This window comes from Netta rufina (genome assembly GCF_964035555.1).
Source record: "Netta rufina genome assembly, chromosome: 2".
Lineage (NCBI taxonomy): Eukaryota > Metazoa > Chordata > Aves > Anseriformes > Anatidae > Netta > Netta rufina.
The window spans coordinates 15,546,334-15,607,219 of NC_140124.1; the positions used below are offsets into that span (position 1 = coordinate 15,546,334).

The 60,886-nt window shown below is 40.1% G+C and overlaps 1 protein-coding gene across 2 annotated transcripts; it reads left to right on the forward strand.

Moving 5' to 3' along the window:
* The first annotated feature begins 10,265 nt into the window (after nt 1-10,265).
* KIF5B (kinesin family member 5B) lies at nt 10,266-45,131 on the forward strand. Of its 2 annotated transcripts, none has more exons than XM_084282523.1 (26): nt 10,266-10,635; nt 18,687-18,774; nt 19,967-20,040; nt 20,626-20,730; nt 21,090-21,138; nt 21,443-21,498; nt 21,608-21,695; nt 23,022-23,146; nt 24,505-24,609; nt 25,035-25,180; nt 27,127-27,275; nt 28,306-28,499; nt 29,289-29,357; nt 30,437-30,643; nt 31,774-31,917; nt 32,738-32,923; nt 33,700-33,817; nt 34,154-34,215; nt 34,304-34,413; nt 34,785-34,886; nt 36,744-36,804; nt 36,895-36,966; nt 37,132-37,236; nt 37,774-37,990; nt 39,795-39,927; nt 42,352-45,131. In XM_084282523.1, the coding sequence occupies exons 1-26, from the start codon at nt 10,510-10,512 to the stop codon at nt 42,356-42,358; spliced, it is 2,898 nt and encodes a 965-aa protein (XP_084138649.1). In that variant the 5' UTR covers nt 10,266-10,509; the 3' UTR covers nt 42,359-45,131. The 2 variants fall into 2 exon arrangements, with proteins under 2 accessions (XP_084138649.1, XP_084138648.1); XM_084282522.1 differs by having other exon boundaries at nt 32,735-32,923; nt 42,352-45,113.
* Nucleotides 45,132-60,886: the final 15,755 nt, after the last annotated feature.

Here is a 60,886-nt window from a genome sequence, read left to right on the forward strand (position 1 = left end):
AAACTGTCCCCAAAGTATATGAAATATGTGCAGAACATATGAAATTTATCATGTAATTTAAAAGCATGTTCTGAGACTGATGCATTGTTACTATAGGCATATTTTAATTTTTATTTCCATTTTTTATGGAAATCTCATTAAGGTGGATTCTAATTTGCAATTAAGAGCTCCATGAGTAAATTCAAGCATCTGACTAAAACTCCTGCTGCTTAAGGAGGATGTAATTCAGCATTCATCCCAGATAAGCTTTAGGCATCCAGAATGTGGCTGTCCAAAGCTAAGGCAGTTCACTTTGGCTCTTGAGTCTACATGGCCTCTTTTATTGTTTATTTTTATTTTGCCTTAAATTTAATGTTGAACCTTGAGGAGACATCAAAGCCACAAACACAGGTAACCTCACAGGAAGCCTCCCTGAAGCAAAAAGAACCTTGTCTCCCATTTATTTCTCTTTATTAAGTTATATAAATATACCTGTTAGCACCACAGTAAATTCTGTTGACCATGTATATAAATAGGTATAAAATTCAACTTATTACCATGTAATTACCATGTCTAGCAGGAATAAAAGCAAAGCAATATTACTTTTGTCACTTGTGTGTACAGATAAAAACAGAAGAAATGGATTTGCAAAGTAAAAATCTGCCATGTTCATGTAATTTATTTTCTCAGAGCAGAAATGTTATTTAGATTTAAAACAAAACAAAACAAAACACTTTTATATACTGGAACACACTGGTGTTAGCACTCTGATATATTTAATGCAAATTACTTTTTCTGAGGGTTTCCTGTAAAATCTTCTATATCTTATCAGGCGTCCAGTGATCTTAATCTGGTCTTAAGATTTATACCTCACTGGAATTTTTAGTTAATTCTAAAGCAATGTAGCCAGCATGCTAGTACTTGTTTTTTTTTTTGAAGACCAAGTCATGCTATTGAGCTGCGAGGTACAGAAAGAAGGGGAATGCTTGTCTCCCAGAGAGAGAGCTCTGCCACTTTCCCGGTCTACATGCAAATAAGAGAAAACAAAAATATTCTTCATACTCAGAGCAGAAAAGTTCTTGGTACACTCCCAACAGCCACAAAATCCTCAGTTGGGATTTCTCAGGAAATCTTTTATTTGGCCAAGCGAGATGAGCTCTAAGCCATTCAGAGTTTAAAAAAGAGTCTTCCAAGCTTACAAGCTCTGCTTCTCGTTCTCTGGGTTCACATTTTAGCACTGTCTAGAACATAGCAACAAAGGACTGAGAAAGACTTCTTGGGTCACTGAATGATGTCCCAGGCAGTCCAAGAATCACTGCAATGGATGCTTAGTCTTAGGAGAGCCACACGACTGCTCCATGACCAATCCCACACCTCAGAGTGCACACTGCTCCTGATTGCCTCTACAGGCTTAAGACATGAAGAAATAAGACACAAAGACACAAAGGACAAGAGCTGTACCTCTGATGGACCATAAGAAGAAAGCATGAGTGATCATTTCCCAACATCCTTACGATAGTAAGAATTAGAAGCAAACTGTCCAAAAGCTCCTTCAATATTCCTAGATATCCCAGAAGCAGCAGCAGTGCATCTTGCCAAGCCCCAAGCCCACCACTCTCACCTGACTCCCAGAGCTAAGCAACAGAAGTCCTGTAAGGTGAGGCTAAAACACGAGCACGGAAATCTCCTCTGCTGCAGGTAGTTAGGTGTTAGCCCTACTAATAAATTGGACACAAAAGAACAATTATCTTGGGTTTTAATTCCAACTTCAGGGTACTTCTTATCTTGTTTTGTGATCCCCGTCCATAAACTTATCAACCTCCATCTTAAAACACTTAGTTTTTTATAACAATTACCATTGTTGTCTGTCTTTTCCCAGGGAAATCTAGCCGTGGGGAATACAACAGGAGTGTAATTCCTTTTAAAAAAATATTAAGACAACATGAAGTTGAATGTTAACCCTTATGTTATTCCGTCAAGTACTACATATGTCTAAAATAATAACATCCAGTGCTATTTCTTGTAGACCTTCCAGCAATGGAAGTAGGACCGGTGCACTTGTAATCAGCACACATCCTGACTCAGAAAGGACAGGTGCTCCAGGTAGTCAACTCACATGTAAAAGATTGATACAGTTAACCTTGCAAATCATAAGTTAAAAGCAAAATACATATATGCATAAATTTTTCAAAGCTTAGTAGGTCTGGTACTAACCTACGCCACTGTGAACCATGAAACACTGATAAGTAGCAATGGTTAGAGAGGGAAAATTTCCAGAAATTGGGAAAGGATTAATATATTCTTTCTTCTCTCATGCTTAAATTAACTTGGGGAATTATATCTGCGCTAGGTACTTGAACATCTGGACTTTTATTAACAGTGAAAAATATACGTGGTTTGGTTATCACATAAAATACTGGTAATAAGTTTACAAATAAATACATATGAATTATTTACTTTTGAGTAATGACAAATGCGCATAATAATAGAAGTGGAAATTTTCCATGCTAAAATTACTTCAGCTTGTTGTTCGTGTTGTTGATGATATCTCTGAAAACAGGAGGAGTAAAACTGATGAAAATGAAAAGCATCGATGTTATTGACTTGGAAGCAAAAAGGAAGATTACGTTGGTGAGACTCAGAATGAATGGGTACACAAAGATGAATTTGGTAACAATGGAGGAAGGGCCTGTTCCAGAGAAAACACTTCAAAAGGGACCCTGATACCCTCACAGAAACTTATGATGCTGCTAACTCTGAACAGCATTAAGAAAAATGTAAACTTGGCCTGAAGCACACAAGAACTGTTGATGTCTCACACTAGAAGTCTGATGTTAACTCAATTAATTTCAAATACTTCTTCACTTTGGAAAATCTTCTGAAGAACTTTGAAGTGCATCTGTAAAAACATTTTACATGTTATTCTACAATCATTTTACTGATTAGTATGAGTGAAAATATTTTTCATCAAGAATTAATTTCAATTTTTTTCCAGAATTTCCAATTTGCCTTCATCCCCTTTGGAGTTTGTATCTATACAAGATATCAGCACTGGAAGGAAAAAAAACCATGATACTCCTTATGCAAATTAAATTCTCACTGTAAGAATTTCAGTTCTGAACAGGCTGCAGAATCAGTGCTCATCACTGCGCACTTCGAGCATATGTATGTATATATACACAGATACCTACCTCAAGTATGTGAAAAGCAGCTAACCTGAACAGCTCAACATGATGGCGTAAGGTCTGTGCAGACCTGCTGAGCTCTCTCCTTGATAGAGACAAGACTTCCTATCTGCAGTGGCTTTAATAAATAACCTTCTACAGGCCGATCTGCCAATCTGCAGTGGCCAATGAACCATGTGCTTCAGCTTCCTCCCTCTCAACTCCTTCTTCTTATCCCAACCATCACATACTCTTCAAGGTAAACCCTTAAATCCACATCACTAAATGCTCTTTGGAGGAATGAAGAGATCTATTACCTTGTGTGCTGCTTGTTAAATTCACAGCCAGCACAAAGGAGATATAGAATATTCTGATTTTACTCATGGTAAGCAATGCTCTTAGTTATGCTCTTATCATGCTCTCAGCTACCTGCAAGGGACTTTATTTCCCATTTTAAAAGACATAAATGCTACTGAAATCTCTGGTTGTTTCCTTCTCTTGTAGTTGGCAGCAAGTCCAATGCTTTTGAGGGATTCCAGAAATGGAGATTTTATCAACTGAGGATATAATTTCCTTATTTTTCCATGCAAGTACAAACCCTGTCTTCACAGCTGTAACCAAGGAAGGAAGCATTCTTTGGCAGGCGTGAAGAAACTATTGTTTCTGAAAGACATTCATATGGACAAATCAGAAAACAACAGTTTAAGAGGCATGGGAATCACAAAGGCAATTTCAGTTCCACTAGTCCACTTTTTCTTTTACTTTCTGGCAATGTTTTGTAACATTCTCCAAACAATTATGAAAACAAAAAGGCCGTTGATGTCCGCTGAAGAACTTAGAAGTACCATGGTCTGCTTTGAGGATGAATCTACGTCTTCATATCACAAATAAAAGGATTTTCATAAATTGTTCTCACTGTTCCTTTGCCTTCATGCATGTTATTCACCATTCTTGGTAGGTGTCATGATAGGAGTCATCATGAAGAGGAAGAGCAAATTACGGAAGAGAAAATTAAATGTGATTAGAGCAAGGGGTGAGAAAGATTAAACAAAGAGCCATACTTCTTTTGAACTGCCTGTGATGCCTGCTAGATATTGATGAAGCAAGAAATATATCAAGGAAAAGGCTGGGTAGGCAGGGTATGGCTATAACAAAGCTGAAACTGACTGCCTACATGAATGAAATACGGATGTGATGGGAGTTTATTCAGGATGACAAAAGCTCTTCAGAAGTTGCCAGAAAGTGATTAGTACCTGCCTCATTCCTTCCTTGCCTTCTTTTTTTTAAAAACTCAGCCACTCCTTAGTGTGCTAAGTCAGCACCTTGGCACCAAAGCTTCTGAATACCAAGAACCACTGCTTTTCCACATAGTATCTCCATGCTGTAACATCTGGCAAGCATCCAGATTATAAAAGAAGACTTTTGCTAAAAACTTGAAAAGCTGATGAGACCTCTCTACCATATCCTGTGGACGGCACGATAAAAGAGCTTGGTGAAGAAATGACTTGGAGGAAATGGAGAAGACTGTATGAGTTACACTATGACAACTACAAGTGCATGCATGCACACACACACACCCCATTCCCTCTGCTTAGGGCAGCTCTCCAGCTAACGAAGACTCACTTTTCTGCATGCAAGGCACGCATCCATTTATGGGAAGACGAGAAGTTGGGAAGGTGAGTCTGCCTGAGGTCAGCAGGAAATTAAGATAATACAACAGGTTTATTTGGATGCACAGCTCTCCCATCCTCTCATCCCCCACGAATGGTTTGTTTACCATCACCAGAGAAATTTGTTCTGCATACAACTTCAAGAAGTGCTCCCAGCCTAGCAATTTCCAACTGAAAGTCAGTTCTGGTCTGTATATCTCATGTGCTGTCACCAACAATAAACGTCAGAACTGAGATAATTCTGTTGATAAAAGACCCAGAAAAAGCTTTGGATTCCTCTCCTCCAGCATTACTTCTGCAAAGCTTACGAAGTAGAGTAATAAAATACATTTTTTGCCAATAGATTTGAGACATGATTTTAAATATAACCATGCTTCTTATTTGCTAAGTAAAAAGCTGTGTGCAGTCAGCTTTTTAAAGGAACATGTGAAAAGATGTTTTTTGAAAAGCTACATCAGTAGTCTGCTTACTCCTTTGGTATCTGTAAATCCAAATTCAGTAAAACACACGAATGCAGACTTTTTCTGCAAGTGCCTGATGAACCACACTTAATCCCAGTGGAGGCAAAGTGTCAGAGAAGATTTCATAAGACCATCAGAAGTTTTTTTTTTTTAAATCAGTGAACATAAAATCTTGCTGAATGCCCTGTACAAAATGAGACTGAAGTGCTCTCTCTCTTTCTCAAAATGATGGGGCACTGCACACGATTTTTGACACCCTCATAGCTAGCTATATGAAACCACTGCTGACACTGCTTTGAAGCACACGATATATACTTTGAAATACACAATATATAATACCAATGTATTTTGATAGAAAATAACATCATATAAATGTATGATGATAATACATAGCCTGGCATTTCCTTGTCATTCAATCTACTTTCCATTCTCTACTTTCTCTGAGTCTGGGGTCAGAAATAAGACAAATTAGTTATGACCTAACTGGGATTATATTGGAGTGATGCTTTTTGGCACATAAAAGCACTTAGAATATTAAAGCAAGCTGATCTATACGTTATATCAATGGGGAGCTGTGACTAAAACTTTAAAGGATGCATGATCTTTGGATCTATTATTGATTGTAAAGTTCACCGTGTAACTTGTGTCCCTTAATTTTAATTTTTATTTTTTGCCATTTAAAAGTAAACAAATCTTGAGTGGTTTTAGATAATCAAAAGCAGAGCCCTGACGTAGATTTCCCTAACAAGATTTGATCCTTAGATTCTCAGCTATATCTGCTATAACTCCCATGTGAAATAATTTTCAGAGCGTTTTTTTTTTTTTTTTTTTTTTTTTTTTAGCTAACAATGCACATCTAATCTCACTCTTTGAAACAGCTAAGCCTTTTTGCCATGACTATAAAAAAAAGTGGTTCAGGCAGGAATAAGCAAGCTAAAATACAATCCAGTGGTGATTAGTAAGGATTATAAACAATGGAAAGCAACTGAGAATAGGGATTTACAATGGGATGTTTCAGACAACACATGCCAAACATTTTTAATGGTTAAAATATAAACACAGTCCAAAAGTAGGTTCCTTCTTCAAGGAAAATTCAGAGTTGATGCTTTAGGTAGTCAGGTTACAAAACATTTGTGTTAATTTGCACAAAGAAGGTGAAATATCTAAAATCCAACATTATTCCTAGAGCTTCCTTTTGCTTCTAATTAGTCTAACATTGTTAGAAATAACCAAATACGATCTTGATGATTAGGAATAAGATAGAGTTGTTGTTTTTTGTTGTTGTTGTTGTTTTTCTGAGTTTTATGCATTTCCAGTAAAAATAAATAAATAAATAAATAAATAAAACAAAACTGCTTTGTAGAACTACTCGTATTTAGGACAAGATGTTGTTCACATATCATCAGATGTTTGTTTCATCCTTCTAGTTCACAAGAAAGTCTAAACTTGTCTGGGACAGGAGATGTGTTCCACATCATACTGTTTACTGGAAATTAAAAAAAGCTTTATAATTTCATAACTGAATGAAAGCTTCAGATAATCTAGTTTGACTTCAGTGCTGTCTTAGGACACTAAACTTCTACTGCCAATTTTCTGCTGGTCTCAGTAATGTATTTAGTTATTGAGTTCCTGAAGTTGAATTGACCAATCACGGTCTATTGGTAAAGAGACTTTAAAATGCATTTGAATAAGCTGCCTGAGCCATATTTTTCTGTTACTTTTAATTATGCTTTCCCAGTGTCAGACAATGTCTCTAGAGTACATAAATCATCTTAATAGCCTTTATTTAGATAGAGTGTTACAGGCAACAAAATTTTTTGTCCAAGGTACAGCATATCCTGCAGGCATATTAATGCCTCTTTTGTTGTACAAATTGATTTGCAAATTCAGAATAAATTTGACCTGGAACACAGCTTAAATTCTCAAAAGCCACGTGCTGTATTTTTCCAGCACACTGCAAATTAAAATGAGAAGAGCACTTGAGGAACACTGAATGTCAACAAGTACTGTCAACTGATGAATTTCGGAATTTAATTCTTTAAAAAGGCAGGAGGAAGCAGCTTTAATTTGCTTCTCCACAAACACCTGGTTTAAAGATTTATTCAAATAGGTATTTTTTTTCTTTTCTTTTTTTTTTTTTTTAGGATCAAATCAAATCATTTTACTCTACTGAAACAATTTTGTTGGTTAATTACATCATTATCCAGATACAGTTTCACAGGAAGGCTCAGGTTTGCCAATTCTCTTTGTTTAACATGCTTTTATTGCTAGCAAAGACCAGAGATCTAAAGGAATGCAAATCATTAAAGAATCCAGAGGTTTATTGCCCAGGTCATGAATGAGAAGAAACATACATCGCTCTTTACTGAGAAACTTTACTGAAATTACTTGTCAGATAAAATGTTTCTTTTGAAAACGTATTTGATCTATAAGGTCACACCAGGTTTAAATACCAAACAGAAAGATTCAGTTTTGTGACAATCGATGCATATTTTTCTCTTACTATGATACATTACTTTTAAATAGTCTCTTAGTGTAAATTACCAAAAATGTATGCTACAGACAAAGCATTACGTAGCAATATGGAAGATAGTAAGTATATTTCCAATAGAAAAAGAGGAGCTTTTTGTAACTGTGACAAAATGAGAAGGATATTTACCAGGATATTTGGTCTTTGCTCTGTTTTCAAGAAAATGACACCACATCTGTAGACAAAAGTCACATGTTACAGCCAACAGAGGTAACATCCTGCCCTATTTGTGCACGCTGCATCGTGTCAGACTTAAAGTAGGTCTGGTAAGAGGATGAATGCTGAATATTTTGAACAGCTGATCACTGAAGAGAAACTTCAAAACAGAATACCAGAAATGGATATGAGAACGTGCTTGTTTAGTTCAGCAGAGCTCATGCAAGAAGCCAGTATAAGAAAAACCATCAGTCAGTTCTCCAATGAGCTTCCCTAGAACCAACAGCCTAGAAGTGGGCAGTTTCTTCTCCATAGTTGACACTTCCTGGTATTTTTTATTTCCATCATAATTAAAATGAATAATCACCTATTCACGAGTTTCTATTCTTTGTGAAGTTTGCTGTTTAAACATTTAAAAGGCAAGTGAGCCCAAACATCTATTTTCTTGCAAATCAAGTTACTATGAGGTTTTTTCCTTACTGAGATGTTCATACATTGGGTATTACAGGTCAGCAAAGGTAGCTAACGATACACCCTCTTTGGTTATGGATAATGAGAACTTTAAGTTTCTTAAATAGTCTCGTTAAAGGATGTCTCAGCAGCTGAAAAACTTCTTGGACTAGTAGCCATAAAACTGTTGATTTTGCAGCCAGCACATATTTATTTCTCATGAATGAAAGCAACTGAATTGGAAAAGTAAGAAGTATGTTACGTGCCCTTCATCAAAATAATGCCCTCCTATCATAGGAAATCTGTGAGAACCCAAACCCAGCAGCTGTATAAGAACAACCCTCGCCATAAGCCTGTGAATAATCCCAGAAATAACTGCATTAGACACATTAATATGTCTTACTGACTGATATAAATTCATAATTTCTAAAACAGCAATCAACAGAAGTAAGCTTTATGACATCTTAGGGCTAACAACGATTATGTTTAAAACATTTTATTGAAAACACAGATAAACAGAACGGTAGGCAGATGTCCATATATGACAAGCAAGGTGTTGTGAAGCAGCAGTGCACCTTCTAAAGACCTGGTAAACACCCTGGCCTTACCAGACAACTATTTCCACATGTACTGATAGGCTGGGAGGTGTAATTATTGCTGCCTTGAATAAGACTGCACAGTCCTGCAGAACTAACTACGGCAGAAAAATAAACTTGTTACAACATGAACTCAATCTGGAAGACTTTGCTTACCTCATAACAAATTAGACACAAAAATATTCTTTGTATTAGAGTGTAAAAAAATGCAGATGAAACTAGATTAATAGGTATTTTTTTTTGTCCTGTGGAGTAGTTTGGAAGCAATGTTCACCCTGCGTACCTAACCTACGTGTAAATATACCCTTCAAATCCTCCATCTGCAAAGGGCCTTGAAAATGGAGCCTGATTTCAGACGGTCCCTGTAAAATTTGAAGTCTTTTACTGTTATTAAAGGGTTGGTACTCTAGGTCATTCTGGACATTGACTAATTTAAGAAAAAAGCTCCCTTTCTTGTTAACTTCTAGACTATATGAGAAGTTTTCATTATACCTCGTGATTTCTGTAAGGAAGCAGCCTGAGCTGAGCTGCGAGCTCGTACTTTGCCCATTTGAACGTTCATACTATTCCGGGATGTAGGAGGTATGGTGGCAAACCTGTGAAAAACTGATCTGAAAGATCTCTGATCTTAGTGGTTTGGCTGGACAACATTTTAGCCTACAATCCGTAAGTTTCTGTCAACTAGAATTAGAGCTGTGATCAGTACTGAGCAAAACTTGGAATAAACCAACCAACCGAAACAAAATACTGTTGTTTTTGTTTGTTTGTTTGTTTTTTAAATTGGGCTGAAAAGGTGTTTCTACAGCCTTATTTTCCCAAAGTCAGACACAGCACATCCTGCGCCTGGTTCCACTGAAGGGTTTCTTGGTTTAGTGTTATAACCACCAAAGGGCGGTTATAACACTAAATACAGGCGTGGATCCACGGAATGTGGATGTAGGTTTCAACATCCTGAAGCCTTCACCTGGGAGACCTTGGTGAAAGTCTCCCTTACCAAACCCAATTCCCCCAAAAATGAGGGCAGGGGACCACCCTCACAACCCACCCCCCAGCTCCTGAGGGAGCCCCGCCCCTCACCGAGCCAACCCCCTCACCGCAGCCCCGCCCCTCCCTCACAGCACCCTCTGCGCATGCGCCTTAGCCCTCCCGCCTCACCCCGAGCCCGCCCCAAGGCGGGGCGGAGGGGCGGGGCTCTGCGGAGGGTGACGTCACCCCCTGCTCGGCCCGGGGAGGGGGCGGGGCCGGGCCTGGCCGGCAGCGGGCGCCGCCATGGCTGCCATATTGGGGCGGGAGTGAGAGCGGGAGGCGGCGGCCGGCCGGGGCCCTTCCCTGCTCCCCGTTCCCCTCAGCCCGGGCGGACTCGGGTCTCCCGGCGGCGGAGCTGTAACGAGAGACCCCGCCCGGAGCCGGACGGGCGGCGGTGAAAGGAGGAAGGGGGGGGTCAGGGGGGACAAGAGGGGAGCGGAGCTGAGCTGAGCGCCCCGCGGGCGGCGGCGCCCTAAGATGGCGGACCCGGCGGAGTGTAACATCAAAGTGATGTGCCGCTTCAGGCCCCTCAACGAGTCCGAGGTGACCCGCGGCGACAAGTACATCGCCAAGTTCCAGGGCGACGACACCGTCGTCATCGCGGTGAGGGGCGGCACGGGCCGGGGGGGGAGGGGGTTGGGGTGGGCACGGAGGGGTTCGTGAGGTGGCTGAGGGGGGCGGCGGGCAGGGGGGGCTCCCTGAGGCGCCCTGAGGCACCCTGAGGCGCTGTTGGAGCCGTCGGGGCGAGGAGACGCGGAACAAGGCGGGCTGCGGCTCGTCGGGGCTCCTCGGCTGTAAACCAGCCATCGGCCGATAACTTTCTGTTGTTTTTTTTTTTTTTTTTTTTTTTCCTTTCTTTTTTCTTTTCTTCAAGCCAGAATAAACTGAGACCATTTGGCTTATTACGCGCCTATAAATGCGTTTTAATTAAGCCGCCTTGTGAAGTCCGAGGCCTGTTATAAAACAATCAGAATCTTGCAGGGGAGAAGATAATCCCCTCCTTTTTGTGCAGCGTGTCACATTCAGCTGCAGAGGGGAGCTGGAATTTAAAATACGGGGGTTCGTGGCTCGGGTTGGTTGGTGTTGTGCAAGCACTTTATTCACAGTATTTATTTTTGCAAACTTGTAACTTGTGTTTTCATATAAGTACTTTTTTCTCTAGACACGTTGCTGGCTTTGCATTGGTGAAAGTAACTTGGAGATTTCAGTTACAATCAGGCTTCAATTTAGTCTGTGGTGTACTGTTTCTTGAGGCTACCAACAATAGCTTCCTCTTTCACCATACCTGAAGTCGAAGCAAGGCAATTTAGCAATGTGCCCATTTTTAGTATCAATCACTTAATATTAGTCTGTTAAAGTTCAACCACATTTGTCTATAAAATATGGAATTCAATGAGTCTGGAGCTACAAGAAGGGCAGGAAGCTCATGAAATGAGGTAATTTGAGACTTACTTCAGTTGGCAAGTCAGTGTGTTGGAGTATATCTCTTATTTAAGTTGTACAGGTAAACTCCTAAGAGTAAGGAACCAAACCTGGAAAATTTAATTAGAATAAGTGATCTCACTTCAATCATTGAGGATCCATTCATTATGGCAGTGTATGTTCTGCTTAAAATCCAAGATTAGTTTTAGAAACGTTGATGTGTTCTGACTTTTTTTAAAAACAATTTTTCCATATCTTCTTAAAGTAGCTCATGGTCTAGAGAGACCAAAAAAAAGCGTTCATTGTTTGTATGCTCTCTAAATACACTTTAAAAAATATCTGAAATGTAAACTAGGCTGAGATAGCACTAAATCTGTGTAGAGAACAGTCTGATGGTACGCTCCAGAGGGATCATGTGGGGCTCTCTGCTGGGACTTGGCAGGGAATTAATATTTAGAGTTACAATTTCCCTTTGGTGTTTTCTGCATTGGTTAAAACTAAAAAAACCCTTCAGTGGTCCCAGATGTAGGACTTGCTGTGTCTGACTTTAGAAATATAACCACCTAAAATTAGTAGATTGGATAGCAGTGACAGTATTTGAATTTTGTTTCACAAAATCTTACTATAGGGTTGATGTTTTCTGGGTTTTGACTTTTTATAATAGTGGATGTAGGACAAGATTGACACTCTCAAAGTTGGAGCTAGATTATCGAAAACTGTTCAGGCGATTACTTTAACCTATGGACTTTTTTTTCTTTTTTTTAAAGAAGCTGACAGATCTTGCAAAGTCTTGGACCTTCCAACCTAATGATGTAGTCAACCACCTCTCCTGTGTGTTGTGGGATTGCCAAAGAGAGGATGGTAACAGAAACAGGTCTTCACATGAAACAGTTTCTAAAAACATTCCTCCACAGGCTGAATGTTTGGTTGCCATCAGCTGATTGATTTCCGTATTTATTCATGCAAGTGATTTTGGCTGCCTGTTGAACAGCAGCTGAGCCACTTTTACAGCTGCTTTCCTTAGCTGCCTCGAACTGAGCAGCCCGAAGGACTTTCACCTTTCAAATCCATGCTGAACCAGTGAGGGCTTCTTTAATAATATTCAGGAGTTGCCTGGAATGGCAGATCGGAGGTGAAAGCTAGGAGGCAGTGGAAGCAGAGCGTGTAGCAGACTGCGGATTTGACTCCTCTGTGGAAGAGGGTGGGGAGGCAGATCAGTGACTATGGCCAAACCCTTTTCCTCCTCCCTTCTTGACTCCCCTGTCATCTCTGAGCTATCTGTCCTCCCTTCCCCCTTCTTTCCCTAGCTCCTGTGTAATTACAGCATGGTTGTCTTTCTGGACAAGTGAGTTGTTTTCATTTGTGTTAGATAAAATGCTTGTTTTAATTGTAGCTAGTGCATAGCAGCAATTTGAGGGGACATGTGGTGTCCGTCTGTTCTGAAGAGTAGACTTTGGAACAAAGTGCTGTCCTTCCACGGGTTCTCTTTTTTTTTTTTTTTTTAAGCTAGTAAAGAGCTTTTACATTATTAATTTAAAGGATTTTTTTCTATTTTAATACATGACAAAGTGTTTTTAAATGGTTCTTTCCCTTAAGTAATTAAAAGGCTTCTGTTAAAATGGACAAAGGGGTGGCTTGTTATGAGTATATGATGTTTATGTTAAACGTGATAAATCTACCTTTATGCTGCAGTTGATAGGAACTTGCTCATGAGTTTCAGGCTTTTGAATAAGATGGAACAAAGAGGAACAGCAAAGCTATAATAGGTGTGATTGTCCTTCGTTTTCTTCAAATGTAAAACTACTTGAGACTGGATAACTTTGTAGTTCTGCATAGCGTATCTGCACCTTTTTAAAAAACATTTCTATACCCAGTCTTGCTTATCTCACAAGTGTCCAAAAGATAAATCACTGAATGCAGTCATACTTGGTCTTTTTCGGACTGACACCTGAACTGAAAACACTACTATCAAATGGCTGAAGTGGTGAGGTGTTATGGACAGTCGCACAAATAGGCGGTATCCCTTTGTCCTCCAGATGTTTCAAGGCATGATTATAGTATATTAATTATTTTATGGCTTTTAAAAAAAAAAAAATCTGCCTGCCTGTATTTTCATATTTGTATAGAGTCCTGTTTCCTAGGTTTAAGCTGTAACCACTGTGAAGAATTTGAGACATTTAGCTTTCTCTTTTGTTGCCTTTTTAACTAATATTGGATCGTAAATGAGAGCAAAGCTAGGTTTAAGTTGCATTAGAATCAGATTAATGAAGATCACTTGTTATTACTGGAGCTTTTGGCACAAGATTATTCAAAAGGAAAATGTAATTCATGTGTGTTGCTGCAGGAAAGGCTGTGCTGGACCATGTAAATGTAAGAAGCAAAGTATGTTCTTGAAAACTTTTCTGTTATTTTACTAGTTTGAATAAAAGCACACACTTGACTGGAAACACAAAATAATTAGTGCTTGCAGTACAACTTAAAACATAAATCAAAAATAATCTTTAGCTGAAACAATGGTGTTATTTCACTGTTGTTTTTTAGTACTTTTATGAAGTGGTGGATAATGGAGACATTTTTCAGAGGATACTGGTGTGACAACTTAACAGAAAGCAAATACTCTCACAGTGATATTTAAAGGATGATGCTCAGTGGCTGCTGTACCACTTTCTTAAAACACCTTGCTTGTCTCATGTTTATTTTTTGTTCTGAAATTCAGTGACTGTTTTTATGCTAGCAGCATTGACTTCTCTTTAGAAGAAACATTATGCTAAAGCAAAGCTTTGCTCGAACTCTTGTTCCAAAACTTCTGTTTTTATGCTGGAAATAGTTTCCAGTCACTTTTTTTTTGGTGATTAAAATCTTGTGTTTTAGTCCTTCTTCAGTCCTTCTTCTGCTGCAAAAATTAACTGTGTTCATGTTGATGCTTGAAATGCAGTATTTGCACAGAAATAAGAAAAATGGGGCAGAAAGAGCTGAGATTGGCTAACTGCTCTGTATTTCACTAACTGCTCCGTATCAGCCACAGTTTCCTAAGCGTAGAGCTAGGACAAGAAGAAAGCACTGGTAGGTGTGTTTGAGCAGTAATACCTTAGCTTAGCGCTGGGAAGAACTGAGTCAGGTATTTGACATCATACTTTCCAGAGATCATGGGGTGTGAGGCTTTTCTTTTCACGTATTTTGTGCTCGTGGGAAGAACATTAAAGTTGCAAAACGTAAAGGAGGGAGGTAGGCCCGTTACTTCTTGCTTCAGCCTCCCTCCGAGGCAAAGTTAGGGCAGGTGTGATGGCGTTTCAGTGGTCTGTTATAGCAAGAGGAGGTTAACAGCTGGTCTTTAACTGCAAAACTCTCTGCTTGAATGTAAACCCTGTGTTCAGGTCAGCTACTGCTTCAGTCATGTAGGCAGATGTTCTTTCTGAGTGCTTGCAAAGTTTTTGCTGTGGGACAACATCCTTTAGTACAAAGAGCTATGAGAGCTGGCTGATAGCAGAACAAACGCCAGGCAAGGAGTGAATGTAAGTATCAAATCCCCTCTCTGGAGAGAGGAAGTGGGAGGCTCTGCTTGGTTGCTTGATGCATTGTGTCACTTATAGGGCATGTGTTTAATTTTTTTTGTAGGTTTTAGTAGGATTGCTGAAAATTTTGGAGTATGTCAAGCAGTGTCATATCCCATTAATGCCAATACATTGCTATCACCACTGTGGATGTCTTGTGGTAATGCTGCATGGGCCTCTTGTATTTTCATTACCTTCATGTTATCCAACTGTTTACTTCTTGGGGAAGAAAAGGCATCTGATGCAGAAAAAAATATCTGACACTTTAATCTGTCTTGATTAATCCCTTAAAGGTAATGACCAGGCTTTCTAGGGCAGGGTAATCTGTGTGATACTATTCCTGCTTTGTTTACAACAGAAAGTAGACTGTAGGAGCAGTGATAAAACATGGTATGCAGGTGTCATTGATGTGAAACCACTAGGTGGGAATAACTTGTATTCTTAAATGTAATTATCCAGGAACCTGCTTGGTTAAACCTACTTGGTGAGGTATTGATTCCCTAATGATGGAGGAGGGACGTGCCTCTGATGTGGGCTTGTCACAGGTGTGATAAAGAGATGTACTGCAGGCTGGGAGGGGAGGAAAGGATGTAACTGGGGTTTTGAATGCTTTGAAGTTGTATTTGAGCTTCGTCTAGAAAAGTGCAATGCTGAGGGCACATAAACAAATACACCATGCACCACCCGCAAGGGATGGGGTCTGAACAGGGCTGTTTTTGAGAATTCTTTGGGTTGTAATTAATTTTTGTAGTTGGTAGCAGTTGTTGAGGGAGATTGATCTCTTTCATTTATACAGGGAAAGCTGTGAGGCACATGACAGATTCCAATTAAAGGCATTATTGCCTGCGTGAAGTCCTTGCAGCTTGGCTTTCTCATCATACTAATCTATGGCATTCATCATGTGCACTACTCTTTATATTAACACTTTCTAAATGAAAAGAGACACTAATTATGAGATACTCTCAAGTTACCTTTCAGATGCCTTCATAAGAGAACAGAGCCAAATTAGAGTAACTAGTCTCGAAGTATTCTGTGCGTGTGGATTGGTCTTGAGTTACTAAACGCGATTTTCCTTTTATACAGATGAAAAAGAAGAGTGTAAATCATTCAACCTTTGCTTGCCAGAAGAGTGTGTGTGTGTTGGGGAGGACCTTGCCTCTGAACAGCATTTAAAACCTAGAGAAGGAAAGCTTTTCAGAACCAGTAGGCTGCAGGATAGTTGCAGACCAGCTCAGGTCTTTTGTACAGTAGATTATAAACAAGGCATCTTCCTGTACTAGAAAGTGGGCTGGTTTCATTCATTTAATTATTTTTAGCTGGATTTCTTTGAAGGGAATAAAAAACTGCTGTTTAGCATTAGATACATTCTGTAGTAATATAGAAATATGAAATGTGTGTACATTCAAATATAGTATGGAAAATAATGCTTGCATTTCAATGGACTTCTCTGTTCTCATAGTTGTCATGCTCTGTTGGGGACAGCAAAGATAAGTTGTGTTGGGATCTGTGAGCAGGTAGTGTTGTTAATAGTAACTGCATAAACTGTCCAAAGATCCTGTCCATGAACTTTCCTGTATTCTTCTAAAATATTTGAAAATTTTAGGAAGATGCAACTTAATTGGAGTTATTGCTCCTGAAAATAGTTAGATAATAGTTTGGAGAATTTAACAATTTAAGCTAATAAAATTTAACGTTGCATGGATTATTTGCAGTGATCATAGAATCACAGGGTGGTTTGGGTTGGGAGGGACCTCTACGGATCTTCTAGTCCAGGCTCTCTGCTGTGGGCAGGGACATCTTTCACTGGACCAGGCTGCCCAAAGCTAAATCCAGCCTGCCCGAATATCGCCAGGAATGGGGAATCCATGCTTTCTCTGGGCAACCTGTGCCAGTGCCTCACCACCCTCACTGTGGAAAAATTGATTTCTTTTATCCAATCTAAATCTACTCGCTTTCAATTTAAAAACTTGTCACTCCACATGCTGGTAAAGTCACTCCCCATCTTTCTGATGAACTCCCTTCATCTATTCAAAGTCATAAGGTCTCTCTGGAGTCTTCTCTTCTCCAGGCCAAACAGCCCCAGCTCCCTCAGCCTGTCTGCACAGGAGAGGTGCTCCAGCCCCATGATCATCCTCGTGGCCTTCTCTGGACTCATACAAACACACAGATGATCTTGAGCGTGAAACAAATCTGCCTAAAGTTTTGCCATGTGGGTAACTTGCAGTGTTACTTGCAGCCAAGTTGAAGGCTTTTTGAAATAATAGCTGCTCGTGAGAGAGAAAATGTAAGACTAGTGTTATCTTTTCCACAGTGACTTAACCTTTTTATATAACGTGTTCTCAGCCTTAATTTTCTTACCTGAGGGTTACTTGGACTTGGTTGTTTGTCTTCTGGTGTATATAGTGGCATCTATTCTACCTCTAGAACATAAGAATTGGAGGTGCCTTTAAAGCTAAAATGAGTAATTGGGAAGGCTTGTGATTTCCCCTCTGTGAAAGAAATGTTCTGGCAGACTTTAGCACCTTAGGGATAGTTCTTGCCTACTGAGTCTTGTGGTTTCTTAAGCATATGTACACAGTGAACTCTGTAATTATTTTATTTTTTCCAAGAGAGAGCTCATCTATCTGAATTTGAGCCTTCTAAGCGGATGGATATGCGTTGGATCTAACGAGCTTTGTTTGGTGTTCTGCTAGATGTTATTAAAAGGCAAATGGAAGGTCAGGCTGGGGAATGTGGTGGGTGGGCGAAAGATGGAAATTAGACTTGTTTCACTGCCAGGGAGGCAGTTCCAGAGTATCCATGGGGGAGGGAGGGACAGGATGCTGACGAATTAAATTTAGGCAAAATGGAGCACTTAACAGTTGCAGTGAGCTGAGCAGCAGGAACTGATTTAGAACCTGTGTAAACCTTGGCTGTCTGCAAAGATGCTAAATCAAGGTCCAAAAATGCTATGAAAACTTCAGCTTAAGATGAGCATAATAATTCATATCCTAATGGTCTGTCAGCTGGTTATAACTGTTATAAAAATCCAGCATTCCTTTCAGAAAGCTGTGTCAGAGCTTCCTCTTCTGGGGTCTTCCGAAACGAGCCTTCTGTGAAAGGTTCCCTTCTCCCAAAGTGGCCTTTTCCTTCTGTTTATGGAGCCTTATTTTAGGGTTATCGTGTATGGAGAAATAGTTCTTGTGCTGACTGTAGGTGATCTCAGCTTTTCTTTTGGTTTGAGGTTTTGAACGAATATTATGAACACAGCTATTCTGTGTGATGTGGTGTAAGTTGCTCTTAGTAATTTGGGTTTACCAGAGTAAACACACTACCAGAGGAGTGGAAGAGAATAAAGAAGACAATAAAGGGTTCTCAGATGTACAGACTAGGCATTGGTTTACATTGTAAATCAAGTAAGTTGAGGTGATGTGGTAGAATAGTTTTGGAGAACTATTTAGGTTGCACTTTGAAAGCAAATATATTTAATTCAAGGCCTTATTTGTAGGCAAGCTTGTGAAGAGTTAGGCAACACAACTATATACATAAGCCGATTTCCTCACTACAGCCTTGAAGCGCTTAAAATAAAACGTAAGGTTGGACTGAGACTGAATAGGCTACTTCTAAACTATATGAACAAACACCTTTCAGTTGTACTTACAGGATTTTTTATAAGTAATTCTTCTGTGTCTCTTTCTACAGTCCAAGCCATATATATTTGACCGTGTATTCCAGTCAAACACATCCCAGGAACAAGTATACAATGATTGTGCTAAAAAGATTGTCAAAGGTAAGGTGGAACAAGCTATGTCATATTTGTGTGGATTTTGAAGTTGAAAACTAATACTTCTGTTGCTTCCCTTTATCTTTGCAGTATTTAATAAGAGCCAACATTGTTCATAGCAGTATAAAATCGCTCTGTAGTTGAGCTGATATGTCAGTACAAAAAAATGCTGTTTCAGCTGTTTGCCATGTTTGATAATATTTACCTGTCATTATATTTTTAAAAATCTCTGTAGAAGATTGCTTAAAACAATTAGTATGAAATTAATAAAAGACCACTTTTGTTTGAAAACAACTTGCGAGTAGTTTGCTTATTTATTGGTATCAGAAAACATCCTACAATTGTTTTAGTTTGGAGGAATGTAAGATGAAATGAAACTTGAGAAACCATATGTAGACTATTGAACTTTTCTTAGCTTTTTAACTTAATACACAGTTTAAAGGAGGCTTTTGATGTGATTCTTTTTCAAACTCGTATTAATCAGAAAAGTGAATTGCTGTAAAAAAAAAAAAAATCCATGCTCCTGCGAGCATTTAACTCTTCAGTGAGTTAAATAGTAATCAGGATTATATCAGAAGTTTGTTCCTTAAAAAAATGGAGTTAACTAAGAATCGTACCCAGCCCCTTTGCTCCCCTTCCCCCATCTAAAAATCTAATCTTTGTTTCTCTTTGTTTGCTTGTTGGATGTGATTCCACAGTAACTCACCTTTAAATAAACAAACAAAACTACCTTACCCCTCAATTTAAAACTTGGTGTTGGTTCATTCATGATTTAAAATACAAACCTATGGCTGAAGGGTAAGGTACTTGAAACTTAGGGCATAGCCTATTGCCTTAACGATCAGACACTTAAACTTTACTGTGAAGGTGGCAAATACCGTAATGTTCTCATGTATGATTTCTTCCTCTGAATTGTCAAAGGCAATCTGTTCAACCTAGCAGTTGGATTGATTTCCTTTTTGTTCCTGACTCCGAAGTCTTGATTTTTCTGGCTGAAGGAATCTAATAGAGTAAACTTCTAAAATAGAGTCAGTGGTAGCTTATTACATTTAAAGGGGTAGGGAGGAACATCATTCCCAAACGTGGAATGATTTAACTTGATAAATGTGTTAGAAACTGTCTTCTTGTGTTTCTATTTCATTTGACTTTCCTTCTTCTAAAGGAAATTAACCCTAATGAGAATACTCTTTCCTTCTAGATGTACTTGAGGGGTACAATGGTACAATATTTGCTTACGGGCAAACATCATCTGGAAAGACACACACAATGGAAGTAAGAAATCTTGAAATAATTTTATCTTAATATCACTGTCATCTATTTTCATCACAGTAGTCTTATTTTCCTAGACAGGTGTCAGCTTGTTCTTGTAGAATCAGAATGGTTTGGGTTGGAAGGGACCTTTTAAAGACCATCTAGTTCCAGCTTCCCCTGCCACAGGCATGGAAATCTTCCAGTAGATCAGGTTGCTCGAAGCCCTGTCCAACCTAACCTTGAATGCTTCCAGAGTTGGGGCATCCAGATCTTTCATTTCAATTTTCTTTTCCATTGCAACATTTGGATACCCAAGATGTTTTTGAGGACTGAGAATGGCAATTACTGAATTTATTTAGCCCTCAGTAGCTGGCTTTAGAAACACAAGAATATCATTCATGGTAGATTTCTCACTTCTAGCTGTTTGGAAGCTCCTGGCAAAAGCTGGGCCTAAATGGGCAGTCAGACATTTCCTCTACAGATAACCTAAGTACACTGTACCTGCCAGCATTTTAAAATTAGCTTGTCTGACTTTTTGTTTCTCCTTCAAGTACTTGGTGCTGTTGTATTAAGTATGAATGTTTTGTTGTTTCTCTTTCTAATAAGGGGAAGCTTCACGACCCGGATGGAATGGGAATTATTCCAAGAATAGTGCAAGACATTTTTAATTATATTTACTCTATGGATGAAAATCTTGAATTTCATATTAAGGTAAACTTTTCTTTAGTGTTAATTATTTAATCTATGTTATAACTACAAGTAGTCTGTGGTTAAATTGATGTTCTTTATCTGTTTCAAATGCCTGTAGCTTGGAAAATCTAAATGTTATTTCAGAAGTAAATGGCACTTAACAAATTAAGTTAACATTTCAATCTCGTTTCCATTAAACAGTGATGGTGGTTATATTGATAACCAATGGAAGTGCTGATAGTGCTTGAAGCTTTAGATAAAAATGTTTTCTTCCTAAAGGTGTATTTTAGTTCATAATAATCATACTGGATCTTTGTGGTTGAAAAGCTAAGCATTTTTGTTTTCTTACGCTGTATCTGTATTTCCCTTCGCACTTCTAGGTGTCATATTTTGAAATATACTTGGATAAAATAAGGGACCTTTTGGATGGTAAGCCTTTTATTATTGAACATAGCAAGTAAATCTGTCTGGAGAGAAATGTGAAGAAAAAAAGTTGTAGTGTGATACTAAGATAAATATGCAGTGTGCTAATAGTAGTCCATATGTTACAGGTACATCAAAATAAGAAAGCGTGCAGCTAATCCATATGACGCAACTAAAGCTGCAGTAGTGGTTGTTTAATGTATGTTTGGTTTTGAAAAGTGTTGCTGAAAAATAACATCTGTGACTTGTATGTGTAATAAATGTCCAAAAATATCATAGATGCCTTAGCTTTAGAACTTTTCTCTTCCAGTTTCAAAGACCAATCTTTCTGTTCATGAAGACAAAAATAGAGTTCCCTATGTAAAGGTTAGTGTTGGTCTGATACCATTTTGGTCTCCTACTCTTCTAGTGTACACTTCTTACTTCTGGCTTGTTGGTATTTTACCTTTTGTTTTGCTCTTTTTTTTTTTTAAAGGGTTGCACAGAGCGTTTTGTATGTAGTCCAGAAGAAGTTATGGATACTATAGATGAAGGAAAGTCGAATCGACATGTAGCAGTTACAAGTAAGTGTTATCCTTATCTCCTTTAGTGCTTTATTGGTTACCTTCTGGTATATCTTAAAAAGTGGGGAAGACTAAAATGGTGAACTAAATTGTGGTGTTTTAAAGGTCTAATGCAAGCAGTTTCAGCATCTTTTTAAGAAACAAGTCTTTCAATTTGTTTCTTGTTAGATGTTATGACTTAAGCTTGGATTGGAAAGGATCAGTGAAGAGCTCTGAATCATTAGAGGGGAAAACAAGTTTAGTCCTGTGTTAGGAATAGTGCAGGATACCAGCTTGTGAAGTTCCAATTAACCTATGCATCTACAAGTAAGGCACAGTGGCTCAACTACAGTTTGTCAATTTTGTTGCAACTTCTTAGAAGAGCTGATCAGAATATATATTCAGACATGCTGCAGATTTAAGCAGCATCCCATTGTCCCAAGCATTTTGGCCTGAGGCACACAGCTGAGTTGCAAGGAGTCATGTCATGGGTCTCCGAACTCTGTAAGATCCAGGATTACAAAATGACGGAGGTTTGTCAGTTATTTTTCCCATTTATTTAGGAGAAGAAAGAACATGCAGTTACAAAAAAAAATTAAAATATATCCCATGTCTTTGATTAAGAATTGGGAATTGGGAAAAGTCTGATAATGCAAAAATTCTCTTTATTGTTCGTAGGTGTTCAGCTTCTGAAATGGAGACTAGGCAAAATAACAGAAACAGCACAAATTTGTGAAGAAAGGTGTTCTTTCATGTTCAGCTGCTTCTGTGGTATCAGTTAGCTGGTCCTTTTAAGCCTATGAAGGGTTTATGGTTAAAAGGAAGAAGTAGACAGACATTATCATTTAGATTGCAGTCAGCTTAGATTATGTTAACGATTTAAAGTAATTCAGGTTGAATACGAGTTTTTACCCTGCACGCCTCACAGTAGAGGGGGGCAGTAAGTATTTAAACCAGAAGGAGATGTGAGAGAGTTCGGCCGTCTAGTTCAAATTTTCATGAAACTATTAAATGCAATATACTGCGAACAAAGTGCTGTGGTATCATAGTGAATGTGTGCCTTCTGCTCTAATACATTAGATTAAGTGTGACATCCATAGTTGACAGGCTCGCCAACCTTATCAGCACGTTTGTGGTATTAATAGAAGCCCAAGGGAGACTGGATCTTTGTTACTCTGTTAGGTGGTACCACTGGTTGCTGCCTCTAGCTTTACTGTCAGGGAGAATACTGCGTTCAGTTTCATTTGCTTTAAATTTCTTGCTTCACTGTTGGGAAGATACTATTTAGTCAAGTTAGAGTGGTTATACAAGTATTTTTGACAGTTTATATGTTTCTTTTTATTATAGATATGAATGAACACAGCTCTCGAAGTCATAGTATTTTTCTCATTAATGTAAAACAAGAGAATACTCAAACAGAACAGAAGCTAAGTGGAAAGCTTTATCTTGTGGATTTGGCAGGTAGTGAAAAGGTAACGTTACATTCCTTTTCCATTCTTTAAAGAATGATCTACTTCTCACAATTGAACACTTTCCAGTAATACTGATTGTTCAGTTGTCATCTGTGAATTGTTTTTTTTAACTTTGATCTTGAAATGTGGTCCTAGTCTTTACTGGCTTTTAAATACTACCTCTAAGCATATTTGCATTTCTGGAGTGAGGGCTTGTAAATATGGCACAGGGTGGGGAAGTAGGCTAGAGTTCAGTCTCAGTGTCTGAGAGCAAGAAAAACTGTATAGGTGTGTTGGCTAGACAGGTACTGGAGTCAAAAGGGTATTTATGGATATAGGATATCTAAATTTTCTTTTGTAGTGGTACCAAGTTCCTTATTTTGAAGTTCTGATGAACATTACAACGACAGCTTGCTTTCCTGTGTTAGTTTAAAGAAGGGAAGGAAACATCATCTACCATGTTGCTTATTCTATATTACTGTTACACTTCTTACTGTAATTTACCTTTTTAAGACCTAAATTTTTGATGTTACTCCTTCTTTCCTTCTGGGATTATTCTTATTTGTCTCCAGTCTGTCCTGCTTAGTGTTGCCTTTGACATTGTTCTATAACATTGTCATCTCTGATCTTTTGTTTAATTCTGAATGTTTCTTCATGGTCATCTCTTTTAGTTTTTGTCTTTTTTTTTTTTTTTTAATAAGAATGAAACTGGAAGTACTAAAGTGAAAACAGACTTTAAAGGATCAGGCTGCAGATCTCCATTCTCTGTAGCCTTGTTCCTTTCAATGTATATAACAAACTTTTGTTTAGCAATTCTGCAAGTCCTCTTGAAAGAAATTAGTTTTTCATGCCTCGTCTTGGGTTACATTAAACATAAGCAAATAGAATTGTTTATTTGTGTTCGTGATCGCAGCTTGATGAGAAGAATAGTAAAAGCAGGATTATAGAACTGAGTCAAATTTGTCTGTGAGGCAGAAGAGCTAAGATAAATAGAATTGTCAGGACATAGCTTTTTTCCACGTTTCTGCTGATGCCTACAGAAGTTCCTAGAGCATTCCTGTAGGTCAAATTCAGCATTTAAAACCTGTGTTCTCATAAGGTTTTCTTGCTAATAAGACTTCCTTTTATATTCAGTGCTGGTTATGTAGCAGTGTTTTTTGTGGGCATGTTTGTCTTTTTTTAAGGTTGACCGCTGACTAAAGGTGAATCAGGAATGGGGTTTGAGGAATAATTTGCTTATTCTAATGCAGCTGGCTTATGAATACTTCATAAAGTCAGGAAGACTGACTTAAAAGTGAGGAAATTATTCAAGTTTTATATTAAATATGAAGATTTTTTTTTTACAGATATATCTAGTAACTTATTAAAATATTGTATAGGTTAGTAAAACTGGAGCAGAAGGTGCTGTGTTGGATGAAGCCAAGAACATCAACAAGTCTTTATCTGCTCTTGGAAATGTCATCTCAGCTTTGGCTGAAAGCAGTGTAAGTGTTTTTTCTTTTTGTTTTTGTATGCTTCAAGGTTAAAGGCTTGTATCTGAACGATATATTATGAAGAATTTCTCCATTGATATTAGTGATTTGTGTGGAGTCTTCCAAACTAATTCAGTTACACCAATACATTGCAAACAAATGTTACTCTTGTACTGTGTTGTCACTAATGAATAATAAAGTTGTATTTAAGGGACCTAAACACACCAAAAATTTTTGTACTCTAGAAGTTACCAAACATAAAAAGACTTTGTCATCCTGTACAAATATAGTGAATTCATGAAGCTGCATGCTTTATGAATTAAAGTAGAACTTAATCTTTCTAATGACGCTATACCTAGATAAAATACTGCTCTTCAACAAAGTAAATAACACGTCCGAAAAACTGTAACTGATTCATTTAATTGTTTTCTTGGTAGACTTATGTTCCGTATCGTGATAGCAAAATGACTAGAATCCTTCAAGATTCACTAGGGGGTAATTGCAGAACCACTATTGTTATTTGCTGTTCTCCGTCTTCATACAATGAATCTGAAACAAAATCTACTCTTCTCTTTGGCCAAAGGTGAGTAAATGACTTAAAAGATAAGAGGGACAAGAAACAGAATTTCGCAAGAAAAGTTAAGCACTGTGTGTGCAGTTGTGTATCCTGCCTAACAACAACTGATAAAGTAAACCTCTAACAATAAACGAAGTCCATTCTTAAAAAACGTGGAGTTTGAGATCTTAACTGCTGATTGATTGCACATGTGAGTGTACCTCAATATTTTAATCTTACTAAACTCAGAAATAAATGCAGAATGAGAAATAAGCTACTCAGTCAAGATTTCTATACCTAATTAGTTAGTGTTTACTTTCTTTAATTCTTCAGTGCACACATGGCTAGGTGTTGTGATCTATACAAACATCTTTAAACTGGACAGGATCCTGAAGCCAGTATTTCAAGAAGGACCATGTGCATTTTGGCTCAAAATGCAGTTTAGTGTATAGTTTTGGATTCAGGAAGATGTAAGGGAGAGCCTGTTGTCTGCTACCCTTTCTTTTATAGTATACTGAATTACATTTTCTAGTCTGTTTCCTGTCTTAGTGTTCTAGTAACATTTGAGTTAATACTTGTAAATTCCTATGTAATTTGTAACTGAATTTTTAAGTACCTACTCAGAGTTTGATATCTGGTTAGGCGTGTCATCTTTGCCACACTTCTATTAATGTGGAACGTTAATATTCCAGTTTCTGAATGCTAGGCTTAATCACTGCATTTACTGGAGCAGATTACAGAAGCTATCAGCATTTCATTTACTTCATCTGTTTTTTTTTTTTTTGTTGTTAGTATACTTCTTTAATTTTTGTTCAATGATACAGTTTTCAACTTTTTGGAGAAGACTTTGCTAATGGAAAGTAGACTAGATGACTTTGGAACTCCTTAAAATCTGGCAGAATATAGGCACTTAATAGCTGTTTTAGTAATGACTGTGTTCTGTAGCAGCGGAATTCCTGTTTGGTCTCCTTCTGGTATCTAGGAAGTCTTTTCCTCATAGTATTTCTAGCACAAGATATCAGGAAATGTCTTCCAACTGTAGCTCTGTAGATTCACTGTTCCTTGCTCTTGACTTCTGGAGGAGCTGCAGGAGTGTATTTCTATCTCAGTCACCTTCATTAGTCTGATATATTATCTCAGCCTTCTGGGGATGTTAAGTTTATGCTGAAACCCTCAGGAGTAGTAACTGAAGGTTAAGTAAATATTACGTAACTTAGCAGGAAAAGCAGTAATTGGTCCCAATGAGACTTTGCAAAAGATCCTTATCGGAGTCATAATATTGGATACTGCGGTGTATTCCTAACTACCATTAAGTTTTCTTCTGTTTTCATCTTTGGGGAGGGTGCTATTTTGTGGTAGTACATAAGAGCTACTGAGATAAGCAAGGTACAGCACTAATGTAAAAACTACATGTTAACTTCATATAGTTTTATTAGTGCTTGTAGCTTTGTCTCCAGAGCTGATGCATTTGGGTGAGATTTGCCTGACCTTGTGTCACCTGAATTAAATGCATTTGAGCTTTACAGCTCATATACCTCTTTAGTTAGTGGAGATCTAGTCACTGGATTTTTAGGGGAAATGAGCAGTTCTTTAAGCTAGATTATTTACACCCTAAACATATTGTGCTCTGTTGGAGAAATGTTTGTTAGATATGGTAAATGCTGCCCTTTGTTCAAAGATGTGCACTGTCCCAGCTCTGGTGAAAGTATACAGCTGATTTTTTTCTAACTCAACGAGCTTGAGATTTTTCAGTCGTCTTAAAGCTTGTTGTATTACTCTGTCCATTAATGGTTGTATTTATCCAACTGAAAGGATATTAAATTGGCATGGAGTAGAGACAAGCTTTTGCAAGAGGTGGAAGTTGCTTACGCATTTACCAGCAATATGTGAAAGTTTCACTTAAAAGCATTACGTTCTTTTCTTAAATAATTAAAACAAAAAACACAGTTTCAGTGGTCTGTCTCTCTATGTAGAGCAAAGACCATTAAGAACACAGTCTGTGTCAACGTTGAGCTCACTGCAGAACAATGGAAGAAAAAGTATGAGAAAGAAAAAGAGAAAAACAAGACTCTACGGAACACCATACAGTGGCTAGAAAATGAACTCAACAGATGGCGGAATGGTAAGAAGAAATTTTTATTATGCAAACTTCAGAAAAGCAGACGTGAAAACTACTGAAGAACCCCATGCCAGACAGAAATAAGAATATTAATGCTAGGGTATTAGATTGAGATTATTAGGTTGACACTGGAGCTTTCTGTTTCTTGTTGGAACAGCTTTTAATAATTACATACTGGTAAAAATGTCTGAAAGTATGTTGGTATTAGGTTCTTCAACACTTAGTTTGCTAGGAGAACTGGACCTAGGTAAACTATTAAAAATACGTATTCCTAATACATATGTCCCAAATACATATACATTATTTGTAATTGCAGAAACTGATGAAAGTTTTCTTTCTAATTCACATAAGTCTCATAAGGTTTTGTCCTTGTTTATAGTTCACTTTTGTAGGCCAAAAAAATAAATAAATTCTTAGCAGTAGATAATACGTGCCCATCCTCCCTGAATGATTGAGTTCTTTTTCATTCAAGCATGGCAAAGTGCAAGTTAATTATGAAACCATAAATACAGGAAGAGAAACATGGAAGCTACTGACAGATGTATGCTGGAGTTTACAGCTTTAGAAGATGACTTTGCAATCATGCAGACAACTCCTGCACCCCATCTTAAAGTAAATCTGCAAAAAAAAAAAAAAAAAAAATGGTCTTACTTAAGTTGAGTGGGATGTGATTTGTTTCATGTCTTGTGTAGAGATGGTATGAGGCCACACCTGAAAAGTTAAGTATAATGCTTTAAGAATATTGACACAAGATACTGGAATGTTGGAAAGAGCCCATATCATCCAAGGACTGTGTAAAATACTTTGTAATAAGGCACTAAGGAATGTAGTTAGTTTACCAGAGAAGTGCCTTAACTAGAGTGTGAGGCGTTTTTTATGTGAAGTCAGTCAAGTATTCTCATCAGAAAAGGGTTAATGAACATAAAGGGATAAAAGTGTAACTGAACAAATACTCTTAAATAGGAAGTAGATAGTTTAGCAGTAAAGATGTCTACCTATCAAAGTAAAAATACTTTATATTCCTTTATTTAAGGGGAGACTGTACCTGTTGATGAACAGTTTGACAAGGAGAAGGCCAACTTAGAAGCTTTTGCAGTGGACAAAGATATTACTATTGTTAATGATAAACCAGCAACCACAATTGGAGTAACTGGCAATTTCACCGATGCTGAGAGAAGAAAATGTGAGGAGGAAATCGCTAAACTATACAAACAACTGGATGACAAGGTATGCCATTCTTATTCTTATTTAATGTAAGACATCTCGGAAATACGTCTTGAGCTACATTATGCAATGCTTAATTTGCCAGTCTTCATTTGTTAGCACAGCTTCTTTAAATATTTTCCAAGAGCACCTATTCTATTTCTGAAGTTCTAATTAAGAGATATCAAAATTGCTTCATCTGGTACTAAGTGAGCATCCTTTCTTAGATCATTTCCCCACTTTGCTGGAAGTACTAAAAAGTGTACTGAATGCAAAAGTGCACATGGCAAGAAAAATTTTTAAAAAAAAAAAAAAAAAAGTAAAAGCTCATGAGAATCTTGAGTGGCTTTTCTGGTTTCTGGGTGTATGCCATTCCAAGCTGATAGTTTGGATTAATGCTATCAAAAGGAGGAAAATGAGTAGAAAAAGAATAAAAAAGGTATTTGGAAGTAAAAACACTTACTTTCAAATAAAATGTGCATACACTGAACATCATTTCAAACTAAAGCAGTAATACTGAATATGAAAAATCTTTTAATTATATCTGATTTATTTATTGGAAGCTGGAACAACTTGGAGAAGACTTGCAGAAGCACAGGCATAATAATTCTGTCCTTGAACCATAGTGTTTTATACGTATACACGAAGTTAATGGATCAGCCTGTGATTCAAAAATATTTATGTTTATTGCTTTGAGTTGTCTAATTGTCTCAGAACATAGAAAGGTTAGATGCCTGATGCTGCCTTCTCTTAGATTATTATTTCTCAGTGGTATTTGTCAATGTATTGAACACAGTCTTAATTCAACTGCAGGATGAAGAAATTAATCAGCAGAGCCAGCTAGTAGAAAAACTAAAAACACAAATGTTGGATCAGGAAGAGGTGAGTTTTTTGCTTTTGTGTCTTTGTACTGCTTTTCGTTGACTTTTCTTTTGGAGATGTTCTGAATGGGCTGTAGTTTATGACTAGGGAGTAAAATGGTTGATTATTACTGTACAATAGTTTTTTTAAGTCAGACTTGAAATGCTGTGCTTATTCATTCTCCCTGCTTGTGCTGTGCTTCTGGCTACATTTGAGTCAGTTTACTCAAGGTTTGAGTATCCATGAAGGCAGAAGGAACCGAAATCTTTAAACAAAGACACAGTCTCTTGTTTCCTTCTTACAAAGCTAGCAGTTTGTCAAAACTAAAGAAACCTTGGTTTACTGTAAGAAATGTTTTATGGTTTACTCTTGTCAATAGTGCTGTACTGACAGATGGTGGGTGGGGGTATGCATGGAATTTGATTGTCCCTAATAAAAAGAGAAGTATTTAAGTGCTACTTCAGGCTGCACTTGCTAGAATATTTGAACCATTTGTATGTGCATGCTGTCAGTGATATAACTTAATTATATATCGGAAAATACCTGGCAATTTCATTTAGCCAAGATATCAGAGCAAATAATTCTATGTTTACAAAGTCTAAAAAAAAAAAGTGAAAAAAATCTTGGTGTATAGGGCAAGAAGGAAATGGATTGAGGTCTCAGGAAGTTGGAGCTGTTATTTGCTCTTTACTTAAATAAACCTGCATCTTTTATCAACTCATCGTTTTGTTCTAGCTATTCTTCATCAGCTAACAGTGTTAAAGTGCTGAAAGTTTAATCCCTAGCCTGTTGACAATTTCAGACTTGAGTAGAGTTTGGTGACCTTTTTGCAGTTTTCCATGCACATTTGCAGTTGCTGGTCTTAAGTGCTTTCATCCTTAATCATTTCCATTTTGCAGACTTCAGAAGCTGAAGAATTCTATATAAATGTACCTCGCTTTTATCTGTCCTCAGTGTCCTTGTTTTGTTATGCTAGGCATCATAAAAAATATAGATATAGACAGTTACAGCAGTTGAAAGCATTACTAAGATTTCACTTGTTAATGCGGAATTCTTGGTGGTGGTGACATGTTTTAAATAAATCTCTATCAACATTGTAGCTTTTAGCATCAACCAGAAGGGACCAAGACAACCTGCAAGCAGAGTTGAATCGCCTTCAGGCTGAAAACGATGCCTCTAAAGAGGAAGTGAAAGAGGTGCTACAAGCCCTTGAAGAATTAGCTGTCAATTATGATCAGAAGTCTCAGGAAGTAGAAGATAAGGCAAAGGAGTATGAACTGCTTAGTGATGAACTCAATCAAAAATCGGTAGGAAAATGGGTCAAAAAATTGTTGAGTCTTCAATAAACTCTTGCCTTGTATCTCCAAGCTGTTTCTTGCTTGGAGTCATTTAAAGATTTTCACAAGGGAAAGTGAGTTTAATTCTAAATCCTGTTTAATACCAGAAAACTCATTTGATGACCTAAGTGACTGATAAATTTTTTATATGGCTTTCTTTCTCCCCCTTATTTCCCTTGTATAAACCTCTGAGAATTCTTTCCTGGCTGATGTGGCCCAAAAGGTTTGTTCTTGTGTCAAAGTCTGTTTACATCTTCTCCATCTTGGCTCTGATAGTTCATTTCACACCACCTAATCTTTACAGGTCTACTGAAACTATTCATGGTAACTGTGCTAGTCTTCTCTATAATGTTCCAAGATTATTGCACAGTTTCGATGCTGATGCAAGTTGACAGAACTGAGAGATGGATATAGAAGTAAAGATACTTCAGTGTTCTCAGTCTGTCACAGCTAACCCAAGCAGTAACTATCATTTTGTATCAGTAGTTGGAACTTTCCTGCTGTAAAACTTCAGGTGTTTTTTTAAAACTGATCAGCAAAGAGCCACCAACTTCTGAGTATGCAAGCTGCTATAGCTGCCACCACTACAACCACAGCAGCTCAAACCAACTCTAAGTCTCCTGTCAAGTAACTGTAGCGCTTATATGACACCTAATTCTGAGTGTCCATTTTAATATTCAAGCAGGAGAGAGTTAAGAGCTCTACAAATATAGCAAAAAGTGTTTGACTTGTTGTCCATGTACCTTTTTCTTATAAATGCAATCCTCTGCAACGTTTAACCATATATAATTCTGAATACTGCTTAACAAAGTTGACATAAATTTTGTTGCTGAGTTGTGAGATCACATTTTGTGAGCTGAAGGCCTCTGCCCCCAGTACTTAACTTTTCTTTCAGAAGAAATAGCGTCATTGTAGAATTTCTATGTATTTACTATGTGGAATATTAAGTTGAATTTTTTTTGAAACATGCTTTTTGGAAAACAATGTGATACTTCAGTACTTGTTTTAATGTAGCAACTATATATTGCTATTTTAAATAATATGAAACTAGTTTTTAAAAATGTATGTTGTTTACTAAAATACAACTGCTTTTACTGTAGGTCACTTTAGCCAGTATAGATGCAGAGCTTCAAAAACTGAAAGAAATGACTAACCATCAGAAGAAACGAGCAACAGAGATGATGGCCTCCTTACTAAAAGATCTTGCGGAAATAGGAATTGCAGTGGGAAATAATGATGTCAAGGTAAGGTTTGGTTGATGAAGCTTTTAATGCCACACACAGACACACCTACATTATGGGTAGGTAGGGTCAGTTTTCTTAGTACAGTAAAAATAACTACCATAGTAACCCTCATACGCATTAGTAATTTGGGCACACAGTCATCCCTCGCTTCTCCTGTGACTTACTAAGTCCCAAACAGAAATTGATTGTGCACAGACAAGATAGAGCAGGTATGGTTTCTGAAGTAGTGTTTTCATTCATACTGTTATTAGAACCATTTTACATGACAGTTTCAACTGCATCGTCTTAGACTTGCAGTGGCAATCAAGATGCTAGTTACGTTAAAAATGGAACATGGAACTGAAATAAAAGATAAATTGAGAAGATGACTGTAGGACAGGAACATAAGCAGTGTTGTATGCAACTCACTATCTTTGTGTAAACAAAAGCATTTGGACAGGGGGAGGGGAACAACACAACATATAGTAAATGACTGCTATAACAAACTCTTGAAAGTAACTTATTGGTAGTAAGTTGCAGGTACAAGTATAACTGGCTGAGTCACGTCTGTAAGTGTTAAGCTTGTAAGGGGTGGGGTGTTGAAGGTAACCTTTTAAGCGTGCTGTACTTTCAGGTTATTCATTTAAGTTCAGAATTATAAATTATAAATTCAGAATAATATTAGGTAATATGAAGTTATGTTTTGGTGCCCAAGTGTTCTGATTACCTGCTGGGGTGGGGGCAGGGATGCTAGGCACTAAGTTACTAAGTTGTTCCACCTCATCTTTAATTCTGTTTCTGTATCTAAGCTTTCTAAATGTGATTGCACAATTTTCAGCAGCCTGAGGGAACTGGCATGATAGATGAAGAATTCACAGTTGCAAGACTGTACATTAGCAAAATGAAATCAGAAGTAAAAACAATGGTAAAACGATGCAAACAGTTAGAAGGCACACAAGCTGAAAGCAATAAGAAAATGGAAGAAAATGAAAAGGAGTTAGCTGCCTGTCAGCTCCGTATTTCACAGGTAAATATTTCTTGTGTTCTTCCTAAATGCTCTTTTGAGTCCCATTAACCTCTAATGGGGGGAAGCTGCAGTAACTTTTTTGACACCTGACAAAGTAAGTTGCGTTTGAACAGCCACAGGACTTGGCTGTGTCCTGAATACTCTCTTCAGTTTGGGTCCTTCTGAGTAATGTGTGACAGGATGTCAGAATTTCTGCAATATGTCTGCAGCCTGATAATGCTTTTGCAGCAATTGTATTACATACTACAGTGTGTTTGTACTCTGTCACAGGATCCCTTACAAATACAAATCTTACAGGAAAGCACTGTCTTGTACTCTGCCCTAATGCAGCAAGTTGAAAGTGGGAGAGGTAGAATTAGCACCGTGATACTTCAGTAGGTTTGCATAGCAGATGAATCTTGCTTCTAATGCCTGATGGGCTATATTTTGGTATTATTATTTTCTCTATATTGACCATACAGATGGTCATCTTTTATATCAGATGTGTACAGTACTGTTTTCTAAATGCAGTGAATCACTTTCCTCTGATAGCATTTAATGTGCAAAAACATTTATTCTCCCAGTAGAAAATTTACTTTGTTTCATTGAATGGCATGAATGTAAGACGTTGTCTTAAATTACAGATCTACTCAAGTAGTCATTCTTCTTAGAAAGTTTAGTTGGCACCATTTTTGTTTTGAGATCAGGTTACTTGTTTAAAAATAAGTATAGTGTTTATGCAGAAGTAATTCCATGGTACCTAGTTCTGAAGTAAATGAATTTTTCTTTCCTACAAGCATGAGGCCAAGATCAAGTCGTTGACTGAGTATCTTCAGAATGTGGAACAGAAGAAGAGACAGCTGGAAGAGTCTGTGGATTCCCTTAATGAAGAACTAGTTCAACTCCGAGCACAAGGTAAGCATAGCTTTTTATAGTCTGTCCTTGCCCCACCCAAGTTTAAATATGTAATAATAAATAGGAAATTCATCTGTCTGGGTTGAAGAGCAGTGCTTCAGGATAGCATTTTGCTACTGAACATCTAGAACTAGTCAATAGAAAATCATACTTGCTGTTTCAAGTGCTAAGGATACGGATAAATTCAAGATGCTGCTGATTCAACCGGTACATGTGGGGACAGGTGGATAACTTTTTCCAAATTTTGAAGTGTTGGGCTGAGGGGAATTACTTCTTTCTTCCCTGTAAATGCTTAGCTTCCTGGCTAAAACGTCTTTTCTCCTCTGTTCCTATTAGAAAAAGTCCATGAGATGGAGAAAGAGCACTTAAATAAGGTTCAGACTGCAAATGAAGTCAAGGTAAGTTAATGTAATTGTTGTTTTAAAACAAAATGAAGTATAACAACTTCTGAAAGTGTTTAATACATGTTTTTGTTTTTTATAATAGCAAGCTGTGGAACAGCAGATTCAGAGCCATCGTGAGACACATCAGAAACAAATCAGTAGCCTGAGAGATGAAGTTGATGCAAAGGAGAAACTTATCACTGAACTCCAAGAGTAAGCAATTGTCATCATTTTGGTACTGCCAAATGGCTGAACTGTGCAAGTACAGAAGTGTGGTAGGGTGGGAAGGAAATGGCAAAGGTTTTCTCCAGCAGTATCTAATTAGTGTTGCTTTACTGCATGTGGTTTGTTTCAATCAACTGACCCATTACAACATATCAGAAGCCTTAGTTACTGAGTGTTGATAATTTGATCTGGATTGCAGCTTAATGGGCTTCTGTTCGATGTTTCTGGTGACAGGGAGAAGGCAAAGATCTCTTCTGCTTTAGATTTAATTTTGTTGGATATCACAGAGATGTGCAGGTCTGTTCCCTATTATTTCCAGTCCTTTTAAAATTACACCTAACATTTACTTTTGTCTTCAGCCAAAATCAGAAGATGATGCTTGAACAAGAACGTCTTAGAGTTGAACATGAGAAGTTGAAAGCAACTGATCAGGAAAAGAGTAGAAAACTCCATGAGCTTACGTAAGTGATAATTGTGCATAAAACAAGTGTTCCTGCACACTTGTATTTTTAAAACAAACGACCTGATATGATGAAGTCATTTTTCACTGCCTTAGTGTATAAAAGTGGAACAAAATTAATGAAAGATATACAAAGGCCAAATCAAATCTCAATGCTACAAGTTGGAGCAGTTAACGTTTTCATTTTTATAGCTAAGTTTTGCATGCTCTAGGACTAGCATAGGCTTACCTTGACTTCACAACAGTTCCCATTTTCTTCTTGGTTCTATGCAACTTATCTAGTCAGCTGGTTCTAACTGGCCTGTTGTTGAGATTCAACAGTTGTATACTTCATGAAGTAACCAAATAGTGTATTTTTTGAAACAGACACTAACATGTTAATGCAAAACTTAAAATTGAATTCCACTTGTGAGTAAGCTTCCACAGGTTAAGCTGAAAAGCAGTTATGAACTTAAAGAAATTTCACCATAATCTATAAATTTTACTAGACTATCTAGACTATCACTAGCACCCCCATTTCTGGTATAAACTTGTCTTTAAGTTAGGTATTCTTAACTCTTTCAAAAGTACATACTTTTTCTTTAGAAGCACCAACCAAATTTCAGGTTTTTAATCATAAAATTCACATAATCAGGCTTGATTGGTCTGTACAAGTAACCAATCATAACACATTCATTTCAGTATCCTTACTATGAAATACAACGTTGGTTTAAGTGATTTAAATTTTAATAGCGCTTTGGTCTTGTGAATCCATCTTATTCTCGTTTATTCATATGCCACTCAGTGTCATTTACAGTAGATTTTTCTTGTCTTACGAGATATGACAAACGCACTTGTGGTTCTCATTTCGTTTTGCAGGCTAAAATATGTCTTCATATATATGTGTGTGTGTGTGTATCATTAATCCCTTAAAGACACTTGCTGTGTTAGAAACTTTGCTCTTCCAAAGACCCATAAGAAGCATTAAAATTCTCTCCCTTCAGTCCAGATATTTTCCATTGTATATCATAAATGTGCATGGCAAAAGACTTTTTCCAGACCTCACTGGAAAATGGATGATGACATTCTTCAGAATATTTTATTGCCTCAGATGTTTAATCATTTAACTGTGGTCTAATAATGTAACTGTATGAGGAGAATTTTCAAGAGAAAAAGAAGCTCAAATAGTCTGGCCACTTACTGGGAGTGGTTCGTTTTCATCTACTCCATGGCCGCCTTTTTCTGACTTGGATTCAGAAAAAGAAAAGTCCAAATCCCTTCATTGTGTCCTGTCAGAGTAAGGCATGCACTGCAATATAATTCTGAGAGAACATTAGTGGTGCAGTCAGTGCTTTCACGTTAAATAGGAAGACAGCAGCTCTGAAAAGTGGTGTCAGTAGGCTATATTCCTGGAAATGGAGATTCCACTGCTTATGATGCAAAGTTTGGCAAATGTAGTAGGGATAAGGTGGTGGAACAAAAAAAAAATCCTAAAGCCATCAGTTGGTACTAATTAACACTTTCATAGCTGGTCAAAACTAAGAGCATTTTACAGGATAAGATTTTTCCCAAACATTGCTGAACCTGATTCTGAAAATCTACCTTTACCTGTTTTAGAAATTCATAATTTCTGCAGCTGAAAGTACGTGTTTGTATTCCTTCAGTGTTAAAAGAACTCCCTCTTTTCTTCTTGCAACTTTTTCTCCCCCACTTCATGTGGTTTTGAGTGTTGTCATCCATTGGTGATGTCCTTAACTGAGGACTTCAGCTGAAAGACAGACATTTTTCAATTTATACATATAGTGTTTACCACTCTCTAGTCTTCTAAAACATTTCCAGTTTTGCTCAGATGCTTCAGGTTGAATGTATTCTCTTTTAGGGTTATGCAGGACAGGCGGGAACAGGCGAGGCAAGATTTAAAGGGTTTGGAAGAGACTGTGGTAAGTTAGTCAGAATACTTTCCAAAGTAAGTGTCAATACTTTTTTCCTTCAGAAATAATTTTTGTCTTTTCCCTCCTCCTTAACTGTAGGCTAAAGAGCTTCAGACTCTTCACAATCTTCGGAAGCTGTTTGTTCAAGATCTGGCCACCAGAGTGAAAAAGGTAAAGTGATACTGTAAGGAAACTTGGTGTCTCTGGGGCTGTTGTGTAAATTTCAGTTTAAAACTGAACTTTGAATTGATCTTTTTTTTCTGGCTTGATCTTAACATGTAAGTTAAGATTTGTACTCAGCATCTTTTCTCCCTCCCTCTGACTTGGTTACTGCAGAGTGCTGAGATTGACTCGGATGATACAGGAGGCAGTGCTGCACAAAAGCAGAAGATTTCTTTCCTTGAGAATAATCTTGAACAGCTTACAAAGGTTCACAAGCAGGTACAGTGAGGCTTAATTTCAAGTTTAATTAAAAACAGATAAGCTACTTAAGCTCCATTATTATATAAGTAACTGAAAACCTATTGGTCATAAAGTAACTGTTCTGTAATTAAATATTTCTATGTCTTGAATGTGTTTCTTGATACAAAACAATAGATGCAAGGTTTCCTATAGTCATTTAATAGACATTTTAAGTGCATGTGGGTATATAATAAAATAGTTGCATTTAAACAAAGATCAAAAGTTAGTTTAGAGTTACTGTTTCAATTTGAGGGATGCCTGCCTGTTTCCCTCTGGTTAAATAAGGATATAGTCTTTAAGTGCCTAAGTTGGATAGCATGTCCTTCCACAGTAACGGGCTTTCAAATGATAATCTTAGTGCTGAGCTATTAGGCTTACAAGAAGCTTAAGTATGCATAGCATAGTAGCCCTACTATACAGTTATATATAAAATATAGCCTGTTCGGGGGGTTTTTGGTTGGTTGGTTCTCCCCATGGAGAGAGACACCAAGAAAATAATAGATTCAATTTTTGTAGCTGGTACGTGACAATGCAGATCTTCGCTGTGAACTTCCTAAACTGGAGAAGCGACTTCGGGCTACAGCTGAAAGAGTTAAAGCTCTGGAGTCTGCACTGAAGGAAGCCAAAGAGAATGCGTCTCGTGATCGCAAGCGGTATCAGCAGGAAGTAGACCGTATAAAGGAAGCTGTAAGATCCAAAAACATGGCCAGACGAGGACATTCTGCACAAATTGGTTAGTAGAGAATCCCTTGGCTCCTAAAACTTCTCTCTCTCCTGACTCTTTTATCTTCTTGCGTGTGCATTTTTCAACCATAGCTGTGTCCACTTGCGTGAACACAATGTATTTTCAACCACGAGTTACATTGTGGTTAGCAGTCAGATTCTGTTGTGTTTTGTTTTGTATTTCTTATTAAATGGATCTCTTCTATGACCTGGCTTCTGATAGCTGGACTTTTCTACAAGCTGGGAAAGTCTTATCTAGGATTCTGTCCTGAATGTGTTTTCTGTTTCCTAGAATGAAAAAATACACTGAATGTGTGTCTTAGCTCTGTAACATCATTTCATAAGAATTTCTAAGACTAAGTAGGTGTTTCAGGGCAATGTGAGAGATTGCCATTGCCTTCATGAACGACAAAAAATTGTCTTGCTTTCTGTACATCCAGGTTGGGAGGGGGCAGACAGAAACCCACAACTAACATCCAAAGAGCCTTAATCCGGTATTTTTGGTTCTTTGTTCCAAAACATGTAGTATTCGGTAGTCCTCCTTAAACTGTGATAGCTAGTAGAATTTCTTACTGTGTGGTGGAAGGCAATCATACTCTTGGTCCTCCTTCTCACCTGCTATTATGCTGTCAAGTACTGAGGACCAGGATGGTTTGTGACCTGTGAAGAACTTACCTGTGCCTGTTACGATGTTGTTGTTGTTGTACCAGTAATTATGGGATCCACCTGTATCAGGACTTTAGTAATCAACGTACTTACCTTAAATTCTGATGTAACTGAGATGAGCATTGGAGTTGAATTTTGCTTGTATTCTGTAGGTTTGTAAAGAGCTGTTCCAGACTAAAATGTTTTTTGTGCCTTTCGGGAGGGATTCTGGTATAGGTGTTTTTGGTCTCTTCAAGTGGCAGCTCAAAAACTGATGCATTCCTGCTTTATCTTTCTGTCAAGTGATCTCTAAGACAACAAACAGAATTCTTTAGTGAGTTTACCACAGGTATAAAGCTTCCTGTATGTAGGTGTCTGGTTGAACACATGTTCCAGGAGATTAGTTTGCTGCAAGGCAGAAGTTGAGAAGTGTTTCTCAGATGTAGTTGCTACCTGTTGTTTAATATCTGTTTGTATGTTTTCTGCTTAACATGGCAGAACTCTGTAAAGTTATGCAGTTGTGTATGTTTTGTTAAATTGCTTTCAATCAGTTTTGCACTAGCTCTTGTGAAAGCATATGTAGCTTGTGAATTTCCTGTCAAAACTACTTGAATTCCAGAATATAGTAAGTTATATAATATACGCTGGTAAGTATTTGTTGAAGTAGTGTTTATTTGTGGAGTAACCAGTATGCAGAACAGCTTGTAGAGCAAAATAACTAGCTTGCAGAGCAGAATAAACTAGTGACATATTGAGCAGGTGTAAGAGAAACAGCAGGATATAATGGTTCTTTATAGGAACATAACACACAAAACTTCAGGTGATGAATTATTTGAGTTCATACTAACAAGAAACAGAACTCTTAAAGAGAAATACATTAGGTGGGGTAGATAACACGTGAGGAAAACCATTATCAGAAATTTTGTTAGCTTTAATGCTAGTAGGGACAATAAAAGGAAAACCTTGTCTATTTTTCAGGGCTGATTATATTTGATACTAATCTGACAGGTTCTTGGAATACCATCTCCTAAACTTGTTTTCCTCTAATTCAAAGTACATTCAATTTTGATTACTTCTAGGCCACTGCAAAATAAAGCATTAGTAAATTTGAATAATGAAAGATAAAATTGATATGTATATATCTGTAAATCATGTCTTGTTTTGTGCAGCTAAGCCTATCCGTCCTGGCCAGCATCCAGCAGCTTCTCCAACTCATCCAAGTGCAATTCGTGGGGGAGGTGCATTCACTCAAAACAGCCAGCCAGTTGCACTGCGTGGAGGTGGAGGACGGCAGGACAAAGTGTAAGTTTGGCTTGTAGGATTTGTTTTAAGTGTGCAACCGCTTTTTGTTAGTACTATTACAGTCCATTCTGTTGTATAAAATCACTTGAGTAATCAAATTAACTTATTTCAGGAATTTATAGTTAGAGGAATAATGCACCTGACTAATGCTGTTTTTGTTATAAAACTGGTGTTTATTCTAAAATGGTGGTTGTTGAGTTCCTATGAAGTAGAACAAAATGTAAAAACAGTAAATTGGATATCATCACCAGCCACAGCAAACAGCTAGTGTTTGAGAAGAGTTTGGAGAGTTCAAATTATTTTGTCTTGCTAATATTTGTAAAGGGTTCCCTTCAAAAAGCATTCAGCAATGAAATAAAAAAAGACCCTGTTCTTATGTTGTTTGTTCTAACTTTGTGCACTGTTTCATGTGTCTGCACATGTTTGGAAGTATTTAATGGAAAAATTCGTGTCGTTGTCCAGTAAGTTTTAAATGTTGCCTGATTAAAATACACTTACGGTAATTGGAATCAATATGTGCACTTTAAAAATGGAGAATACATCTCATAAGCTCTTTTAATCTCAAATCATTACATTGAGTCAGGTACTTACGTATATTAAGTTAATTAAAAGCCTTGATCCTGAAAGTAACATCTGTACTGTAGTTGGTCTGTTGGTTACCCAAGAGTAATGCTTTATTGCATCCTCCATCATCATCTTCACTTTTGAGTGTTGTAATATGAATGCCTTCTAGAAATTCTTAGTTAAGATTATCTGCATCTTCAGTTTGAAAGTAATCTTAAAATAATCGATTGCATGGTGGGGTGCTTAAATCCTGGGCCTTCTTTTTTTGAAGTGTACCAGAGCAGCTTATTAATCTTGTTTTCATTCATTTCTTTCTATCAGCTGAATCTCTTTTCAAAGTTGTCCATCCAATTTAGTGAAGAAAATCAGGCTGTAGAACTAGTTAGGGTACCTGGTTCTGTTCAGTAGCCACCCTTAAAGTAGAGGTTGAAGTTGTGTATGTACTTTAAGCTTGAATAAGGTTTAATTTGAATTACCATGGAGCTAGCAATTCATGGATGTTTGATTATTACTTTGGCAAGGTGAATGTAATCTTGCAGCTACTCGAACTATGAAGTCAATCTAGCTCTGCTGTCCAATGCAGAGGCATATGAAGGTGTGATTGACTTAATGTATTTTTAGATGCCTAGAGCATGTAGAAACTCATGCTAAAATAATGTTGCCTAGAACTCCAGCAAAAAAGTCTATTTAGTCTCATACCTCTTTAAGAGTACTTACCGTAGATATAATCAGAGATATGTAGCTCAAAATTGAGCTTGTATTTTGCTTTGGAGAAGGATCACTGTTGGTCACTGGGATTTTAAATAGGAGACTTCGCACTTTGACTTTTGGACTATTTGTAGATTAATCATCAGGGAGTGAAAAATAGCTAAGTATTGGCTAATGTCCTTTTTAAAAACAAACAGCAGAACAATAAAAGAAACACCAATACATGATATACTTAGAGAATCCCTTAAGCAATCGTAAAGCTTTCATACTACATTTGGCATCAGCACATTAACCCATTGCTGCAGAATCAAACTGTTTAGCACTTAAAGGCAGAGCAATGGTCTTAATTTATTTGAACCCTCCTATTTTGGTTTTGGAGGAACTTCTCCCTTATGGAAGTATGGGGAAAAGAACTTTAAGCTTCATTTTGCTATTAAATATAGGTATCTGCTGAGTTTGGGAATACTTAGGTAACCAGTCAGTAACGCTTTCTCTGTAGTACTATTATAGATTTTTTTTTCTGAGGATTAATACAGATACTAAGCATCGGAATTTCTGGTTAGGGTATAAGTTTTGATGCAGTAGAAACATGGTGTGCTGTTTAACGTTTGGAGACCACCATTTAACTAATTATTCTGGAAATGTTAAAAAAAAAAAAAAAGTCAGCTGTTATTTCCTTACATAGATCAAACGTCTTTAGTGTAATTAATACCAAATGATCTCTTCATTCCCACCTCATCTTCCCAAAGAGCCAAGGCAATATTTTGAAACAGCTGTTAGGTGGGTACGTGGTACCCAGGCAGTTTTCTCCCTTCCCTGCAAAAGCAGCAATGTTGTGGGAAATGGAGATGGGTTATAATTGGCTTGATTATAATGTTCACTGCTTTGGGTATCCGGTCTTGATTGCATTAGTCAGCTTATCTTGGTGTAAATTTGTATTGGTAACAGCCAGCATTGCTTAAATGCTTCCAGCATTGCATAATTTCTTATTCTAAAGCAGATGTTGTGTTAGCATTTATCTAAGTGGTTTAAGAACTGAGCTCTTAAAAGCTATGTAAATAATGAATGTGATCTACTGTAAATATAAATAGCTTGACTTTTTTGGTTTATGAGGTACAAACACTTAACTTCTTTATTTCCTCTCATTTGCAGTTGCTGAATGGTAAATGCAGCGTAAGAAGGCTTGGATATCATATAGAGGGAGTCATTCCATGACAATAATCTCTCCCTTTGGGGACTGTAGGATTATTTTTTGAAAATGTATAAATTATACCTGGCCTGTACAGCTCTTCTCCCCTTCTACAAATTCTGCTAACTGATTTCCTAACCCCTGCCCATACCCCCCCCCCCCCACAAAAAAAAAAAACAAACTAGAGTGCAATTTTGGCGTCTTGAAAAATGACATGTTAGTTAAAGTGTAGCTCTGCTCATTACACGGTTTGTCTTTCATGTCTTAAATTTAGTCTGCACTGTGCCAAGCTGAATGTACATTAAGAAAATCTTAGTTCAATTTTTCTAGCTTAATTTTGTGTACATTTTATTGTCTTAGGGAATGTGCAACAGTGTTTAAGTATATTTTCATTTTTATCACATCACATAACACTACATGTCCCACTGAATTAGAACAGCACTCTACATTACAGTATGGTTTTCTTTTGGAATGCTACATAGAGCATTGGAACTAAATTTCTTTGTACAGTGTAAGAATACTGAAGTGTGCTTACGACAACTGCCATGAGGCACTGCAAGCGCTGCACCACAGAACTAAAGAGTTCAATATGAACAAGGCTGTGTAACTGTTATCTGATTAAATGCCCGTTTATCGGGTTATTTAGAGTTAAATATTGTACAGTAATAAGAGTAAACTGAAGTTTACAAAAGACTCTGGCAATGGATTATCTCATCTGTCCTGTTCCTGATTCTACACACAGTATAGTCTGGTAGAGTGAAAACATTCTGCTTCATTCTGATGAGCCTGTTTATCCATTTTGTCTATACCTGTGATGGTTCACTTTCGCTGTTGTAAAATAGTGAAATGAGCACAATCTAAAATTTAATTTGATATTCCACTGCATACACAGTACTGGAATTTTCGGCTAAAGTTTTAACTTTCAATTAAAATTAATTTCAGCAACAATTTCAGATACCTGGTAAAGGATACAGCTTTTTAAAACTATGGATCTGGAAATCCCAGAGGTGTGTTTAAAATAAAAATAAATAAAGCACTATAGTGAATTGTATTTGTAATCCGTTTGTAAGTAGGTATATGAAATGTCCAAACTAGTAGTTGTTGAATATTTTTCTTCTCTTTGCAATAAAGTCCTCTAAAGTGGCTAATGAAATGAAATGTTTTTTTTGTTTGTTTTTGAGCTCCAATACTTCCACTGAGCAGAATCTGGGTTTTAAGTTTTTTCTAGTATAATTTGCCTAACTTATTTATTAGGGTTTAGCCACTATAATTTTTAGCCTCCTTCTGCATAGAAACTAGTTTCCAGGTCTTTGAGAAAGAAGGAACTTAATGTTGCTGAAAGAATTTAGATAGCTTTCCAGGCCCTGTTAATACCACTTTGTGTGTTAGTTTGATTTTTTTGATGGGTACTCATCAGTTATTTTGGAAACAGTAGAGATTCTATAACTGTTCAGGCAGCAAATCACTTTCAACTTTTATATTATAAATAGACAAGTATTTATATTATGATGGAGTGTAGTCAGATTTTAGACCTTGAACCACTTGTTTTCTATATCTACAGTAGACTGAATTTTTAATAGTTTGATTTTTAATGCTTGAGTGTATCAGTCAGAAATCTCACTATTTGGGAGTTTTCAGCTTTTAAGACTGTTTATTAAGACTGCCAAACACTCCAAACTTGCAGTTGTTTCAGAGCATGTCTAAAGACAGCACTCTGCAGAAAGAAAAGGAACAGCAAACTCCTTTCAGTTGAAATTTCTCATAATGGAAACAACACTGTCTGTTATCTTCCTCATTGTTAACTGCAGGTTTTCAGGCCTTGATTTGTTAATTTGCAATCAAAAGCAAAACCCCACTTTCTTTAAAATGCATTCATATGAAGCAGGATTTTTTTCTCATGCCTGTGAATGGGGGTTTCATTCCCATAGGTAATTATCGTGGGTTTTGGTGCTGAAAATTCCTGTTTAAAATAAAGAAATGATAGCCTGTAGCTCAGTGTACCTTTTTATATTTAAACTTTTTTATTTTAAACATTTTATGAAGTTTACGAAGAACTGCCTCTTAAAGTGTTAAATAAATAAAATATATACTCTTTGTTTTCTGGTTTGGCTGTCGTAGGTCAGCTGGACAGGACAATTACTGTTTTTTGTAAATTAATATTCAGTCTATACAGGGAATGTTCAACACTGCTGTTTCAACTTGCAGTCTTTGGTTCTTTTATGTTCCTCTAGATCATATTTTTTTAAAAGATGGTTTAGGATAGGAACTCGGTGAAATAATATTTATTTCTGGTGAACAACTAAATTATTTACATAACTTAAATGCTGACTCACTACTGTGTGTAATTCTAAATTTGACATGAGAGGACAAGTCTACCTGTGGAATATGATTTAACTTCAGTACACTTAAGATGCATTTAAAACAATTGGTTTGGGGGAGACGCCATATAGTTTTAACTTACCTGCATGCTGTAAATGTATTTGTGTTTAAATAAAGAGAAGAAAAATCTTTGAATTTTGTGCATTTATTCAGTCTTCACATGAGTGTGTCAAATTGTCCCTGTTTATTTATTTCACTTGTTTCCTGACCGGTTATCTTTGCTTAAATTGTGATTATCATAAATCTCCAGTTACCTACACTGATAAGCTGCAACTGTCTCAGGCATTCATTGACACAATCTAAATTGAGGGAGGGACAGGGACATGCCTAAAGTCCGTCCAAGTTTGTTATAGCCAGGGGCTTGGGATAGCATACCTTTTGAATGAACCAAGAAGCTGTAATAGTGATTTTTTTTTGTAAATGTCAAAATGTATTACTGTATATGAGGTATGCTACACATAAAGCTCTCTTGAATCACTTAAGTCCATCACACTGCCAAGGGATACAGCAAACACATCTGAAAAATCACTAATAAAGACTGATCAATGTATTGGGATTTTTGCCTTTTTCCCTTCTCTTTATCACTTTATTCCAGAATTACAGCACAGCATACCCAAGTTGGGAGAGTCCCATAAGGATCATCCAGTCCAACTCCTGGCACCACACAGGTCTACCCAAAATTTCAGACTAAGTCAAACACTTCTCAAACTCTGACAGGCTTGGTGCAGTGACTGGGGACTCCCTGGGGAGCCTGTTTCAGTGTGCGAGCACCCTCTTGGTGAAGAACCTCTTCCTGATGTCCAGCCTAAACCTCCCCTGCCTCAGCTTGACACCATTCCTGTGGATCCTATCACCAGTCACTAAAGAGAGCAGATCGGTGCCTGTCCCTCTGCTCCCCCTCATGAGGAAGCTGTAGACTGTGATGAGGTCTCCCCTCAGCTCCCTCTTTTCCCGGCTGAACAGGTCAAGTAACCTCAGCCGCCCATCATACATCTTCCCCTCTAGGCCCTTCACCATCTTTGTAGCCCTTTTTCAACCAATCCTTCCTAGGGGAGAAGGGGCAAGTGAAGTGGGACTGGGAAGAGTGCAATTTTAACTGCTTTTAGTCTTGTTCTGCAAGTTGAAAATGCAGAGGGTATCAATCGACTAGGCAATGTAACGGGGAGAGGAGGGATGTGAAGAAAAATGTAATACATATGGATGAGACGGCTGTATAAGGCTGTATTTAGTTTATCTTTGAAAAGTAAGAGGGTGATGGCTATCTAGGGGGAAAAAAAGGGTGTGTTGAGGGCCACACGGCATGGTGCAGCAGATCTGTATTGTAGATACTTTAAAGGTAAAGATCATTGTGGAGTCAGTCATGCCCTTGTATACCAGGCACGTTGATATTACTGAATCAAGCTAAATCTACTACGTCTTTTCTACCTAAGAAACTGGGGGAAGTTTTGATAAATACCTCTAGCAAGTAAGGAGAGCAGCGGAGACCAAATTCTCGGCATTCCCCAATGCAGAAGACTGGGTGTGGAGGACTCCCAGGTGCCCCCAGCAGCAAGCCCTCTGTCCCTGTGGCCTCTCTTCGAGTAGCTCGTACCACCAGCAGCCCCTGATAATGTTCGGAAAGGGAACTTGGACTTCTCTGCATGCGTGGGGTCATTGGGAGCATACGCCTTGTAGCCGGTAGCACTGCACTGGAGGTGGCTGTGGAGCCTCTCAGACTTTTTGGCGGGTGCTTGGCCGGGCTTTGCATCGGCAGCAGTGTTCAAAAGGGAATTAATTCATTGATTCATTGAATTCATTAATTCATTACCTCAGCGAGGCTGCCGAGGCTGGGGCTGAGGCCCGGACACCAAACGGCCCCGGTGCCGCCAGGGGGAGCGCGGCGCCCACCCGGCCCCCGCCCGCAGCCTCGGCCTCAGGCCGCGGGGCCCGGCTGCAGGGCGGCGGCTCCCCCAGCACTGCTGCCACACGGCTCCGTCCCACGGGGTCCATCCCCCAGTCCCGAACTGCTCCAACACGGGTCCCCCACGGGTGGCAGCTCCCCCCAGACCTCCTGCTCCTGCATGGGCTCCTCTCCACGGGCTGCAGCTCCAGATGTTTTTTTTTTTTTTCCCCTTCTTAACTCTGCTCTCCCAGAGGCCCACCCAGTGTCGCTCCCTGGCTTGGCTCTGGCCAGCAGCAGCTCCCATTGAAGCCGTCTGGAGCTGGCTCTGCTCTGACCTGGGGCAGCTGCTGGGCTCTGCTCACAGAGGCCACCCCTGCAGCCCCCTGTTACCAAAACCTTGCCACATAAACCCAATACAACTCCCCGTGTCCTTTTCTGCAGGGCTGCTGTGCCACTTGCTACCCTTGATGCCTTCACCCCACCTGTGGGGAGAAACCCTCTCGGCTTTCTAGAGGTGCAGCATGAGGCAGATCCCCTGATGCATGACCTTTACTGAGCCACCTTAAACCTGCAGAATTCATACTTACGCTATTTCTGTTTTTCAACTAGCTCTACTGTTGTCATGCAGAACAAGTGCCATTTGTCACAAAGAAACGCTCCGGGAGCAGCCCCTGCGTGTGTCTTTCAACACTGCTCTGTGTAAAGTGATGACTGTAAAACTCTTCTGTCCCACAGAGGTGCGTAAAATTGAATCTTGACACTAAAATATTGTGAAAAGCTGCATATTGTGTTCCTGAATAAGCACTGCAATATTCTTCTAGGCATTTTCTGCTCTTTATTTAAACAATTTTTGCAGGAAGATATTTGGAAACATCACGAGATTTCCTATCTTTGAGCTGCGAAGCAGTGATATAAGATGCAAAAAGTCAGAAGTCTCATCTGTGCAATGGGTGAATCATTGTCAAATGCACTCACAGGTGAAGCTCTGAGACATTTTTGTATTCCTCTCTCATCTCCAGCTGACTTGTCTCCATTGATCCACAGACACATGAGCAGCATGAGAGAGGTGGGAAGAGTCATTCCTGATGAGAAATGGATTTCTTCCCCCACACTCATTATTTTAGAGGACTGTCAGTTTCCCTTGGCAGCCCATACAATGGGCTGCGTAATAAATGCAGATAGCATAAAATTAATGTTTCATTCCCATGGTGACAAGCAGTGGCATCCAGTTCCAGCGCAGGATAATTCAGTGACAATATGGCAGCAAACAAGCGCTTTGCCTGTTACGGGCTAATCAGAGATGCAGAGTGTTTGAATTGGACTAAAAAGCTCCACATAGCTGAGCCCGAGTTTATTAACCTGGAGACACACTGGTGGAAACGAGCAGGAAATGAGAGAATGTGCATAAAAAATGAGCTGAAGCACATAAAAATATGCATAAAAGCCCGAGTCGATTTTAATAAAACATTTCCTTCTCCTTTTCATCTGGCTCTAACCAGCGGCTTTGCAGAAGGTGTCAGGAGAGAACTGTGTCCACACCTGAGTGCAGGAGATGAGTGTGTGTGGGGACGAGCGAGGGGATGCCTGGTGATGGAGCTGGTAGAGATCAGGCCTTCAGGGCTGCCCGCCTGGCACACAGCAGAGACACCACCTGCGGTTTGGTGGTTTGTGTTTGGTCAGACAAGCAGCCCTCCCGCTTCCTTTGGCAACACACAGCAAGGCAGGGCGGCAGGGAACCAGAGCCAGAGGTGTTGGGGAACTTCTGCATGAAAGAGCCTCTGTAGACATGAGCGATTCACAGCAGTGGCACTCCGGGGTGGCTGAAGCCAGGAGGGTGTCCCGAGCCCTGCAGCACCCTGCCAGGCTGCTGGGGAGGGGGCTGCTGGTCCCGGGGCTGGCTCTGAGGCTCCTTCACTTCTCCTTGGCTGCCTGTGTCCCCTCCTGCACAGCTCGACCATGGCTGGTAATGGGGCTTCATTAGACCCGATAGTAAGTGTGCCTTTCTTTTGACTTTATAATACATACAGGTGGGCACTGCAGAGGCAAGAAGATACCGAGGTCTTGAGACAACCTGCAAAGGACAGATGTGCCAGGAGAGGGAATTCAGCCGGCATGACTTGCCCCAGGGTTTCGTTCTGCAGGGCAGCAGCTCTGCAGGGGGGGCAGGACGGGCTGGCAGCCTCTGAGGGAAGCGGGGCCAGGCGAGGCCCCCCTTCTGCGTGTGCTGGGCTGTGTGCGCTGCGTGTTTCTGAAAGGCCACTTCGCCGTGTGTGCTCTCAGTCAGAGCAATGCCTTGTTACTGCCTGGGATAAAGCTTGTGGGTGCTATTTGCTGTTTGCTTTTCATCAGATTAGTTGTTTAAGAGTGTCTTACTCATGTCCCTAAGAATTATTCGAAAGATTCTTATCACACTTGGTATTTTTTTTTATTAACGAAAGCTCTTGGAGCCACATCTGACAAGTTTTGTTGATCATAATCTCGTGGCTGGGAACTGATCTTGGTAGCCATGGAAGCAGAACTTCTGGTTTTTAAAGTCAAGTCCACAAAGAAGTGGAGTAAGGGGGAGCAGGTCATTTAAATTACTGAGCAGTTAATAAGGCTTTTTTTCTGTGACTGGTTCCACGTTTTTGAATTTAAAGCACTAAGTAATGAATAGGAACAAAATCTTTTGACAGCTATTTCTACTGTGGTAAATGATGAAAGTGGGTAACGCGGATGCACACGATGCCTTGAGGCCTTTCTGCTGACCGTGGGCTGCAAACACCACAGCGGGCTGAGCACATGGGAAACGTTGTGATGTTCCCCGTGAAGGAGGATGGCAAGTGTTTGAATGCAAACCAGGCTGGACTGGACTTCACAGGTGTTCCTGGAAACCCCCTGAATCCTGCCCCTGGTTCTGCAGGAAGCTGCAGTGTGTCCTGTTTACAAGCCTCATTAAGGTAGGGCTGTGAGTCCTGCTGTGCCTGTGCATTGGGTTTATGTGGCAAGGTTCTGGTAGCGGGGGGCTTCAGGGGTGGCCTCTGTGAGCAGAGCCCAGCAGCTGCGCCAGGTCAGAGCAGAGCCAGCTCCAGACGGCTCCAGTGGGAGCTGCTGCTGGCCAGAGCCGAGCCAGGGAGCGACACTGGGTGGGCCTCTGGGAGAGCAGAGTTAAGAAAAGGGAAAAAGTAGAAAAAAAAAATCCCCCAAAAACAACTGCTGCACAGCAGCCACCCCTGCAGCCCCACCACCACCAAAACACACCCCACGAAGGCCCCATATTTACCATTACTATTACTGAAATCAAGCTGGCAGCTGGCAGCAAATCATCTGGGTGCTGTAGGTACCTCCAGCCACCACCTACGTGACCACCACTTCAACTGTAACCCATGCAGTCCCCCTCCCAGCAGCCCACCAGCAACGCAGTGACAATCTCATTTCTTCCCTGCCCCCCTGGGCCTCTAGCCCACAGAATCGTGCTTACTCGACCCAATAAATATTTATGGCACTGAGACAAAGAAAGGGAGAGTTTCAGCAGGTGGAGCTGAGGGCAGGGAGAGCGTGGAACTGCCCTTGGGCGGAGGAAGGGGCTGGAGCCGGGTTCCCCACACCTCGGCTGACTGCTTTAACCGCGAAACCATGGTTGGAAGCAGCAGCAACAAAAACAAAGCCCGGCACCTAAGTGAACCAAAGCAGAAAGCCATGAGTCACGCCTGGGTCTACAGAGAGGATTCCTTGCTCACACTTCCTTTACACCTTCAAAGAGCTGAAAAACCACCTCTTTTTGTTGGTGGTGTTGGTTGTGTTTTTGTTTTGTTTGTTTCATTTTGATTTTTATTTTTAAAAATGGGATTCGAATGAATGGTTGTAAAGAGGCATTTGAACCTGTTTGAACCCGTTTGAACCCTCACGTGGAGCAGGGCTGGGCTCTGCCCTCCTTGTTCTCGCTGCTCCGACTTTTAATCTCATGGGTGGCACCCGCCTCTTCTGCGCCCGCTGCGTCATCGGGATGTTGTGAATGCCGGCCTGAAAGGTACACACCACGGGGTGCTCGCACAGCCCAGGTCATCCCCATCACCCTCACCCGTGTTATTGCGAGACATCTGGGGTGAGTCCCATGAGTGGCATCACGCCGCAGCATTGTTTTCTGGGCTGAAACTGATGGCTAGAGGAGGAGAGCAGGGCAATGCGTTTAGCTGAGGAGCGAAGGTTATCTTATCTCTATATTACTGATACAATCGTTTATATTTGACTCAGCGAGTGCTCACTTACACATTCGGTAACAAATACCCATTAAAGTCAGATGGAAGCTGGCTGCTGTCTATAACAACAAACTCCTCAAGCTACACACAGCACTACACAAGCATGCAGCATTTATCCAGCTTCTACGTGCATAGGTTTAGCTCTACACATACATACGTGCACATACACATGTGTATGCATTTTCTACTCCTTGAGACAGTTCTGCTGATCCACTGATGCTGAAGCAGCCTTGTGGGTGCTCCCTGGGTGACACAGCCCAATCCAGAGTGGGATATGTGTGCTGGGGGACACCGAGGCATCCTCCTGCGGGCTGAGCCCTCCCCAGCACCAGGGAGGCTGTGGATGGAGACCCCAGGGAACAGGACGGGCACAGGGAGCATCCCAGTCATACGAAGCTGCTTGCTGCCACCTCTCTTTGTGCACAAGCTTCCCCAGAGCATCAGCACAACAGATGATCTCGTCCTGCTCTCTGACTTACTTGGAAAAAGATCTGTCAGCCCGTATTGACTCACCCTGCAGTGAGACTAATGCTTCCCAAACAGCTGCAGGTCTCTCCTACCCCCTGAAATATTCTTGTGGGGGTGTGATGTGGAATATGTTCCCCTTTAAAATGTTAGTTTCATTTGATGTGTGTGCTAATGAGCGTGCAATACTGTCACTGAGATTACCCAAGAGTGTCACATGCTGGAGACTCTGTACCATTTGTTTCTCTAATGACACTTCTTAATGCTAGAAATTTTAAACTATCTATCTGTTAAAAGTGAAAAGCAAACAAACAGATATTGGGAAACTCTTGCTTAAGATGGGGAAAACGGCTCCCGGGGGAAAAGCTTTTTATTGCTCTCAGCTTATGAAACTCTTCACAGAGGTCAGAATTTTTCCTGTTTGAGGATTGTGTATGTGGGCACAGAACGATTTTCTGACAGTCTCATAATACCTTGGTAGCAGAGCTAGAATATCTTTTATTAATCAGGCATTAAATAATTAACGTTAATAACCAGCTAAGATGCTGACGAAGGATGTGGGGCTGTGTTCAGACTAAAGCACCTTGCTCTTGGTCTGCCTCTTAAGCTGCTTTCCCGGGAGCTCGGCGATGAACGTTGTGTCTTTACCTCCTCGCCTCTGCTCGCCGAGCAGCGGCCACCCCGTCTCCTCTTAAAGAGCAGGGCAGCCCCCTGCCCAAAAGAAAGGTACTATTAAAGGCAAAACCAACCAGCACCCAAAAACCAGGTCAGGGCACTGCCTGGGAGGGAGTGAGCTTGCTCATGCTCACTCACCTCCTTGGTGGTGGGGCAGCCCCTGTGGCCGCCGTGCTGCAGGATGGCCAGCTGAGGCTGTTGGGAGGAGCGTGATTCAGTCGTGTTCCGGGTAAACCCTCGGGTTGGGTGCTGCTCACCCAGTGGGGGTAGAATCCCCTCTTCCCTTTTTGGCAAAAGCACGGGTGGATTTCCATCCCGCAGTGGGATGTGCCCCCAGCTGATACGACTTGCCCCTGGGTCACTGTAACGTCATCCTTCTTGGGTGACCGGCTTGGCCACGTCACCTATTTGATGTACTCCTGTCAACCCCGGCTGTGTGACTGGGAACGAGCACAGAAGCACTCATCAGGACAGCAGTAATTAGCTGCAACTTTGGAAATGAAATGCGTAATTACTGCTGTTCCACGTGCCAAGTAGCAGGCATGCAATGAGAGGGTTGTGATGGTGATTAGGGATTCCAGAGTTTTAGAGCAATTGCTGCTCCCCAAATCCCGCTCAACTCATAAAAAATGTCCCCAGGCAATCATAACCCATTGTGCAGCACCAGGCAGAGGGGTGCTTTGCATCTCTCAGTAACTCTTTTGCAGTTTTATCTCCAAAGAGGTAGAAATCTGTCTGCACTGGGGCACGTGTGTGGGTGACAAAGTCAGCCTTGAGCCCAAATGAGAGCCAGCCCCTCAAAAATCAGGCAGTGAGCACTGCAGGTCCTCCTGCTCACCCTTCCTGGCCTGAAATCTCCCCCTATGCAACCTCTGTGAGCCCCCTCCCTCCCTCACGAGTGTCTCCCTTCCCCAGGGGCAGGGAGCAGATGCGTGACCGGAGGCACAGGGCCGGTGATGGCAGCACCCGAGTGGTCACCACAGGTTGTCCTCTGGTCCTACTGAAGGCTTTGGGCATCACAGGGATGCTGCCACATAGGGTTGGTTTGGGAAGAAAGTTGGCGTTTCTGTGCATTGGGTTGTTCTCAGGCACGGTGAGTGCAGGTGGTTGGGGCATCTTCATCTTTCCTTGAGAAATTATTTCACCTTGTTATCAAATAATTCATCACGGAATCTAATGAGATCACCGTTGAAGCATTAAACACCCCTTTACGTTGGTTCTGTCTTCTCACCAATAAAGTTTTGTTTTATTAGTTCAGTTTTATACCTTTCAAAGTGAGGTGCTGTGCAGAGAGGAGATTTGGCTGCTCTCAGTTTCGTGGTGCTGGCTTCCAGCACTGCTTCTGCTGCCCTGCGATGCTTGCCTGGAGGTGTCCGGGAGCGACCGTGTGTGCATCAGCCGTAACGTCACAGAGTCGTGTTTGGGCCCTATCAATACCCGTATCGATCAGGACCGTGACAGTGTTCTGGCCTAGAAAAGCGATAGCCCAAGCTGTTATATTAACAGAACTATTCCAGCTCCCAACCTCTTTCCCCAAGCATTGAGAGCAAGGTATCCTCACACAGCCTGTGGTGCGATGTGCCAGGGATGGACGTGAATTTTGCCCGTGTTTCTGCCCGAGCTGGGGCGGGGAAGCTGTTTGTGTCCTTCCCATGGCAGGACCAGGAGAAAGCCAGCCCCAGAGGGATGGAGGGTTAAGGACACTCCTGGTCTGCTCTGGTCACAGACAGCCCCTGTGTGGGATCTGCAGCCCTGTGATGGCTGGACACAGGTCACACTGCCACTTTTGCCCCCCAAAATACCTTGCCCAAACATGGTGCTGTAGCAAAACATGACCAAAACACAGGGGTAAAATAATCACTCATAAAAGCAGGAGCTGCTCATGCAGATGGCACAGCAAATGGAGAGAAGCACCGGCATCTCCATGATGCACCACAGGAGCTGTCTCCCTGTATTGCTGTCCAGTGGAAGTCATTCATGCACAGCAGTATAAAATTACCCTAAGCTGCATGCTGTAAGGTTCTTGGCTTGTTGTCTCTGGTTGGATAGCCCTCAATCCCATAGCAATGACCATAATAAAAAGTGTCCACATCAAAACAAAATCCCTTTCTAACACCCTGTGCTGTAAAATAGAAGTGTTGCTGGTGGGCTGAGATGCGATGGGTGCTTTTATGCACTGCCCCTGTCCCACCACCCCCACCAGTGTTTTGGGGTGGTGAGGGGACATCCTGGGTGACAACCCTGCTGCCTGCCCGGCTGCATCCAGCCCCTGAGTCCTCCCACCTGGCCAGGGCACAATGAGCAAGGGAAGGGGGACAAATCAAGGGGAAAAGCACAAATAAAAGGAATATTGAACATACAGAATGGGAAAAGTATTGGTAGATAAACCTTGGTCTCGTATTTGGCAGTACTGGCTGACACCAAAATACTTTGCTAAGAGTAACATCAGGTAACATCATATGGCTTGCAAATGAGCTTCTTTATTATGAGCTTAGAAAAGAGACTCTAGCCTCCAGGACTGTTCTTTCTTTTTGATTTGCAAGGAACTAAACTTTTTTTTTTTCTTTTCTTTCTTTTTCACCAAATGCCTCCCACCCCTATAGCCCAGGCTCCTCTAGCCCTGTGGCTGTCTTTCCTCAGCAGTTTGAACTGCCTGCAACTTTCACACCTGTCCCCAGCCCCTACTGCTTCAGTTTTTGGAGCCTTCCACCCCATAATGGTCCTATTACGATATTTAACTACTCCCACCTTGAATAATGTAAGATTAACTTCATTCCATGTCTTATTTACATAATAATTGGTATTAAATCTCTGAATCCTGATGCCATATTATCACTGCTGCAGCTACGGGGGCTGATCCAAGAACCAAATATTGTTTTCTCTGTAGGCTTCCCACAACACTACATGGATGCCGGAAAATGCCATTATTGTTCTGAACAAGGATGCAGCCCCATCCCAGCACTGTGAACTGGTCTGAGAAAATTACTGTTTTGACTTCAGCAGCTGGACTAAGTGTTAATAAAAGAAACAAAGATTGGCGTGAGATGTACGTAAATTTTTCAGGTGTTTCTTTTAGGTTAAAAAAGCCTTGTTCACCCACCTAAACCATTCCATCTGATGCAAAGCACATTTTTCTCCTGCATTTATTTAAAAAAAAAAAAGGCTACCTGCACAGATCTGTACTAACAACAGTACCACACACAGCAGGAGGAAAAGACGGGCTGCATTTTCCTGTTTCCCCAGGGAAACTTAAATCTGTAATTCAGATCTCCCAGTGCACAGCTCACCTCTACTTCTGCAGCTGTGCGAGGTCAGTGGGATCAGGGACCACACAGGGCACGTGGGGCTGCACACTTCAGGGTCTGCCCTGGGTTCGGCTGGCCCAGAGGGGATGAGGATGAACACAGGGGGACCCAATACATGAGAGACAATGAGAGACAATGAGAGACATCCCAAGCAGAGGTCCTGTGGAGCAGAGGTCCTGTGGGACACAGACCCAGCACTGCCACTGAAGAGGATGGAAAAAATGTCTTTAAGAGTTATTTGGTTGCCTACACAAGGACCAGAGGTGGGAGCCTTTGGGCAGGTGGAGACCACATGGAAGAGACAGCAGTGAGACAAAACATTTTCTGAACAATGATCTAATTAAGGATTAGAGAAACTGCTGCATGGTGTAATTAGGAGATTACCGCCTGGCATGGGTTAGGCTCAACAGAAAGATCCGTGCCCTGCTGTATAAAATCTTCCAGGCTTGGAAATGGAAACCCGTAAGCAAAAGTTCTTCGCTGCCGTAACCTCGTGTCCTGAGGCGCTGCTAAGGCACTGTGAGGCTTGCTGGTCATGGAGAAAATCAGCACCTGTGAGGTCTCCTGGGCTGGAGGCAGAGAAAGCCACAACAGGAGGTGGCTGGCACCTCCACGGGCTGCTGCCTTGTCCCTGCGGGGAAGTGGTCACGGCTCAGCCTGGCATCTGGAGGGAGGAACAGGCCTGTGCCCAGCCCAGGTGCTGCAGAAGGTTGGCCAGGGCAGACTCAGTCAGCTAATGACAGAAAACGTTGTGAAAGTCAGCTACAGCAGCTAAATCCCCCTACCTCCTGCCCCAAAGCATTTCTGAAATCTCATTAACTCAAAATGAAACCAAATCGTTCCTCAAAATGGACCCCCAGCGGGATGGGTTGTCTGGAGAGGAACCAGAGAGGCGGTGGAGGCTCCTCAGAGACCTTCAGGAGCCGCCTGGCCATGGCCCTGGGCTCCCTGCTCCTGGTGGCCCTGCGTGAGCTGGGGTTGGGCCTGCTGGGCCCAGAGCTTCCTGCCAGCCTCAGCCAGTTGTGGTTCTGTGATTAATCCTTGCTAAAGGTCAATAAAACATCTCAGTAAACAACCCCTGGATCAAGCAGTGAGACCAATACTGTTATTCAGTCTCAGTGTCTTCCATTGTGCCCACAGCTGTGGATTCACCAGAGGAGACCAAAGGGGAATGTGGAAGATCAGAGCCCTCCTGCAGCTCCGAGCCCTTCCATGTGTTTCCTTGTCACGCAGTAGGGTTGCAGTGCTCCTACAGCATCATCTTCTCTTCCCGTACTACTTTTTTCTTTTACCTACTATTAATTCTTCAGTGTAGGAACCACCTGTTTACTGTGGTATATCTACAACTCGTTTGCGGCAGTACGGATAATAAATGCTAACAATTTTAAACATTTCAGATAACTCCTTACATACTCTACAGCACACAGGTATATAATAAAATAGTCATCTTCATTTTAGTGCCAACTAACAATGATAAATTAATGGATGAAATGCATGTGGCAAAATCCCAGTGAAGGAAGGCCCTGAAACCTCTGCAGAACCAATTTCTTTTCTCTTTTGGAAACTTAAAAATAAATGTAAAGTTTCAATGCCCATCAGAGGTGTCAGGTAATAAGAGAAGATCTTGAACAAATCAAAGCTTCTTTTGCTTTGGGGAACCTGGTTGATTTTAACCAGGTCATTTGCCTTTCTCTTGCTGTGCAATCACAGAATCAAAAATTGCAGAATTTACAGAAAATAGATAGTCATCAGCACGTCATCTTGTCAGACTGATTTGTCTGGAGACGAATGCCTGTCAGATTTCCTCAGCCTTGGAAGCTGATCTGAATACTGTCTGTGGCCTAGCAACCTCACCAAACTCCCCAGTGCTCACATCAACAAAATATTCAGGACACTGAAATGAAGATATTTATACATGTGGGTTTGATTAAACCATCCTCTTTTAAAGTATAATTCAGGATTATTTTGCAATTTTTATCTATAATATGAACTAAATCCATGTCGTACACTATAGGTTTGTCTAGCAAGGTTAACTGTCTCCCACCTGCACTGTACTTTCTTAGTTGAGATTATTCCCTCCTTAGGTACCTTACTCAGCCTTTTGCTACCTGCCAATCCAATAATTAAAAAAAAATGTTTAAAGTTGTAAGTAAAGGAAAATTTTAGAACTAGAAAAAGTAACCTGCTTGCTGCTATAAAAGCACCTATCTGTGGGATATTTAATGACTGCAGCATATAGTCAGGTAAAAAAGGTAACAGATAATTGGAGCTGTCATCTCACCTGCCATTAAGAGATTAATTAATTTTCCTCTGACAGTGATATCAGTTGAGCTTCAACATCAAGACACATGATATGAAACCATAGAAGTTCTTTTTAAAAGTGCATGTTGGTAGTCATCTGCCTTGATGCTACAAAGCACTGTAGCTGCTTTTTCTTTTCTTTTCTTTTCTTTTCTTTTCTTTTCTTTTCTTTTCTTTTCTTTTCTTTTCTTTTCTTTTCTTTTCTTTTCTTTTCTTTTCTTTTCTTTTCTTTTCTTTTCTTTTCTTTTCTTTTCTTTTCTTTTCTTTTCTTTTCTTTTTCTTTTCTTTTTTCCCACTTTAGGCCTAGCAGGACCATTGGGTGGTTTGTCAGAGGCCACAGAAAGGCAACATTGATACTGTGCTGGAGCTTAGCAGCTCTGAAAATTAAAATGCATTCCCATTTCTGAGTGCTTTTTTTGTTTTTGTAGGATGTTAAAGCTTTTATTGCTTATAAAATATCTAGTTGCTTAGGGGAATTTTAAATGAGAGTCTTCTCACTTGTGCTTGGAATTAATTAACCTCTGGGAGGAGAAAAGTCTTCCTGTGTATCTAAACAAACGCCCTGGAAAGATCTGTGCTTAAAAGATAGCCTCCCAGCTGCGTGACAGCCTTGCTCCATGTAACAAGACCATCGCAGCAGCGCTGCAGTTGCTTTATGGTTACCCCAGGGCTCTGGGGACAACCTGTGCCCAGAAAGCCCCTGGAGATGCCACCTTGCGCTGCCCCGAGGCCCAGCTCCTGGCTTGCTGGCTTCCATCCGGGCTGAAGCGTGCACATTTCACAGCTGTGATGACGCCCAGTCAGTGCCTGCTGTTAACGATTTAAGTGGCCTGACTGTATTTCCAGGAATTTGGGTGAGGTTCGCTGGCAGTCCACCCTGCCTTTCCGGCAGATGGCAATAACCCATAGCGGGTGAGCAGCAGGGCGGGAATGCACCCAGGGCGCTGTGGGGCATCAGCAGGGCTGGGGCGGAGAGGGCAAGGCAGGAGAGAGAGAGCAAGCCCATGAATAATAGATGACTAAAACCTAGCCAGGCAGCAAGTGCATACACAGGAGAGGGGGAGAGTGCATAATTCATCTGTAAATGCTTTGGGGGGAATTTTAAATAAAGAGGAGAGACAAGTCACAGATTGCCTTCGTTTCTTTCCTAGGTTTTGCAGCTCTGGAAGCATGCTTTTGTGCACCCATGCAGGCCCTAAATTGCAGAGATGACCCGGCTGCAGTCAGATATCTGTCAGGTGGTGTGGTGGCCTCTCCAGGGTACCAAGTTTGGCTGCGGCACCACCTATAAACAACTGCTGCATGCAACATTGCGGGACGAAGGTGGCAAGCGTAGGGGATGTACCTTCAGGAAGAGCACGATGCAACACTGCCTGGCTCGTGGCAACTTCATAGCTCCTGGAAATACCACGGAGGAATTTCTATCCTGTGATTCACTGTTAATTATCCTGCTCACTTGGCAAACCATCTGATTTATGTCAGATTGGTTTTTGTCACAGCGAATGGAGACCTGTTTAACCGTTTTGGTTTTCTCTGGAATAAACAAGGAAACAGGAGAGTACACTACAGACCTGGAGTCTATAAATAATTATTTCCTTGGGAATCAAGCACACTGATGTCTAGAAGTGATAATTTTGTGTGATAAACCTATATCCTGCATTTGGTAAGATTCAGTTCCTCAAAATCTTGCTGGCGTTACAGACCCGTAAATACAGACCCCATAATGCCAGATCAAAGGTCTGTTTGTGCCGAAATCCCTGCTCTAAGAGCCAAAACATTCAAAGTTCTTTTGGAGTAAATGAGACAACCTGCCCTGGTTTTCTGTTCACTGAGGGGAGGGACAAAAGACCGGTTTATGCTGTAAAACCTGCGGGTTTACAGCCGCTGCTGTTACACAGGGACCTGTGTAAAGCTCCTTTGTTTTCTGAGCTCGCTACACTCCTGGCCTCAGTGAAAGACTTGGGCAACAAGTCCTGTGTTCTCATCTGTGTGAAAAACATTCTCAGTTTCTAATTTGTAACATTTGACTATCACTGAATGTTCCCTTCTTTCTTCTTCTTTTTTTTTTCTTATCCTATCTTCTTTTATGAAAGAAAGCAATTCGAAGGTCTTGACCTGCTTTCCTTGTTTCCTTTTACAACGTTATATTTTTTTCTTATCATTTTTCCTTGTATGGGTCTCTCCCAAAAGGAAAGCACTCTCATTTTTGCCTGTCTCTTAAAAAAAGGCACAATAAAGTAGGAAGAATGATTAATGCCCACTCTTAAAACATACAGAGCAACCCTGAAATATTTTTATGGGAAAAGGAATTTCTTCTCCTTTTATGTCTCACTTGCTCTCTCCCAAGAAGCAAATTAAAAATGCTGAGGAAGAGAATTGCTTTGTGTGGCGATGTGTTTGACATCCTAATAATAACATAACTGAAAGTGCAATAGCCGAAGACCTCTATTTGTTAAAACACAGTGACTTTTTATTATTTACTCACCACCTTGCCAGCAGACCTGTTTTAACTTCTATTGTCATGACAGCTTCTCAGCCTGCACAGCAACAACTTGTTTCATAATTATTTTTGAACGGTTGGGTGTTCAGCACCTCATGAGATGTTTGGCTTGTGGCATGCATGGAGTACGTGCTCTGGATTGCCAGCTCTGTTTTTTTTGCTGCTCTGTTACAAGGGAGCTGCTGCAGTGAGGCGAGAGCTGGTGCATCACTTGGTGCTGGATGGCCTGACCCAGAAAACTGCAGTCTGAGAGACCTGCTGCAAGTACAGAGGAGGAATGGGTGATGCCAGCAGTAAATTTGCAAGAATAATATGGTCCCATCCATTCAAAAAAGTAATAAATTTGATCTGAATTCATTTGAATGATGCTGCCTAGGGAGAGAAAATGACCAGGGATGTGACTGCATTTCCATCGTAGAGCTGGGGGAGGGGGTGCCTCTTTTTGCACGTTCACTAAAGATGTGGAAGATGCAGGTTCAGTGTCTGCTCAAGGCTTTCAAGCCCCCTCCACCTCCCCTTTCTGAGCACGTCACCGCTAACCCCTGTGCCATTAAACGTTCGGGGGTGCTTGCAATCCTGTTGCTGCTGTTACAGCTAGCATTAATTATTAAAGATTCACTGGTGGAGGGATGCCGCTTCAGATATCTCCCATCCTGGAGGAGTGCTCCAGGCTGAGAAGCATCCACGGCCTTTGTTTGAATGATTGCTTATGTATTTTCCATGATCCATAATGGTGCCAGCCAGGGGGATTGA

Bases quoted from the DNA above. Each gene is read 5' to 3' on its own strand.
- KIF5B (XM_084282522.1), top strand. From the start codon at position 10,510: ATGGCGGACCCGGCGGAGTGTAACATCAAAGTGATGTGCCGCTTCAGG. The intron at 21,139-21,442 runs GTAAGCCTTTTA...TTTCTCTTCCAG, and splicing joins AATAAGGGACCTTTTGGATG to TTTCAAAGACCAATCTTTCT. The intron at 21,696-23,021 runs GTAAGTGTTATC...TTTTTATTATAG, and splicing joins TCGACATGTAGCAGTTACAA to ATATGAATGAACACAGCTCT.